Genomic DNA, 62,284 nt, shown 5'->3' on the forward strand with positions numbered 1-62,284 from the left:
AAATCGTGAAATCAAAGAAGAAATCACGAAATCTTTAGAGAAATCGTGAAATCAAAGAAGAAATCACGAAATCTTTGGAGAAATCGTGAAATCAAAGAAGAAATCATGAAATCTTTGGCGAAATCACGAAATCCCGTAAGCTTTTTTGGGAATGTCGGACCCCTAGCTGGCTTATCTCGTGTTGCTGGGAACACAGACCCTGTTTGTGCTCTTATGGTGTGTTCGGTGCTAATTATTTTCTAATAAGAGATAATTTATTTATTGTTAATATTTTTCCTTTTATATTTAGAAAAAGGCTGTTCTTTTAAGGTATAATCAGTTATGTTACACGACCTTTACCTTTCAATAAAAACCACCACTTTCCATAGTAATTAAAGATTTGAAATTACGATTCAAATTATAAATTATTGGTGAAAATATGTCCCAATTTTGCTTTTCGTTAGCTCAATGAAGTCAAATTATAATACAGGGTTGTGCTCCATATATGAGAGTAGAAAGCCGTGGCACGATTATTTTATCCATAACAACAACACACTAAAACGATAATATGTGGAACGCAATTAATTTGAAAATATAGCCTCATTTCGAGGAAACGTACCTTGGATTATAATTTGCGATAATCTACTAATGGAGAGGAATTTAATGAAACTTGCCAACCATATTTTCCCAGCACATTATAGGTGCAAATAAAAAGGTAAATTGAACTGCTGCTCCCCTGCATAGGTTCTCCATGGGCTGGTTTACTTTTCGAGAACCTTGTTAGAGGGATATAAATATGGACCATTGCGTGAGCTCTAGCTATTTTTCATAGCTCAGTTTTTTTGTACTTCAATGAGTATAAAAGCGCCCTTAAGCCTAACAAATATCACTTTAAACCGAGTGCCAACTAACGAACTTCACTCTATCCTTTTAAAACGGGGTATTTTATAGATAGTATAGTCGATTAGAAATAGAAGTTATTTCCAAGATGTATTCCAACAAGATGTTTCTCCTCTTTGCCGTATTCACTATTGTCATTCTCATGATATCGCAGTTGGCGTATTCACTTCCTGTGGGTAAGAAAGCCGTGAAATAACCCTAGTTTAAAAATGCTGTACGGTCAATTTACGAGTGAAAGAGAGAAGAAAGCAGGGTTCGAATTTAAAATAACCCGCCCAAAAACATCTACGGGTTTTATCCACCAAAACAAAATCCTACTTAAAACCCATCACTGAGATATTCATTTTGGATGAATTTGAATGCTAGAATGTTTTCATTTTAAAGATAGTTTAACATATTTGTTGTTGCAACTTCAAAAATATTATTTAACAATATTTCCTATTTTTAATGAAATATTTTAAGACTTTTTTATTAAGCGGTTACTTTTGAATGATAATTTATACAGTGCACGCAACTGCTAAAAATAAAAACCCAATAAATTACGGTGGGCTGGGCTTCTTTTAATAAAATCAGGTTTTTTTGACCCTGGCAGAAAGAGATGGAAACCTTTGCTTGAAAAATAGAAACAACTTCAAACAAGGTTTATAAAATGGCCTGACAGTTTTGATTTCACAAATAATTCATACTATACAATGAGAAAATAAACTAAGTTATATTAACGAATAAATATAAGCGGTATTAATTATAATTTTAAAGAATATCTGTTGAAAACATTATTTTTAATTATCTTTCGCATGCACCTTTTAATTCATAATGATAAGCTGATCGTAAGTAAAATTCATCTTTATCATGAAATGCATAAAGATGGAGAGAAAACTTTAAATTATCTTTTACACGCACCTTTAAATTCATAATGATAAGGTGGATGTAAGTGAAATTCATCTTTTTCATCAAGTGCCTAAAAGCGCGGAGTAAACTTTTATTTTAATTATATTTTACACGAACCTTTTTATTCACAAAATGTTAAGTTTCGTGTAAGTCAAATTCATCTTTCTCATTAAGTGCATAAAACACGGAGAAAACTTTAATTTTAATTATCTTTTAAACGCACCTTTTAATTCATAAGTCGGGGGTAAGTGAAATTCATCTTTTTCACTAAGTGTAAGCGCGTGGAAATCTTTAATTTTAATTCGCATTTTCACGCGCCTTTAAATTCACAATGATAAGCCAAGGGTAAGTGAAATTCATCTTTTTCATTAAGTGCATAAAAACGCGGGGAAAAGTTTAATTTTAATTATCTTTTCACGCACCTATAAATTCACAATGATAAGTTAATGGTAAGAGAAATTCATCTTTTTCATTAAGTGCATAAAGAAGCAGAGATAACTTTAATTTTAACCATCTTTTTCACGCACCTTTTAATTCACAATGATAAGCGCCTAGTAAGTGATATTCTTCTTTTAGATGAAGTGCATAAAGAAGCAGAGACAATTTTAATTTTAATTATCTTTTACACGAACCCTTTAATTCATAATGATAAGGTGGACGTAAGTAAAACTCATCTTTTTCATTAAGTGCATAAAGATGGAGGGAAAACTTTAATTTTAATTATCTTTTTCACGCAATTTTTAATTCACAATGATAAGCCGGGGGTAAGTGAAATCAGAAGAAAATGCTCATTTTCTTCTGGTGAAATTCATATTTTTCATGAAGTGCATAAAGAAGCAGGGATAACTTTAATTTTAACTATCTTTTTCACGCACCTTTAAATTCACAATGATTAGCCCTGAGTAAGTTAAATTCATCTTTTTCATGAAGAGCATAAAGAAGCAGAGATAACTTTAATTTTAACTATCTTTTTCACGCACCTTTTAATTCACAATGATAAGCCGGGGGTAAGAGAAAATCATCTTTTTCATGAAGTGCATAAAGAAGCAGAGATAACTTTAATTTTAATTATCTTTTTCACGCACCTTTAAATTCACAATGATAAGTCGGGAGTAAGTGAAATTCATCATTTTCATGAAGTGCATAAAAACGCGGGAAAAACTTTAATTTTAATTATCTTTTACACGAACCTTTTTATTCACAATAATAAGATGGATGTAAGTAAAATTCATCTTTTTCATTAAGTGCGTAAAACGCGGGGAAAACTTTAATTTTAATTATCTTTTACACACGCACCTTTTAATTCACAATAATAAGTTGGATGTAAGTAAAATTCATCTTTTTCATGAAATGCATAAAGACGCAGAGATAACTTTAATTTTAATTATCTTTTTCACGCACCTATAAATTCACAATGATAAGTCGGGCGTAAGTGTGTTTCATCTTTTTCATGAAGTGCATGAAGATGCGGAGAAAACTTAAACTTTAATTTTTTTGGTACACACCTTTTTACCTCTCCGTAAATACAATATTAATTTAATTACAGGTCGATAAACTGATGAATTGCGCTAATTGGAAACTGGAATCTTCAAAGGCACTAAGGCAATGGGATCAATATTCAAGGGAACATGCTGCACATTTTTAACATTATGAAGATTCCATTTATAAAATTATAATTATACAGTTGGAAAATAAAAAATATATTCAGCATTATACCCAACTTTGTCAATCATTATGTCATCAATTCCAGTACATTAATTAAAAGTATTGCCAATTATGAACTTTTCCTAAAACATTTCAAGGGAAAATCATAAATTTGAACTTCGAAAATGTTTCAAGGGAAACATTGCACAAAACGAAAAAGAGCGTTGCCCCGGTAGGACGCCTTGACCCAGAAAGGACATGCTCAGAGGGTGAAACATTTCTACAAGAAATGAATACTAAATACAGCTATTTTGTGCAGTGTTACCTCTTGAACATTAATAAACAAACACCCTTGTGTTCCACATAAATAATTAAAGTAATTTTAAAAGGAGAATAAAGTAGTTTCCTACGATTATACCCTCGTACACATTCTGTTTTTAAAGCGAAACACAATCCTCGAATGAAAATTGGTTTAATCAAAACTGTGACGTTAAAAAAAACTTGGCTGAAGAAGGACCGTGGTCCGAAAGGTCCCAAAATTATTTTGAATTTGTAAATAAACATAAAATTTTAACGATTTCCAAGAAGTAGCAGTTTCTTATTTAAAATAACAAAGATAGTATTATAGATTTCATTGTTTTATGGTTTCACTTATTGATATTCAAATAAATTACACCATAAATTCATAAGATATGTTCCATACGTTTGTCACTGGTTACTGAGCTCTTGTCTTGAAGTGAGGGAGGTAGGTCAGAGATTCAGGGTAAAGCGAGGCCTGGTGAGGCGCTGTCAAAGGCTTAGTATTGCAGACTCGAGTGCAGACTAAATAGAAAGATGAACTGCAGAATTAACCACCGAGTGTAGTTCATTCTCGCTTGTCGTTCTCGAACTATCTCTCAGTAACTCTCAAGCATTATGAAGTATGGGTATTGTCATACTTATGGAACATATCTTTTGATATTACTAATTCATACAAGACCTAAATTTTTGTCAATACAACTCTTAATAATGCTTGCATAATTCATTATTTAAAATTTAAACGCCTGTAGTTGCTTATCAATAAATAGCGATAATTGCATATTCAGAAAATTCAAGAGGGTAAACAGCCCTCGTCTCGACGCAGAGAGGTTTATTTTGCTTTCCCAACTTGTTGAATTATACTATAGGCTTCTATAGTAGCGGGCTTCTAAATAATCCAGAGCGTTAGAGATTTGAGAAGTAGTGAAAATGCTAGAATAGAAACATGATTCAAACCAAAATGTCTTTGTAATAATTTTGAATTAATTATTGCAAATTCCTAGGATAGTTAATTAACAAAATAAAACTGTGATGAAGTTTCTAATCAAGCAGTTAAGACCGTGAAATCACAGAAAAAAATCACGAAATCTTTGGAGAAATCGTGAAATCAAAGAAGAAATCATGAAATCTTTCGTGAAATAACGATATCCAGTAAGCTTTTTTGGGAATGTCGGACCCTCGCTAGCTTATCTCGTGTTGCTGGGGACGCAGACCCTGTTTGTGCTTTTATGTAGTGACCGGCGCTAATTATTTTCTAATAAGAGATAATTTATTTATTGTTAATATTTTTCCTTTAATATTTAGAAAAAGGCCGTTCTTTTAAGGCATAATCAGTTTTGTTACCTGAACTTTACCTTTCAATAAAAACCACCGTTTTCCATTGTAATTAAAGAATTGAAATTACGATTCAAATTATAAATTATAGGTGAAAATATGTCCCAATTTTGCTTTTCGTTAGCTCAATGAACTCAAATTATAATACAGGGTTGTGCTCCATATATGAGAGCATAAGTTTATCATGCCTCTAAGTAGAGAAATGGCTGCTCCTCCTATGGCAATATAGTGTTTTTGTCTGGCTCCCTTTAATGAAACCCTATACTCTCTCCGTATCATTTATCACCTCAACTTCAATAAAAAAAATTGTACTGATTAGCCTAGCGTTTCTTTTATCCCTTTTAGAATGTTTCAGGACTGAAACCGCCTCTATCTCACGAGAGAGAGAGAGGGATTTGGGGTTGCTTTAGTAAAATTCGTTCCCCCCAATGCCTGCCTATACGAAACGTAAAAATCTCCTTTATTCCATTGGATGATTTTTTTTTCATGTGACCCATTTAGTAATCGCCTCGACCGCTAGGTGGCTGCACCACGACGGAAATTTCAAAATTTTCTCTCTTCGGATCTTAGCACTATACGAGTTCTGACGTCACAGTAGCCTGCGTAAGATGCCCGGTTGTAGCCCATATTTGTGTACTTAGAGGCATGATAAACTTATGATGAGAGTAGAGAGCCGTGGCACGATTATTTTATCCATAACAACAACAACACTCTAAAATCAAAATATGTGGAACGCAATTTATTTGAAAATATAGCCCCATTTCAATGAAACGTGCCTTGGAATATAATTTACGATAATCTACTAATGGAGAGGAATTTTATGAAACTTGCCAACTATATTTTCCCAGCGAACTATAGGCGCAAATAAAGAGTTAAATTGAACTGCTGCTCTCCTGTATAGGTTCTCCTTGGGGTGGTTTACTTTCCGAGAACCTTGTTAGAGGGATATGAAAATAGGCCATTACAGAAGTTCTAGCTATTTTGCATAGCTGAGTTTTGAAGTTTAAAGTGTATAAAAGCGCCCTTAAGCCTAACAAATATCATTTTAAACCAAGTGCTGACTAACGAACGTCACTCTTTCCTTTTAATACGGGGAATTATATAGTTAATATAGTTAATTAGAAATAGAAATTATTTTCAAGATGCATTCCAACAAGATGTTACTCCTCTTTGCTGTGTTCTCTATTGCCATTCTCATGGTAGCCCAGATGTCGTATTCGCTTCTTGTTGGTAAGAAAGCTCTTAAATGACCTTAGTTTGAAAATCTTTAAGTCTGTACGGTGCATTTACAAGTAAAAGAGAATAGAAACTAGAAAGAGAAGGAAACCTTGTTTGAAAAATGGAAACAACTTCAAACTAGGTTAAGAAAATGGCCACAATTCGACTTACAAAATTTGTTTGCACAAATAATAGGTACTAGGCCTATACAATATGAAACGAAATCTAGTTACATATATTACAGAATTAGTATAAGTGGTATTAATGTTTAAAACGTTTATTTTAATTATCTTTCACATGCACATTTTAATTCACAATGAAAAGGCCCGAGTAAGTGAATTTTATCTTTTTCAGTGCATAAAACGAGTAGAAAACTTTAATTTTAATTATCTTTCACATGCGCCTTTTAATTCACAATGATAAGTTACGAGTAAGTGAATTTTTTCTTTTCAATTGAATGCATTAAACGTCTAGAAAACTATAATTTTGATTTTATTTTATTTTACACACACTTTTTAATTCACAAAAAGTTCCGAGTGAGTGGAATTCATTTTTGCCATTAAGTGCATAAAACGCGGAGAAAACTTATTATTAATTATCTTTTTCACGCACCTTTTAATCCACAATGATAAGTTAAAGGTAAGTGATATTAATCTTTTTAATTAAATGCATAAATCGCAGAGATAATTTTAATTTTTATTATCTTTTACACGCTCCTTTTAATTCACAATGATAAGTTTCGGGTAAGTGAAATTCATTAAGTGCATAAAAAAGCGCAGAAAACTTTACCTTTAAATACAATTACACGCACCTTTTAATTCACAATGATAAGATAGTAAGTGAAATTCATCTTCTTCATTAAGTGCATAAAAACGTAGAGATTACTTAAATTTTAATTATTTTTCACATGCGCCTTTTAATTCACAATGATAAGTTAATGGTAAGTGAAATTCATCTTTTTCATTTCGTGCATAAAAACGCTGAGAAAACTTTAAATTTAATTAAATTTTACACGCACCTTTAAATTCATAATGATAAGTTGATGGTAGGTGAATTTCATCTTTTTCATTAAGTGAATAAAACGCGAAGAAAACTTCAATTTCAATTATCTTTTACACGCTCTTTTAATTCACAATGATAAGCTAGGGGTAAGTGAAATTCATTAAGTGCATAAAAAAGTGCAGAAAAATTATATTTTAAATACATTTACACGCACCTTTTAATTCACAAATTTGATTAGATGGTTAGTGAAATTAATCTTTTTCATTCAGTGCATAAAACCCGGAGAAAACTTTAATTTTAATTATATATTACACGCACTTTTAATTCACAATGATAAGCTGGCGGTAAGTGAAATTCATTAAGTGCATAAAAAAGCGCAGAAAACTTTAATTTTAAATACATTTACACGCACCTTTTAATTCACAATGATAAGCACGGGGTGAGTGAATTTTATCTTTTTCATTAAGCACGTAAAACGCGGAGAAAACTTTAATTATGATTATCTTTTACACGCACTATTTAATTCACAATGATAAGCACGGGGTAAGAAAATATTATCTTTTTCATTAAATGCACAAAACGCGGAGAAAACTATAATTTTAATTATCTTTTACATGCACTTTTTAATTCACAATTATAAGCTGCGAGTAAGTGAATTCATCTTTTTCTTGAAGTGCATAAAACCTTGGAGAAAACTCTTAATTTTAATTATTTTTACACGCACCTTTTAATTCACAATGATAAGGTCCAGGTGAGTGAAATTCATTTATTAATTTATTTTATTTATAATTCATTATAATCTTAGATACGTACTAAACGTAGACTCCAGAATAAGACGTGGCATGTTTCGTTAATATTTATGCAATATTAATTTAATTACAGGTGATCAAAGTGGCCGTAGATAAACTGATGAATTGCACAAATTGGAAACTGGAATCTTCAAAGACACCAAGGCCATTGGATCAATATTCAAAGGGAAACACTGCACATTTTTAACATTATGAAGATTCCATTTATAAAATAATAATTATACAGTTGGAAATAAAAAATATATTTAGCATTATACGCAACTTTGTCAATCATTATGTCATCGATTCCAGTGCATTAATTAAAAGTATTGCCAATTATGAACATTTCCTAAAACATTTCAAGGGAAAATCATAAATTTGGACTTTAAAATGTTTGAAGGGAAATATTGCACTAAACGAAAAAGCGTGTTGCCCCAGTAGAACGCCTTGACCTAGAAAGGACGGACATGCTCAGAGGGTGAAACATTTCTACAAGAAATGAATACTAAATACAGCTTCTTTACGCAGTGTTCCCTCTTGAACATTAATAAACAAACACCCTTGTGTTCCACATAAATAATTAAAGTAATTTTAAAAGGAGAATAAAGTAGTTTCCTACGATAATACCCTCGTACACAATCATTAAGTAAAAATTATAGGTGAAAATAGGTCTCAATTTTCCTTTTCGTTAGCTCAATAAACTTAAATAAATTATATATTAGAGTAGAGAGCCGTGGCACATTTATTTTAACCTTATCACATCAACACAGAAAAAAATATAGCCCCATTTCGCTGAAACGTGCCTTGGAATATACGTTATGATAACCTATTAATGGAGAGGAATTTTATGAAAGTTGCTTACTATATTTTACCAGCGCATTATAGGTGCAAATTGAATTCCGCCTCTCCTGCGTGGGTTCTCCATGGAATGGTTTACTTTTCGAGAACCTTGTTAGAGAGATATGAAAATATGCCACTACGCGAGCTCTAGCTATTTTCCGTGGCTGACTAGAAAAGCGCCCATAAGCCTAACAAATATCACTTTAATCCAAGTGCTAACTAACGAACGTCACTCTATCCTTTTAATACGGGGTATTTTATAGTTGGTATAGTCGATTAGAAATAGAAATTATTTCCAAGATGTATTCCAACAAGATGTTTCTCCTCTTTGCTGTGTTCTCTATTGCCATTCTCATGATACCGCAGATGTCGTATTCGCTTCTTGTTGGTAAGAAAACTCTTAAATAACCTTAGTTTGAAAATAATAATTTACGTCTGTACGGTCAATTTACAAGTGAATGAGATTAGAAACTAGAAAGAGAAGGAAACCTTATTTGGAAAATGGCCACAATTCGACTTACAAAATTTGTTTGCACAAATAATTGGTACTAGGCCTATGCAATATGAAAAGAAATCTAGTCACATATATTACAGAATTAGTATAAGCGGTATTAATGTTGAAAACGTTTATTTTAAATATCTTTCACATGCACATTTTAATTCACAATGAAAAGGTCCGAGTAAGTGAATTTTATCTTTTTCATTAAGTGCATAAATCGAGTAGAAAACTGTAAGTTTAATTATCTTTCACATGCACTTCTTAATTCACAATGATAAGTTGGTAAGTGAAATTCATTGTTTCAATTAAGTGCATTAAAATGTGCCAGAAACTTTAATTTTAATTATCTTTCACATGCACATTTTAATTCACAATGAAAAGGTCCGCGTAAGTGAATTTTATCTTTTTCATTAAGTACATAAAACGAATAGAAAACTGTAATTTTAATTATCTTTCACGTGCACTTTTTAATTCACAATGATAAGTTGGTAAGTGAAATTCATTTTTTCAATTAAGTGCATTAAAATGTGCCAGAAACTTTAATTTTAATTATCTTTCACATGCGCCTTTTAATTCACAATGATAAGTTACGGGTAAGTGAAATTAATCTTTTTAATTAAATGCATAAAACGCAGAGAATACTTCAAGCTTTAATGATATTTTACACGCACTTTTTAATTCACAATGATTAGTTGAGGGTAAGTGAAATTCATGAAGTGCATAAAAAAGCGCAGAAAACTATAACTTTAAATACATTTACACGCACCTTTTAATTCACTATGATAAGAAAGTAAGTGAAATTTATCTTCTTCATTAAGTGCATTAAAACTTGGAGATAACTTGAATTCTAATATCTTTTACATGCGCCTTTTAATTCACAATGATTAGTTAATGGTAAGTGAAATTCATCTTTTTCATTTAGTGCATACAAATGCTGGGAAAACTTTAAATTTAATGGTATTTTTCATGCACCTTCAAATTCAAAATGATAAGTTGATGGTAAGTGAATTTCATCTTTTTCATTAAGTGAATAAAACGCGAAGAAAACTTTAAATTTAATTATCTTTCACACGCACTTTTCAATTCACAATGACAAGCTAGGAGTAAGTGAAATTCATTAAGTGCATAAAAAAATCTCAGAAAAATTTAATTTTAAATACATTTACACGCACCTTTTAATTCACAAATTTGATAAGATGGTAAGTGAAAATCATCTTTTGCATTAAGTGCATAAAACGTGGAGAAAACTTTAACTTAAATTATATTTTACACGCACTTTTAATTCCCAATGATAAGCTGGGGGTAAGTGAAATTCATTAAGAGCATAAAAAAGCGCAGAAAACTTTAATTTTAAATACATTTACACGCACCTTTTAATTCACAATGATAAGCACGGGGTGAGTGAATTTCATCTTTCTCATTAAGTGCGTAAAACGCGGAGAGAAATTTAATTTTAATTATCTTTTACACGCACTATTTAATTCACAATGATAAGCACGGGGTAAGAGAATATTATCTTTCTCATTAAGTGCAGAAAACGCGGAGAAAACTATAATTTTAATTATCTTTTACACGCACTTTTTAATTCACAATTAAAAGCTGGGAGTAAGTGAAATTCATCTTTTTCATGAAATGCATTAGAACCGTGGAGAAAACTTTAATTTTCATTATTTTTACAAACGCACCTTTTAATTCACAATGATTAGGTCCAGGTGAGTTAAATTAATTTTAGTCATTAGTGCGCGAAAAGGGGATAAACTATATAATATAGCTTTGCTGCGTTTAGACTCTAGAATAAGACGTGGCATGATTTGCTAATATTTACACAACATTAATTTAATTACAGGTAATCAAAGTGGCCGTAGATAAACTGATGAATTGCGCAAATTGGAAACTGGAATCTTCAAAGACACAAAGGCGATGGGATCAATATTCAAAGGGAAACACTGCACATTTTTAACATTATGGAGATTTCATTAATAAAATTGTAATTATACAGTTAGAAATAAAAACATATTCAGCATTATATGCAAACTATTTATATGCTTATTAATTTGGTCGAATTAAATGCTTTTAACTCAAAATATTGTGAGCCAGTGCAAACTTTGTCTTACCAACACCACTGCTTAGTTTTAATATTTGCTAGGCGTTGTTTAAATACTAACCTAACTTTCTAAATTTCAAGTAGTATAACTATTAAATCCCGTTACAGTGCGTGCACTATCAAATACTAGAGCTCTTGAGCTTTTGTTTATTATTATATATCTAGGCCATAAATCTATGACCTGCCATTAAGTTTCCATGTCTGAATGGTATCCATAGAGGAATTATCTGTTACTTCGCTGCCTAATCAGTCTTACCCACTTCCCCAAACCCGGTATTAAATTATATTAGACCCTACCACCGTGAAAGCCTTTCTTTTAGTGTACTCCTTGTATGACACGCGAGAGGTGATAAAATGAACCTTTCCTCGGTTTCCGCCGAGGTTTTTTTTCCCTAATTTTCTCCCCCTCTAAATCTTTACAAGAGCATTTTCGCTTGAAAGAAAAACCATAAAAACTTGTTCGTATTTTGCCCTGTTTTTCTTTCGAAACGTAAAAACATCAGATGCGTAAAGATTGAAAAGTACCACGTGATCCGTGTAAAAACACAGGTCGAAGGTAGCGAGAGGAAACTCCCTCGATAAAAAGAGAGACTCAGGCCAACCCCACTAATGGCGCTATCAGGGAAATGTAAAAACATCAGTATCATAAAGATGGAAAAGTACCACGTGATCGGTTTCAAAAACACAGGTCGAAGGTAGCGAGAGGTGAATCCCACGATAAAAAGAGAGACTCAGGCCACCCCCTCAAATGGCGCTACCAGAGAAAGAAAAATATAACGTGGATTTTTGGCGCCCAACCTCTTCCAAGCGTTGGCGTGATGGTAAGGGATAGAAGACATTCCACCAAAGACCAAGAGATGGATACTTAAAGAGGATGATTTGTTTATGACTAGACCTATAACCAAAGCTATTTTAAACAAAGCGGAGTCACGAGAAATATAAATTGACTATTAAACTTAAAATAGGCGTAACCAAAACTTGGGTACCTTTCTAAGCAAACCTTCCAGCGAGAGACTAATGTGTTCATTTCAATCGTTATCCTGATATAGAATTCGACGAGGGTAATTTAGTTCTGGATAATAGTCAGAAGGAAAACTTTCCTTAAGTACACGGAAATAGAGCCTCGCAATTAACTATTATTATAGACCGTATTAAGAAAGCTCGCAAATGGTCAACTTAGCCTTTAAGACATGACGAGTTGAGTGTTTTGGACTGTTGAAAGATTTTATTGTTTATGACGCGTCTTTGCCAATAATAACCTGGAAGTAATGGAATGGACTACCTTAAAAACCGGCATACTTAAGGTAAATTAACATTTTTTTCTTTTAATAGATAATTTTCAATAGTGGGAGGGGGGAGTAAAATAAACCTTGGTTTCTTAAGTGGACTACAAAGACGTTAGATATGGCTTCAAACAACAGAACTTTTCTGGACTGGTAACTTTGAAGCCCTTATTTAACGTCTTTGGATCCACATACCGGATGTTATGTCATAACCTTATGTCGAGGAGAGGATACTCTATATTGAAGAGGGTTACTGTCAACATTCCTAAATCTATTTCATGAAATCCAACTTGACCATCGAAGGTCGCAAGAAGACCATTTCAATGTAACTAAGAGAGAAAGAAACGGGGGTAGAACTATGCCTTCCATATTGCTTTTTGGCGCCTGCGCTGTAGACTTTTTGTATCATGATAGTGCGCAGAGACGGATGGCAATGTATCAATCCCCTAAGTATGTCCCTATACTGTGGGTTGTCTACCCCTTTTTTATATCAAAAAGGTCTATTGGAGGCTGAGAGCCTAAACTATTTCCAAAGCATGACTTCACTAGAAACGATAAACCAATTTTTCAATCATCAGCTTCGCGCTGTAGTTCAGTTATCTGTACTGAGTCACTTGTTAAAAATCCATTAAAGGTGGCCCCATTTGTCACGGAAATATCGAACAATTCCTTTAAGGGCGTGACCGCTTTCTTGATTGGTTATATTTCAAAATCCATGAATATCACGTAGGTTTAAATTTTGGGTGTTTATGTACTACCACTAATCACATATTAATGTTCCTGCATAGTTTCCAATTGGTAAAAAAAGAAAAATTTATAGGTCCCGGTATACTGGTCAATGGTTCATGGACACTCACAAGAGGACTTATACAGAAAAAGGTATTTAGGAAGATATTGTTATCTTTCTGATCGAGGTTAGACAATTTAAGTAATAAACTCATTGTACTCTGTGAATGCGAAACAACAATTATTCTTTTCAGGAAATAGATCTGAGCATCATGCCTGTTGGTGTTTTCCCGGACACAGATTTCTGTGGAAGTACATTTCCATATTGGTTCACTGATTTGGCTATTTTTTCTGGAAAATCGGTACCACTACAACCTATCGTTCACTCAATTTTTACTGTTTTCGATCCCAGTGTAAGTTAGTTGAAAAGTATCAGTTGCTGTAAAACCGTACAACAATAAGTCATTGTCATCTTTAGGTTCTTATTCTGTGGTATTTTTCTGGAATTGTAATAGCTTGGATATCATTTCTCTTGGAACGTTCAGCCTCGAGAAATATAAGCCATTATGGTCAAGTAAAAGTGACTATTCGACGCCATCTTGATGCTTACATATATCCCGCGTTTTTCGAAGGTTATCTTTCATGTGAACCGTGCTCGCGATAGACACTTAAACTCACTTGCTAGCGTAGAAGTGTCCTGGATAGCATAAGACCCAGAGAACAGCGCAAACCATCTCTGTTAGCCAGGTTGTTTAACAATGGATATGAATAAATACTGACATATTATGGATTCTCAACTAGTCCAAAAAACCGGCCACCAGCGGATGTGAGACGGCTGTAAATCGAGGCGGAGATAATGCCTTTATCTCTCTGGAGAATCCTGAGTGGTGGGTTTGAAATTTCACCCATGCGCAGAAAGGAAAAAATACGAATTTCTCTCTCACGCGCAAGGTTTAGGGGGGGGGGGTTCTCTGCTGAACGGGCACCTAAACGAAATGCTTCGAGGATGGCAAGAGATGGGAATCATAATTGGCTAGTATTTACACATATCCATGGTTTAACGAAAGAGAAACGAACTAAAAACTGCTGTTTCAGTACAACGTCCTACATATTCTGATATAGCTAGAGTATATCCAGCTCAAAGGGGCGGTGCTGAACGCTTAGTCCGTCTTGACTAACAAGGATAGTTACTATCATAACTCTCACTTGTCTTATTCTCCCCAGTATAAGGGTCTAAACCGAAAATGAGATTTTCGATTTAGGGCTAATTTTAAACCAAATTCGATTTTGAAGCTGTTGATGCTAAACTTATACCGATATCAAATGCATCGAGGATATGCTTCTTCTTTTGGTGGGTTTTTATCTCCCTCATGTGGACCTTATTCGGCTGTCTGTATAAGTGTAGCGCCACCTCCATCGGACCAGCCATCGAGTTTGATACCCTGGATGAAATACTTCAATTTCCCAACAAAAAAATACTAACTCTAAATGCACCATACATTTCTGGAGCATTTGCTGTAAGTTATACGCTATTTGTAATGAAACTCATAACATAAGATGTGTTTAATAAATGTAATTAAAATAACTCTTATAATTTGAAACCAAACATCTAATCTAAAAGCGGTCTAACAATAACAATGACAAAATAATATACGAGCGACTTGTGAAAGACAATGGCATCATGGACACATTTCAAGACATATTTACTGAACCAAATATCATGGAAGTTCATCATGGAAAATCCTTGGTTATTCATACACACATTCAATTAGCCTCAAGGGCAAGTACTCTTTGTCGAAAAAATCAGCTTTTTCATGTCAGCGATGGATTGCATAAACCAATAGCCTTGGGATTTATGTTAACGAAATCTTTGGGATTCAGGTTTAGGGATCAATTCAACATACGGTACGTTTGTTTTGCAAAAAACGTTAAAAAATTGATCCCATTGTTGTAGAATGAAAAAAAAAAATTAATGGGTTCAAACACGGTAACTAATATATTAGTTAGGTCAAATAATCCGATATGAATTCGACCGTCTTTAGTCTGTATTTTTCGAATAGTTGTGTTAAAAATTATTGGTGTTTTCATTGCCCAGACCTTCAGCCAATCAAAGAATTTAAGGCGAAAAGCGTAATCACGAGGTCCTTTTGCCAAGGCACAAGCGAAATCGTGTATCTCTTTCCACGATATTAGCGTTCCCTTCAATGATTGGTTGAATCTTAGGCTAATAAGGGCGAAGGTCAATTTTTGAGCATAAATACAGAGTATCAAAGGTCAATTTCAATAGAATCTTTATAGCCCATGAACGGCAACTTAGAAAATCAAATATAAACAACGATTTCGAGGATTTCAGTAACGTTTCAGAACCTATTTTATAGTTCTTTAGCAAAAACATCAAGTTGTCTGAACCCTTTGAAGAAGTATTACACTCTGTATCCTCTTAATACTTTAGTTATGTAACATGATTCTTCCCGAGCTCATGGCACCATTTTTGTTTGCTCTCCTACTCACCTAACTTCAGATGGGTAACTATCGCACCGTGCTGGGGGTGAATTCTACAACTGTTTGTCGGTACTAAATCCCCAGCAATCAATCCACAAACCTTGATTGTCTTGACGTGGGACAAAAACACACAAGAGCATGCATGCGCCTTGGCAAACAGTTAAGCAATGCTAATCGAGTAATGATGAGGGGGAACTATTTAGATCGAGTATGTGATTCGGTTTAGTAACCTTGCTTCAAATGTTGGGAAGAATCATGTTTCAAGTACCTCGCTTTGCGCAGTACACTTCTCTCGAAGAGAGGTATTTTATACTTCTTATAAAACTAAATATATTTCAGCATAATACGATATTTGCAATGCGGACATATGGACTATCACTTGAAAGAATTTTTTCATTTTGCTGACCTTTGTGACAAAATGAAGCTCCGTCCAGCGAGAGAGGGTGTCGTCAAAATGAGAGACTTCGGAGCGGCTTTCCGGTTCTTGTACCTAGGTCTAATCATTTCTACAATTTCGATTATTTTTGAGCTTGTTTCGAAGTATTACTGTCAAGAGAAACCGCTGAAACATCGACGTACACGACGAACAAGTTCTACACCACTTGCGTGGTCACAATGAGACGAGCGCAAAAAAACCAACGTAATTGGCGTCTGCTTTGCCCGTGCGCAGAAAAACAACCAAGCGATCATTCTTCGAGTGTTGGCCAAAATATGTTTTACTAATCAATTTTAAAAAACTTACCTTTGATTTTTATCTAAGTTACGTAAATAAAATACATTTACTGAATTATTTTTAAGTTTGAATTAGGCTTAACACTTCAACCTTTGATAGTTTGATTTTTTAGATAAAAATCATGGAAAGATTTTGCCTAGTTTCGATTAAAATATTAGTGATGTTAACTAAAACAATTAAAAAACTATCGTCTCTCCATTATATACTCAATTTCAAACAAAACTTCCATGCTAAATCGAGATGTGGAAAATTGAACTACTTTTTTAACTTTCAGTAATTGTAGAAGTAAAATAAAATGGGTTACGTCAGGAATACACAGATTTCTACTTGGAATCTTTGAGAGGCCATAGGCCCCCTAGTATTATCTGATTGAAGGTAAGGGGAAGGGCATAAAACATTGTTAAACTTCCGCTCCTCCTTCCTCGAATTTCATTGGACAACCGTCGACCCTAGATTTACTCGTTCAAAACACGCAAAGAGAATCTATTTTACCTTCGGGTTCGACGCTCAGAGGTCGCGAATCTCGGGACATCTACGTCAATATCACGTGGTTTCTACGTTCAAATACATTATGCGTGACGTCAGGGGTGAGGATTTTCTACACCTCCCCGTAAATTCAAGCAGAAAGGCAAAGAAAATGATCTATGTATTCCTGTATAGTTTTAATGAGTTTCCCAGTTTATTTTAAATTATAATTAGAGTTTCCTAAAATACATTCTAAAATAAAATACGCTGAGCCGCGTAAGACCCCGGTGATTTTCGACCATAATTGTTTAAAGGGAGAGAGACACATTTTACATGTGCATTAAAATAAATATTTAAACTATGTAAAGTTTCATTACAGTAGAAACAACAGTAATAACATAAAGTTAAATTAAAATGTCATGCAAACAATTTTTATCCTTCAATGCCTAATAACATAAGTTCATAAGTTTGTCATTGGTTACTGAGAGCTTTACAAGAAGTGACGTAGGTCAAAGATTCTCGTAAAGCAACCCCTGGTGAGGTGCCGTCAAAGGCTTTGTAAGTTAAGATTAAATAGTAAGATGGACTGCAAAATTAACCACCGAGTGTAGGACTTCAATTCTCGCTTCCGTCGTTCTCGAACTAGCTCGAGCTGTAAATCTCTAGCATTACGAAGTATAGGCATAGGTAGTGTGATACTTATGGTACATATCTTATGAACCATATTACTTCAAATATTCTGATTTTGTAGTATGCCCTCCCTTTAAGGTGTGGCTTCCGCTAATAAAGCCTTAGACATCGTACGAGCCGATTAGCTCCTGGAGTTTAAAATTGCATTACACACTGCAACCCTAATTAAAAAGATCAATTAACTTCAAACCTCGCGTGTTCAAAGGGCTAGATTGGCTCTAAAACTTTATGTTTTTAAGGGTGACAATTCCATTTATTCCAAAAGTGAAGTGGGTACCGTCTTCTATCGCTATACCAAGAAGTGATATCTAGTTTATTAGGGAGAAGGTATAAGATGCCTAAGTAATCGCGCCATATCCCAGTCCCCCTTTCAAAATACAAGGGGAGGGATGTAAAAGGAGGGCCCGGGCTATTTTGCCTCTCCTCAGTCGGAAAATATGACTGTAATTTTCGTCATTCGCGTCGCGCTGACGTGAGTTTTCAAGAACCAATGAGATGCTGGTTGTAATTTAGAGGCGGGGATTAACTCCGGACCAACTATACGTTTGGACTGGAGATAAAGGCTGGAAATGTGGGGCGAATTTATACCTTCTACCTAATAAACTAGATATCACTTCTTGGCCATACCTACAATGTTGGAGTCCGTACCCACATGTAAGGCAACGAAGCTCACCCAGCATGCTCAGCGTTTCGGTAGGGTCGTACGGTACGGAAATGTAGAGGTCCCCTTGTGCCTTAAAAGAGAAGCTACCTAGTTCTCATAGAAATACTGGCGGTACATGGCAGCACTATCGAAGGAAAGGGGCGTACGCAAGGTACATTGGGATACTTTCATAGCAAAAGATCGCCCTTCAACATTTCCACCACGTGTTACGTGTTTTCTCCCTGATTTCTCTGCGAGTACTTAATGGAATGTTCTATTATATAAATACTATGAGGTAATTTTTAAAATTTAGCGGTGGACTATGCAAGTCGGGAGTATATCAAAAACGTATTTATGTACTAAGAAGTAAGAACGTCGGATCTTTAGCCTCTAGCACCATCCTCGCATACTTCACTGAGAAACTTCGTCTGCTTATATTTTGACTCCACCCACAACTTTTGAATATAGCGACTTCTAGTGGTCAAAAATGTCATTCATTCTTATTTCAATTTTCCTGGTTAAAAATTGCGCCAGTAGTAAAAAAGCAAAGTGGACAACAATGCGATATGAGATATAACTCCCGATTTAATGGAATTAGGTTTCAAAGTTTAGAATATATTTAATTGATGTTTCTTTAAATAGTAATTTCTTTAAGTATCTGCTTTTTCTTTCTTTGTACTTAAATTATTATTTTAGTACAATTATGACTTATTATTATTATTCACTTGCCTTATGCAGTATCTATATTTAAAGCCCAAAATATAAGAGAATAAGGCCGATAGATGGCGAGCGCCACTTTTGAAATTATAAGCCACTCCCATCAAAACGTACAAAGTAGTCGAATTTGCTAGGTTCAATGTTCTTCTTACATTAATCCGTTTTTGAGTATATAAATTTAATTTTTTCCCCCTCGTGCACCTACTTTCAAATAAAGCTTTGAAATTATGATTGCGTGACTCTGTTCCGCAACTAGTATGCCCTCGTATGTTTCAGAGCTTAAAAGACGTGGAAAAATAATACTATTGATTAGGCCTACCACAGTATTAACGCAACAAAGCAAAGCCACTACTGGCAAAGGGTGTGATTGAACAGAACGTTTTCATACGCGGCAATTTTCTATGAAGCAATTTTGCCGCCGCGAGTCTGTTAGAGTCTCAAGGAATCAAGTGTGCAAACTGTTTTAATCAGGAAGTTCCTGAAATGAAGGAAATCTTAAGTAAAAAATTGCATATTTGTTTGAAATACTTCAATAATTTGTCAAAGACAAGCATTTTTATCTGGATTGAACTAGTTTGATGGTAAAGTCATTAACAGATCAGTAATGAACCAAACTTTTGTAAAAACATGTCTTCTAAAAGTAAACTTAATCATTTAACGCGATGTTTTAGTAACGTGTTTTCATACAAAATGAATTTTCAGCTAGCGCCATGGATCACGGATATTTCGAATGACTCGTTTGAGGGTGTGACGTCCTTCTTTATTGGCTACATTTCAGAATCCATGAACATCACGTAAGAAAGTAACCAAATGATTAAAGGAGTATTGCTAACAGACAAATAAATCAAAGACTCTCTTAATTACAGTTTTCAATTAATACCTAAGAAAAAGTTTTTGGGTCCTGGTTCATTGGTTAATGGTTCATGGACACTCACAAGAGGACTTATACAAAGAAAAGTAATTGGAAAAAGTTTCTGCATTAGTTGACAACTAGTCCGGAAATCGGGGATAGATTTAATTTTAGAAGTAGGAATGGAGAACGGTAAGTATTTACTTCAGTCCGACTCATAGACACCCAGTATAGAGCCCCTCCCTCCAACACGTAAAGAAATGTTTAAACTATCTTATTGGCTTACTTAAACTTCGTTTTGATGACGTTGCTGATGGGGATGCCGAAAAATACGTAATTCATTTTTACCTCTGTCGCTATGACCCTCCCGCCTCTTCTTTCATACCCCCCTTCCGTCCCGTGAAAGGGGGTCCGGGACTTTGACGCGCGCCCACCACCCACATTACTCTGTTCTCCATTCCTACTTCTAAAATTAAATCTGTCCCTGCGGAAATCCTAAACAGAGCGTGTATATTTTGATTTTCTTTTTCTTCTTTTTAAATTATATCAAGGAAATTGACTTAAGTATCATACCAGGAGGAATATTTCCAGACACTGATTTTTCCGCCCCTACATTTCCGTATTCTTACACCGACTTATGCATATTTTCCGGAAAATCAATACCACTACCGACAATTGTCTACTCAATCTTCAATGTTTTCGATCAAAGTGTAAGTTAAGTTACAAGTTAAAAATGAAAAAAAAAATAATTGGAAAACTCTTTCACAATCCCAGTAAAGCTGCATAATTACATTTTATCGCCATGCCATAAATTTATATTATACCATTAAGTTGATATGTCTAAAGGGGATCTATATAGCAATTGTCTGTCTCCCTGCTGCCCATATCCGTCTCACCCCAACCATATATTAAATTATATGAGACACTACCGCTGTGAAAGCCTTGCCTTTAGTGTACTCTTAGTATGTCACGCGAGAGGTGATACAAATAAAACGTCTCCGGGATTGCTGGGGAGGTTTCATTCCTTAATTTTTTGACACAAAATGGCTATACAAGAGCATTGTCGCTTAAAACACCATGGTTAAAAAACTACTTCGTCTTTTGCCCCTAAAATAAAAATTGAACCCAAGAGAGTCAGGCCACCCAAATATACTTCTCTTGGCGGCGCTACTAAGGAGAGAAAAAACTCTCTTGTATTTTAGGCTATGACGTAAAAGAAGGGGGCAGGAAATTTTCCACCAAAGAACAATTGATGGACACTTAAAAAGCGTTATTCGTTTATGGTCATACTGGATTAATTAAACTTGAATTTAATTATTAAATAGGTTATCTTCATATGGTATTCATCTGGCCTGATAATCGCCTTGGTTTCGTTTCTTTTGGAATGTTGCGCCTCGAGAAATATAAGACATTATTGTTTAATGAAAGTGAATATGCGACGTCATTTTGATAGTTATATAATACCTGCATTTTTCCAAGGTGAATAGCCTATTTTAGTTTAAAATCAGCTCTCATTACTTCTGTTATCTCTTTCTGCCTTCGTTATGGAGCACTTTATTGAGAGACTTGAGCTGATTCTTTTAGGTGTTGATGGGAACAATATACCGAAATCGAATGCATCTAGGATATGCTTTTTCTTCTGGTGGGTTTTTGTCGCCATCATGTGGAACTTATTCGTCGGTCTCTACAAGTGCAGTGTTACATCTATCGGACCTGCCATCGAGTTTGATACTTTGGAGGAAGTACTGAAGTTTCCGAACAAAAAACTTCTAACTGTAAAAGCTCCTTATATTTCAGACGCATTTGCTGTAAGCATCCCAATTATTTCATACAGCATGATAACTGTTTGTGCAACCTCTAAAATATATTAGACTTAGTGAGGTTTTTAGCCCCATGACACAACTACTTGCTTTGTATTAGAAACAAGGATTATGTTTTTGTTCAAAGTAGGATTAATAATTTATGAATCTTTACAGTATGTCGAGAGAAAATTTATGAGTGTTCTTCAATTTTCATTTTCAAATTAGGCTTAGCTAAAATTTGAATTTAAAAGTCTTTTCTTGCACCTTTTTTATGTGAATTTCTTAAACATACTACTGTGGAATCTGCATGTAACCATGGTTGATGTTGTTTTCTTCACTTTTATAAAATTTTGCAAGCTCTCCAAAAGGAACATTGACCAAAAAATATACAAACGAATACTTGAAAATGATGGCGTTATGAATACCTTCCAAGAAATATACACTAAAGAAAACGTTCTGGATGTCAATCTTGGAGAAACCTTGTTTATTCTTCCACGTACTAATACGATGTTTAAATCAATTACATTTTGCCGGAAAAATATGTTTTTTCATGTCAGTGATGGTTTATCCAAGTCCGTTCCCTTGGGGTTCATAATTTCCAAGTCTTTGGGAAAAAACTTCAGAGATCAGTTCAACATACGGTAAGTTTACTCATATCACAAGATAAAAATACAACTCAGAGGGACTAGTTCCTGGTTTTGGCCAGGGTTTCTTGATCATAACGTTGTGGGAGTAGAGTTTGCATAGATCCCCAGGAATCCAGGAATACATAGATTTCTTATTCTTGGAATCTATGAGAAGCCATATTAATATCTGATTTCTCCTTCTTCGCTTTTCATTTGCTATTGAAATTTATAGGACAACCGTACGTTGATCAGAACACGCAATGAGAAGATTTTTTACTTTCGGGTTCGACGCTCATAGGTCGCGCAAATCTTGGCACAGGTCACTAGCTACGTCATTATCACGTGGTTTCCTAATTCAAATACATTATGCACAACGTCAGCTGTGACTATTTTTTCACGTCCTTCTCTGTTAAAGATTCCAAGACTAGATCTAGGTATTCCTGTACTATTTGTAAAAACACCCGAAAAGAGATCTATGACTGAGAGAATCTAACACCCAATACGCTCAGTCGTAACAACGGAATGTAGTTCCTTGGAGTTGTACTATTATTGAAAGTTTCCCTCAATCTTTATAAATAAACTATGTATTTTAAAATTTTCAGCACGATAAGATTTTTACAATTCGGACACATGGATTATCGTTTGAAAAACTTTTTCCATTCTGCTGACCTTTGTGACAAAATGAAACACCGTCCAACAAGAGACAGTGTCGTCAAATTGAGAGATTTCGGACAGGCTTTCATTATCTGGTGGATCGGTTTATCTATTTCTTTATTAGCGCTCATTCTAGAGTGTTACTTCAATTCAAATAAATCGAAACACCGACGACAAGGTGCTCCTAAAAATAATTCGTTTATTGCGTGGCGATAATGAAGTGAAGTTTGCTTTTCGTAGACACTTAGAAACCAGCTAGCCAACTTTCGCTTACAGTGATCTTAACCCGTGCTTTTAAAATGTGTTATACTGCAAATCTTAGTACGCTGTTCGCACAAGTCTCCAAGTTGGGCCGGGGCCATCTTGTTTTTGTTTAATTCATAGAGATTTAGATTTACAAAAACATTTAGGGTATTATACGATATCAAACGATTTAAAGTATTCAAGATAAAATTTAAAATACGTTGATAAAAACAATGACTTTCTCTATGTTAATAAATGATACGCTGCAATATATCAAGCTTTATTGCGTGAAGTGCACTTTCTTTCTCCCATTTTCCTCATTCGAGCCGACGATTACCGTCTCGGCTCCTAAATTCATGTTAGCTTGTTTAATTTTGTTCAAAAATCGTCTCTTCGCCAAGATTTTTCTCGTGAAATATAATACTAATGTAGCCGATACGATAAAGAAGAGTGAAGCACCAATCGCCAACAGAACGTTTTTATAAGAATTTTCATCTTTTGCTGTATATGAAAAGAAAATTAAAAACTTCAATCTGAATTATATTTAAACAAATGTACTGAACATACCTCTGATGCATTTTCGTTTGGCTACTGAGTATGGAAAACCGTCCATACATTGGCACGTTTCCCTACGATCTAATGTACAATACGTGTGTTCATCCATAACCTTACATTGATGATTGTGTTCGCATTTTCCTTTGAATGCAACGGCTATTGGAATATGTTTTTCGTTGAGAAATCAACTTAAATATTGAACGTCAACAGACACATATGGCACAGAAGAAACTTGCTAAATTTATATTGCAACCTTACATTCTACGCGGATCTAATTTCCATATACAATATTCTTAATGACCCTTGTTTTATAATTAATCACCATTTCAACTCCATCCCTAATACTACTAAAACTTACATTTCCCCCCGCACATTTAACAATCTATTCTTTTCTTAACTCTATGCTTTTCTTTTTTAACTAACAGTTCAAATCGCTGCTAACAGAGAGACAGAAATATTTTTGTGTTATACTGATTTCATGTTATACTGACTATCAGCTACTTCTATAATATTTTGAACAATTGACAAATAAAAGAATTAGTTACGTGTAAGACAAGCTTGTCGTGATTTGACGAGAATTGAAAATTCCTCAGGACACGCGCAAATTCCACCGATGCAATCGGCATTTCTTATAGATGAGCTGCATTCCAAATCATGCTTACAAGGTTCACCAATTTTCAAATCCACTAAAAAAGAACAGCCACTATGTATTCGTACAACTGTTGCGTTTGGGGTGTTGTGTAAAATTACACAACACGATATGTCTGCCATAAATGAAAGGGAGTGTTCTTTCGGTCAGACTGAGTGAAAAGTGCCAAAGAACATGGGGTCTAAAATAGTTAGTTACGGAGGTACGGGTCCCCAAACATTGGCCCCTGCAACAAGGAAATTGGCACACATGGGGAGTAAGACATCAGTTAAGACCATTTCAATACCCTCCAATCTAAGAATGTTAATGTGCCTTTATCTAGCAGAAGTGTGCGTTAAAAGGTAGAAAGACGTGTGCCTAAGATGCTAATGTAAAGTAGTTCAAAGCGTAATTTTGACATTTTGAACCACACATTTAAATAACAATGTTAACTAGGTACGAAGAAAAGAAACATAAAATTCAAACGCATATGTGATCATAGACATTTTGTCGGCTCATAAAATCAAGAGTGAATCTAAACCTTACCCGTTTTAACTTGTAATTTTTTGGTTGCTCTGCCAAACGCGTCTTCAACGCGACAAGTGTAATTCGCGTCTGTAAGAACCGGCAAAAAGTAGAGAACGGAGACAAATTTTTTCCCCTTTTCATCAAATTCCGTGTATTGTTGAATGTCGAAAGAATCTTCTAAATCTTCATCCAAAATTTCAAGACCTTCATTGCGGTGATTTCTGGCATCAAAGTCATCGACGTAGAACCACTGCATGACTAATTTTCCATTGGATCTCGCTTCACACGTAGCTGTTATGTTCCTTCCTTTAGGTTGAGGTGTCGATGGTTTAACAGTTAACGATGTGATAGTTGGTTTCTTCGCTGCAGTGATACGGTGTTCAATTAATAATAATGTTAAAAATCTTCGAGAAAAGAGAAACGCCAAGGCCTAGCATAGGTGAGGTAAAAGAAACGCCAAGGCCTAGCATAGGTGAGGCAAAAGAAACACCAAGGCCTAGCAAAGGTGAGGCAAAAGAAACACCAAGGCCTAGCATAGGTGAGGCAAAAGAGACGCCAAGGCCTAGCATAGGTGAGGCAAAAGAAACGCCAAGGCCTAGCATAGGTGAGGTTGAGGTAAAATAAATCCCAGGGCCTAGCATAGGTGAGGTAAAAGAAACGCCAAGGCCTACCATAGGTGAGGTAAAAGAAACGCCAAGGCCTACCATAGGTGAGGTAAAAGAAACGCCAAGGCCTACCATAGGCGAGGCAACAGCAACACGCCTATAGAATATTCCTACTTTGACTCTATCGCAATCTACCAGCAGGACGCATTGCATGTTATTAGAAACACGACGAGGATGATATGATATACCAGAGGCTAATGATCTTATTAGCTCAAATCCGTGGTTTACTATCTAATAGTTCTACCTTATCAGGGATCGCTTCTACAATAGGTTTGATAGGCAAATAAGTAGGCCTAATTGTTCAGCGGAAATCATGTTCTTAACGTATTTCCTCTATGCCTAGTGTAATGCTTATTGTTGCTACGTTACTTATGGCATCGTTAAACATTTTTACCAACAACGATATTTATTTGAGATCTGCTTTCACTGATATCGGTTCGAAATAAGCAGGCATAAATGTAATTTCCCTCGGTTTCTGGAATATCTTTGAGTACGCTTGTGTAAGCTGGAGACTCCGGATCTTCATCGTCTGGGATTTTTTTAAGATGATTGACGCGTCCATTAGGAAACGATTCAGTGGTAAACTGTTCCCCATTTCTGAACCATTCGACTGTGGGTTCCAAGTTACTTTTCATTCGACATGTCACTATTACTTCCGATCCAGGTGTCAGGAAGGATTTATTTGGAACGAGGCTTAGTGAATGACCTTCAGCTTCTAGAAAAAGATTATTTCGCTGGTTAGGCCTAAATATTTTTTCTTCTAAGTTGAAAATCGTATTCAAAAGTATTATATAGTAATATTTACAACTTTTTTATGAAACATTTTAAGGTTTTTATTTACTAAGCAGCGACTTTTAAATGACAATTAGTAAAAAAATAAACAAGTTGGGAAACCAAAATAAACCTCTCCGAGTCGAGACGCAATGAAGAGGTTTAAATCGTCATTAATTTATCTTAATTCTAGTTAAATCATTTCAAACATAGCTATCATTGACGTTTAAATTCTATAGCTTATGTCTCTTTAACAATTTTTGGAAATTAAGGGTATATAAGGCAAGTGATTCACAATAAATGATAAGAAAATCCGCAATTGCGTGAACCAGGAATAGAGCTATTTCAGTGGGGGAAAAATTTCGTCTGCTACGAAAATTGGGCCTGCCTTTGAGTGTAGGGTGGCCATTTTATGAGGGTTTTCTCTATGGGCAAATAGCATTGGTGACGTAGCCATTACCCCCCTCTGAAATAGCTCTATACATAGATTTAGTACTTGGAATCTTTAAGAGGCCGTAGACCCCACACAAATATCTGATTGACTGTGAGGGGAAGCGCCAAAACCACCTGCTCCTCCTTCCTCGCGTCTCATTGGTTATGACACACACTCATACACAGACACGTCCAGTGTAATACCTGTCCGAGACGTCATCGTTACTCGGAGAGGTAAACAGGTGGGCTGGGTTTTTTCGAACCCTGGATTTCCAACACGTTTATCGATCAATTTATTAATTTCTGAATTTTAAACTTACCATGGCGTGTTGCTATCCCAGATGCACACCCAATAATAACAGTGAATACGAATAAAAACAGTGAGATTTCGGTAATCACTTTGAGAAACATTTCTCAAAACGTTACATTAAAACAACTATCACAACAATAAATTACTCGAAGCACTTGATTAGTTTGTTCAAAGCAAAATCTGCTGATATTGTAAACTATGTTATAACCTATTGTTAAATATCCTTATCTAAAATTATCGGCTTGGGAAAATTTTATCAAGCCCGTACTGAATCAATTCAAACGTTAAACCCTGCAGATTATGTATTTATCAAGGGCAGAGAATTCTAGCCGTAAATGTATAATAACAGCTTTGGAGAACTTTCAAGCGACTACAGGTACTCATAACACTTCAATTGCAACGTAACTGAAGTTTAATAAAACTGTGGCTTTTGAATCAGAACTCCATAAGCTAAAAGAAGTTACATGGGGGTTTTGTGGGCGGGTCTTGTAGCTCTATGACGTCTTTCTACCGGCTTCGTTATTTGTCTAAGTGGTGAAATGGAACATACATCTTTGCGCCCAAACAACACCAATAATTGCACTATGAAATTCGTCACACACCAATATGGTGACAAACAATTTGTATTTTCGAAATATTTTTTCACAGGGCATTGGAAGCACAATTTTACATAATTCGATCATCACGAGTGACATTTTATTTTTGATTTTCAACACTGGGTCCGCGGTCCTTAACTAATTTCAGCTTCAATTGCAGCTTGATCACAATACATGGACTCACCTCGCGCTCTACGTTTTCTTTGCAAATGCATACGTTTGCTGCAGTTATAAATCTAAAAATCCTAGTGTATCAACTCAATCGCATTGATAACTATCAAAATAGTTTTGCAAATCGTCAACGGCGAAAGATTCATTTCCCGCATCAGCATGACACTTTCCTTTCAAAAACCTTGCTTTCTTGAACTCATCTGATAAGTTGGCTTCTACGGCAATGATCCATTTAAAAGCGCAGTCACAAATAAGATTGTTATCTTACGTAACAATTTAAATTGGTTTAAGTAAATTATAATGCTCCATTATTTTAAAATTTTGGAGGTAAAATATAGGCCTACCTTCTAAATACAAATCAAGAAGTGAGGACCAAGTAGGTGACCACACGTCTGGTGGTAAGGTACTCATCAGATTTTCCGATAAGTCAATGTAACGCAATACAGGCATTTCATGGAAGAAGTCACGTGGTAAAGTTTGTATTTTGTTACTCCTGGAAATATTTTTGGTAAATGCTCAATTATAAAGGGTGTTTCGAAAAGGGTGGTAGGACTAAAGAACAGTGGGTTCTATGGGGAATTTTGAGTCGAAAATGTTCTATTACATTTTTCCCTTAGGACCACTATAATCAAGTTATGATGACCCCTCAATTAAATTAGATATCATTGTCTTTCAGTTTCTTACATAAAGATAAGGGGTCAATCGTAAACACACCAATCTAACTTGAAAACTTTGAAATCTAAACCAAAAGAAAACTTTGGCCACGACCACTCTAGATACTTCAAGGCGGTTAGATAAAATGTCTAATTTGGTCGTAGGGGGTAGGTTCAAACCTTTATTTGCAGAAAACGTGTATACGTGTGCTGGGTTTATACCTTAAATGAATTTCTTCGAGTTTATTTGCAGGCGATGGAAAGAATAATCGACTGACGATAAAAATTTGATTGTGGTTCAACATGACTATTTTAATATTAGTGGCACGACTTAAACCGCCATCAGGCAGTTCTTGGAACTTGTTACCATTTAAGTAAACCTAGAAATAAATTGAGTTTAATATAATAATTTTTTCCAATTGGTGCAACTGGAACTTACTTGTTGCATACTAAGATAGGAACAGCAAAAGAATTCCTTCGGTATGTTAGCAACATCGGAATTCGTTAATGAAAATCGCCTTAACTTGGACAAGGATCCCATGAAGCAATTAATTTTTTCAACACCCGGGACCACAGAATTTCTAAAGGCAGCTTCTTCTAGGGATTCTTCCAAACCTCCCAGCAAAGGACGGAACTCGTCCGGAGAACGAGAGTCATCGCTTGAGAAGGACAACTTCACTTCCGTTTCAATGACGCGAAGTGTACGGAATGGAAGGTTCAGGAACAAATCGGCTCGTGGCAGTTCGACCTAAAGAGAGTGCGCATTGCGTATTAACGAACTAGGGTCAGTAGCCCTAACTTGGACAAGTTCAATTTGTAAGAATTTTCTTAAAATAATCATAACGCAAGTTTGGGTGCTTCAAATCAATCCTTAAAAGGACTCCAAAGTAGGTAACATTTTGATTAATATCTTCAAATTGGTACGAATAAAAGAAACATTAATTTCAGACTCTTGTGCTGTTACACTTTGAACTACTTGACATTACCACCTTAGGCACGCTTCTACCTTCTAATTACACTTCTGCTAAATAAGGCTCATTAACGTTCTTAGATTGAAGGCTATTGAAATTGTCTAAACAAGATGGGCAGTCTGATATGTCTTACTCCCCCATGTGTGTCAATTTCTTTGTTTAAGGGGACAATTAATGTTTGGGGGCCCGTACATAGGAAACTAAAGGTTTTAGACAACATGTTCTTTGACACTTTTCACTTATTCTGACCCAAATAACACACTCCCTTTAATTTAAGTCAGACTTATCAGAAATACATCGTATAATTGTTTAACACTACAAACCTTGGATCTGTATATGAACAAAGTATACAAATACGATTGTACATTCGCAGTACGAAGTTTGTTCATCATTTCAGGAAATATATCTGTCGTTTCCATGTCACTGCAAACAACTGAAAATCTTTCAATGACATCATCCTTTTCGGTAGTAATGGAACATTCGCAATTGTCCTCTATCGCGAATGGGCATTTACGGTAAACCGAAGGGTATTCCGATAGTACGGCGACTTCGGCAATAGTTTCATTATCAAGTTTCTCATCGTAAAAATGGTCGGTGTCGTTGTAGTTTTCGACTATGTCCAGGTCTATCTCAGAGTACACTATACACACTATTGAAGCTAAAAACAACGCAACCCGGTGGTGCACTTGGTAAAGCATTCTTTTTTGGTTGTGTTTGTGTTCATTATCATTAGCAGCTACCGGATGATGTCTTCTGGTTAAGAATTCAGAAAAACGAAGCATTGAAAATACACAATAACATAGGAAAATAACAAACATACAAGCTCACAAACTTTCACATAAGTTCATAAGATATGTTCCATAAGTTGTTCAGTGGTTACTGAGAGCTTGTCATGAAGTGACGTTGGTGAAACGTCATAGATTCTCGTAGAGCGACGCCTGGTAAGGCGTTGTCAAAGGCTTAGTACAGACTAAATAAAAAGATGGACTGCCAAACCGCGTGTAGCTAATTCTCGCGTCGTTTTGGAAGTAGCTCTAAGTAAATCTCTTGCATTTCGAAGCGTAGCGTCATACTTAAGGAACATATCTTATAAACTGATGGTAATATTAGTAGGATACGATTTTATAGGTTTAGGTTTAAGTTAATTTTAAATTATCGCAATTAAATCACTTCATTTCTAAACATACAGAATCATTCACTATCATGTACTAACTTATGGAAGAATACAGAATAAATAAACCTTACCATTCTGAATAAAAACGTCTTCTATCGTATTTCTTCGTAAATTGTAAACATGTATTACAATAACGAAGCTAACGCTACGATCGAGGCACAGGTGGTATTTTGCTTCCACTACATAAAACGTTCATCGCGCTTTTGACGCGAGGCGCCGCAATAAGTTATTCCCGAGTAGACAATGTAGAGGAAATTCATACTGAATAAAAACGCTCTAATTTTTAATAAAAACCTCCAAGTCATCGCGTCCTAGCTTAAAAACACGACTGCGTTTCCCTTTCCGACAATTGCAAAGCGAAAAATTCCATAAATATTCGTTAAAACAAAAAAAATCATATATATCTAGCGAATACCAATAACTTTAACCTTAACGAGCTGTCAAAACGGTCAATATTAATAGAGAGTTTCGAATTTCCCAACGTTTTTCAGATTTGAGTTGACAGCATTAAGGTTGCTTTTTGGGGTTTTTTTTGGAGTGAAAAATCGTATAATGAAAAGTTTATAAAGAACTGTATGCCTTTGGTGTTATCATAATTAACATAATAACCATAAGTATGACTCTTTCTTCGAAATGGTTGTATTTAATTATTGTTTAACCCCCTTGTTGCCAGCGCACTAAGTAGAAATTTTAACCCTCACTTCAACGCCATCTTTTGGTAGTTAGACCTTATTTATTTATTTTTGAATTTATGATGTAGTTTCAAAATTAAGTTTCACAAACGTACGTCTGTGAACAAAGGTATATGTTAAGTCACACATGATACTTGACATTTGGGAAAAAACGATACCAAACATGGCATCCCATACCTCTTTCATGCGACTAACAAAGGTAGGCCTGTGACGTTCCTAAAAGGTGTGACATCACAAAGGTCCCCTTCTCTAAGGTCGTTTTTCCGTTGCCAAACACTGTATACCAACTTGAGAGGTTCACGCCCTCTTTTCGGAGTTGTTCTATGAAGGCTACGGAGCTCTACCACCAACAGGGAATATCAGCCACTAACAAAAGGCACAAGCCACTTACCTTCAGGTTATGGTAGTGCCCAAATAAACACCTCTCGTAAATCTATATCTATATAAATCAAAGTCCTGACTGACTGACTGATAATCAACGCCCAGCCCAAACCGCTTGCCCTAGAAGGCTGAAACTTTGCAGGAACGTTACTCATAAGTAGTAGGCGCGTACTGTGAAAGATTTTTCCAATCCGCCGCCATCTTAAAAAATGGCGCCCAGAAATGTAAAAACTCTTCTCTATGCAACAAAGTCCGCGCGTTTCAACCGATTTCTCAAATATTTAGTACACTGGTTTCCTTTAACCTTTAGACGGACTGAATGGTCTTTTGGGTTCGATTTGTTGCCATCTTTTTAAATGGCGGCCAAAAACTAAAAAACCCTTCTTTATGGAATAATGTCCGCGTGAAAAGTAATAAAAAGTGTCCCGACGGGCTGACGGGCAACGCCGAGTGCCTTCGCTCCTAGGTTGCTACAAAAATATTAGTCATCAGTAAAATCTACACATTCTTTGTATCATTTTGATGGAAGTTCTTATTACACGCGAGCGACGCCGCGGGTAACAGCTAGTCCCGTATAATTGACTCAAAATATTCATAGTCGCATATTCCTAGTAACATAAATTAATTCTTGGTGGCATAACCAATTTAAAATTCAAAGCCACCCACATCGATTTCAAATCAAATCAAATCAAATTTTCTAGTCTAGATTGAAAATATACAAACACTTTATTAAAATTCGAAAAACAGTTATAACACTTGACGAGTTTACAAGTTGCTATATAAAATATATATATATATATTATAAATTTCATATTGACCAACCAAATAGATGGCAATTATTAAAAATTAAGTTTAAATAGTTACATCATCATTATAATAGAGTAACAACAAAAAAAAAACAAATCAAATTATGAAAGGCGCTTTAACCGGTACAATATTGTATATTTCGGGGGCCAAGTTAGTAACATCATGTGTACGTGAGTGACGTCACGTTTTGTGCATGTTCATTTATTTATTTATACACTTTTTCCTTCGTCTTTCAGGTAAAGCCCGGTCCAACCCATCTGAAAAAGTGACTCAATATAACAAGATATTTTGTCAAAAATGTACATTTCATCGTTAAGTCAAACCAAGTCCGTCCCAAAGCGCGGGTCACGTGGTTCCCCTACAAGTTGACTTTCTTTACGAACTCCAGTTATGGCTTGATGAAGGCAGGAGGCATTTGTGGGCGGGATTTAAAATTGCACTTATAAATCCCGCCCACTAGCCTTCGCCAAGCTAAACCCGAACCCGGAGTTCAAGAGGAAAGTAAACCATGAATCTATATAACTATGAATATACAGCTGCGTTACGCTGTCTAACCTCTCGATAAGGTTTGGGCGGGGCTTAGCGAAAGGAGACATTAGTCACGTGTCTGCTAGTGTTAGGAGCGGGAGAAGGGAGGGGGAGTCCGGGGGTGTATAAATTCGAAACGTCACTTCCTCTTGTCTCGTGATTGGCTATTAGAGCTACGCGTCAAAGCTAGGAGGGTAACACCCAAACCAAATCGACATGATAGAAGGGGCATATGATAGAGCTGTATATTCATAGTTATATAGATTCATGGTAAACTTGTAGGGGAACCACGTGACCCGCGCTTTGCTTTAAAGGGACTGCAAAGAAGGCATCGGCGGATGGGTAAAAATTATTTGAAATACGTCACAGACATCACGTGATGCCAAGATACAAAGGCTCCTCGTGGAGTGGAACTAGTTAACATCTAGTCCTTGTTTTTCGCGACATTGCAGCGCCAATTCCAATCATGAAGTGGTAGTTTTCGAAATAAAACGAACTAAGCTTATTTGAACCACGCCTCTCCTTGGTCACGTGCCTCTGACGTATATCAAATAATTTTTACCCACCCACCCATGCCTTCTTTACGTCCCTTTAATGGGAAAATGGCCGACAAAAAATTACGGGAAACCAGTTGATAAATACCTTGATTGAGCATTTTCTCTTAAGAAATCTAGCTCTCGCTCCGGAACTATTAACATATTTCAACATGTTATTTTAATGTAATGTAGTTCTTGTCAGGCACATTCATGCCGTAATTATTACCTGAATACTATATGCATATAACTGGCGTAACCAGCTAAAACATGCCACCAAGCGTGAAACTGAGTTAAAGGGTGAAATATTCGCCCCCGATTTAACCTTATATTCCTTTAAACAATATATGGTACATGAACAATTAAGACCAGAGTCACGTGGTACAAATTAACGTTAAATTAACTCACGCTAATTCAGAGCAATAAATATTGTCTATGTTCCATAATACGAATGCGGTTATAAACATAAGAGTACCAGCGCAGAACATTTTCATTGGCGCATCTTTAGTTCTAAATAAGTCGAAGAATTTTGTGAAATTTATTTATGTAGGTAGGGTTGGTACTGGTAATTGGGAACACTTTTTACAAATCTTTGAATAACTTCCGTGGCGCTAACGTTAGACACCTGAAACTTTCAGGACATGAAATATGATTCTTTAGACACAATTCGCTATGATTTCAGCTTTTTAACTCTTTTAAATTTTGCACAATATCCTATTTCCAAAACCCCTTAGAGGAACCCAAATGTGAACAGTCGCTGGTAAATGTAAACACCCTGACCCTAAATAGTGAACGCGGGACCCAAATGTGAACACCAATGCTAATCAAATGGGAGCGATAAAAAAGGCCCTTGGAAAAAAAGCTACCAATACGTAAGGCCTAAATTCATGCACCTAGATTAAAGTTTACGCAGATTTCATAAGTGATAATAGGATAATATAGTTAAAAACAATACCTGAGTCAAAATGCTCAATAATTTGTTGAGAAGTCACATTTTATTCAGTCCCTAGCATAACAGCTGACTCGGTTTGCCGGTTTCCCGCCCAATAAGTAGTGGTAGCTACGGCCCTCCTACGGCTAAATTGAAAACTTTACTAAAGGCGCGAAATTTGAGTCTTTTTTTGGGTAAATGATGTATTTTAAAGTTAATATTATCAGAAAGTAGCTTGTTTACACCACTGTTACGTTTTATATTTAAGTAAAATAGCTTAAAAAGGATTCGAATTAACTTTGAAACGTCGTGTTCCCATTTGCAATTTTTACTTGGTTTTTTCCAACTCTATTTTTGAATCGAATTCCGAACCGAAACCAGAGATTTTAATATCAAATTTATAGCAAAAAACGTGATCTATCCAATGGTTAAAGGTTTGTTATCGTGGGATTATTGTAACTCTTGCTAAAGCTTATTCCCCGATGGTATTGTATTAAGAAACACCTAAAATTGGCATCAACTTAAGTTGATTAGTCCGAGTTGGTGCGTATATTGGTCCGTATCTTTCATCCACGTATTCCTACAATGTTCGGACCATTTTTATCGTAATCCTCGATATTCAATCTACAAATTGAGCCCTTTTAAAAGGAATTTGAGCCGCCCAAAAATTTGTTACAAAATTTTAAAGAAAAAGTGTTCACATTTAGAATCGTTCCCAATTACCGGTACCAACCCTAGATATTATATTTTTAATAGAAATAATTACTGTAAATCCAAAATTGTAGTGTATAAAACAACTGAGCCATAAAATACCTAAAATAATTCATTATTTTCAATTTGGCAATTCCAAAATTCTAATGAGAGATTTGTCTAAGGTCTTACTTGGTGAATAAGTGGCTCTCGGAACAATATATAAAACTGCAAAGAACAATGCAATGATTACTTAAATAAAAGTAGTATAAGTGGTAGTGGTTTGTTCAGACATGGATTAACTAACGCTAGGGATTGTTCACTAACCGTGTTACCCATGTATTGCTATCGCCAACTACATGTTCCGAATTATTCCTTGATTCCCCTCTTCATTCCCCCAATTTATTGGACCAAAACGGATGTAGATATAGCGCCATCTCTCGGCAAAATAAATCGTTTTTGCCCAAATCCCAATTTAGGCAGTATTTCAATTTTGACGTCATAGACCACGTGATATTTGGTCCAATTTTCTTATAACTTCCTGTTAGGGATAGTAGCTGCTGCTAGGGGGCGCTTGGAACATGCATGCGTTATCTTTTTGGGGGAACGAACTATCCCTAGCGTTAGTTAATCCATGGTTCAGAGAAGTAAATAGGGAGCTAACAGTTCTGACCCTGAAACGTCACACCCTGTTCTATCTCTTACTGGAGTTTCATCCCCCCTAACGGTTGGAAACAGTATTCTACGCGCAAAAATGCCAACCAGGGGGGGGGGCTGCGTGACGTCAGACTATTTCTTCCCCTAGCCAGTTGTTAGCTCCCTTTTGAGTTTAAAGGGACTATAAAGAAGGCATCAGCGGATGGGTAAATGTTATTTGAAATACAGGGCTACCTTAAAAGTTTGTGAAGTACTTCTCTCAAAACGTACACCGCCATTTAATAAAACTTCTCTTTACTTACGAAACAAACAAGTACGCATGCTATGGAGAGCTTTATAACTAAACTTTTGTTCAATGGTTTCACAGAGTTGACTTCAAGACTGCCAATTTAATTTAAAGATACGTGGTAAATTGAGTACTCGCGTTTATCCACCTTATTCCCGATGCGTGTGCCAAGGCTTAGCTCGCGATTTATAACTGACAAACATATCTAACGATGCGTCGTCTGCTTCAGAGTCGAAATGTTTCAATATTTAGGACTCTGAAGCAGATAACGCATTTTGACTTAGATTTGTCCCTTATAAATCCCGAGTTAAGCCTCACGTTTATCCACGTTATTCCCGATGCCTGTGCCGAGGCTTAGAACGCGATTTTTAACTGAGAAAGGGTCAAAACGATGCGTCGTCTGCTTCAGAGTTGAAATGTTTCAATATTTAATTAAGACTCTGAAGCAAATAACGCATTTTGACTTAGATTTTTCAGTTATAAATCGCGAGTTAAGCCTCGGCACACGCATAGGGAATAAGGTTTGCTGCAAATTGATGTAATATACACTTACGCTGTATAAAGACCAACTAAACTAGCCCATATCATGGGTAATTCATCACTTAACTGAAAAAGACAATTTACACCAACAAATTGGGGTATTAATTGCCTGTAAGTTTAAAATATGTTAATCCCATCCCATAGACACTAAAGCTCCCAATGATAATTTTTCTCTGTACAATAGCAACTTAGATAGACAGCGCCATCTAGTTTTACGCAATTTAAAAGTTCGCAATTAAATTAAAAAGTTATAAAACACTCTTACAAAAAATAATTGAAACACATTTCAAAACACTCTTACAAGAAAAATAAAATAATAATATAGTTAGGTTGTAGGCGCCGACTAGTTTTTGAAATTATAAACTTTAAATTAAAACTTACTTGAAATTATTAAAAGCTTATGTAAAAAAATTAAAAGCTTACATAAAATAATTAAAAAACACACTGAGATTATTTTCAAACACAATATAAGAAAAATGATTCAAATTAAATTAAGACTTGAACCATACAATCCAATCATATATCCCACTGTAGTGTATGCTTTCAGTAAGCCTCTAGAATTACGAAGTAAAGGAAGTGTCATACTAATGGAACATATAAACTTTTGATTGTAGCTAGTGTCCATGGGTGCAATTGTACATTATTGACCGGTCAACTTGGGTTAATTTTTTAAAAAAAAAAACATTAAAGAAATTCCTGACCTGTGTTGTGTATAATAGGGTGCAGTGAAACATGAATGACCCCACACCAACAACTGAAAGAGAAACCACTTTTGAGTTAATAGACTTCTTAAGTCAAAAAGGAAATGTTGGGAATTATTTTTTTTTAATGAAAACATTGAGTGGTCGGTCAATGGACAGGTCGCATTAAAGGCCACCCCTATGATATTTTCATTTTTTTTTGGTTTTAGAGTTGCACTCTTTAGAGCTGCAAAACAATTGCCCTGTCCCCTTGCGGCTGGGCATCCTCTCCCCCCCCCCCTTTCTTCCCCAATTTTTGGTGTGACCCATTTGACCACGGAAAAGTGCAATATGGCCGGGGCCATCTTGTTTTATATATAATTTTTTAAAGCACTGTTAGAATTATGTAGGTCAATTCTTTAACTATGACAGTGTAACCAAAGGTGGCCATTTTTCAGGAAACTGGCAAACTATACAACATTTTCACCCCCAAAATTACAATTTTCTATTATTGATTCATCATCCTTAAATAACTTACCAGCCATGAGAATATAACACAAAATATATCGTTGCTCTAGTTTTGATTTATAACTGTGATAAAGTCCAATGAAACCAGCTGATATGATAGACAAATTTGACACTGTGTTCCCTATAACAAAACAATAAACGGTCCCAACTTGCCATGAGAACAATTTCTTTGGTTAGTAACGACTACCGTCAACTCATTCCACTCACAAAATTCAGCAATATAATACGAAATTTCATAGTTTTCTTCGCACCAGTCTAGAGTACTCGTTGGCTCTCCCCAAAAACCTTGAATGGGAGGCATCTTATCACTATTTGTGTCTTCGGGGTCAATTTATTCGCATAACGGTGTTTGATTTCTTGAATGTACTGTTTTTGTCATTCACTGAAAAACCTGATTTCAATAAAGACAAAACAATATATGAATTATATTTATAAATGAAACTGATAACCTCTTTAAAGTTAAAATAAACTAGAACTTCAACTTGGCTTCACAAAGATCGGACTTTGAAGTAAGACAAGTCTAAAATTCAAACTCCGAGCCTCAAAGGTCCCAAGGACTACTATAATAATTTCAACTTAAAAATATATTTTAAGGGTCACTGGTCCTTGGGACGGACGGACTACTTTAATTATTCAAGCCACCAGGGGTCCTTACACTTAGTCTAGAGGACCAGTTTAGAAAAACTCCTTGCTTGTTCACAACTTCACAGACTGCCCAATCACATATCTAACTAATCCCAGAATGCCATGCGCCCTAGACAATGTATGAATAGCGTACACGCACAACACCTCTACTTTATAGATTATTTTAGAATTATCAAATTCAATTTCCTTCTTAGATAAGAAAAAAAAGGCTTTAAATTAAATTATACCTCCCTCTTCTAAAAATAATACAATATCTAAGCTTTATTCCTACATCTATTTCCGCCAAAAATGCAAAATGCATTATACATATTATTTAATGAAAAAAGTAAACTATTAAATTGTCATATAATTACCAAGAAATACATGAATTTACAATACCAAAACTTATTGTGACATTCGGCCTTCGAATTAATGACGATAATCAATCTTTGACAGACGACATTAATTTCCCGTCTGCTTTTGGTAAAAATAAGAGCTAGTCATAAGTATAATATTCACACTAACCACCTGCACCCTGGGCCGAGCCGTAACTTATTTCTACACCAATTTCCAAGAAAAGAGAATTTTGTCCGAGCAGCGTTGCCAGACGTACGATAATTATAGTATAATACGATAATTTAAAGAATTTTTTTTCGAATCGTACGATAATTTTGACGCTGTACTATATAGTACGCTAAATCAGTCTGGGAATTTGGGAAATAAATATATTTTTTAAACTAGTCCTTGGGACCAGTGACGCCCCCCCTAGTGTCCTAAATAATAAACTGGTCTACGGAGATGTCCCAGCCTTTGTTCTCCTATAGATTTGCAATTAATAAACTGGTCCTGAGGACCAGTAACCCCCACTTTTTGAATTAAAAAACTAGTCCAAGCAATTAATAAACTGGCTTTGGACCAGAGGAAGTGTGCTATTTCCCAGACTGCGCTAAATTCGAAAATTCGGCTTAGGCGTACGATAATTTCGAATTTAGCGGGAAATTGAACAAATCTAGGCACAAAAGTCCCGCTAGGTGTAGAAAAGGGCAAAATAGGAGGCAGTGAATCATGTTCATCCCATAGTAATAATACACTTAAGGCTGAAGCCAGTACTTGAGAAACGCTTGGAGACGTTATTTACCTATCTCATTGAGGACCCTTGTACTGATTTTAGTGTAAATACCAGGTGAATCAGAACAGCCGCATAGGTTTTACCGCTCTTTTGGAGGCGCTCAGAGCGTACGACAATTTTGGATGGTAATCGATAATTTTTTGGCTTTGGTACGATAATTTTGGTTCATAATCGATAATTATTTGGTTTTGGTACGATAATTTGGAAATTTTTTCTGGCAACGCTTTTGTCGTCTGCTAGACAACAAATTCAGTAATTTTCAACTTGTTTAGCAAAAGCAACGTGTGATACTTATTAGTATAAAACATTTTAATTAAATCTCGTTCTGAAAATTGATCAATTATATTAAAGTATTCTCTTAAAGTTTATAGCCATGGCTAAACATCATCCTGATTTGATTTTTTGTCGGAAACAAGCTGGAGTTGGTAAGTTACGCTTAATTACGGCAAAGGCTTAGCACGAAAGTCGGGAGGTTTCTTCACAGTCATCATCTTTTGTTCAAAAATCATGTTAAATTAAATTGTTTTTCGTCTTGTTCTTTGCAGCTATCGGACGTTTATGTGAAAAATGTAAGGAGTAATTACATTTGTGATAATGTTATGTCATTACAAAAGCTGTATTGCTGTTTGAAGCATTTAAAATTAAAATTAAGAAAACACATTGATGTTGAATTTCAGGTGACGGAAAATGTGTTATATGCGATTCCTATGTTCGACCTAGTACCTTGGTTCGAATTTGCGATGAATGCAATTATGGATCCTATCAGGGACGTTGCGTAATTTGTGGAGGACCAGGGGTATCTGATGCTTATTATTGCAAAGAATGCACAATTCAAGAAAAAGATGTAAGTTACGTTATTAATATCTTAAAATTGGGATTTCATTTAACTTTTTAATTTTTTTTTTTTTCATTTAACTTTTCAATGTTTTTTTTTTTTTTTTTTTTTCATTTAACTTTTCATTTTATTTTTTTTTTAACAGAGAGATGGTTGTCCTAAAATTGTCAACTTGGGAAGCTCTAAAACAGATCTCTTCTATGAAAGAAAGAAATATGGTTTTAAGAAAAGGTGACATGGCACACTTTAAAAAAACGAAAATACATTCAATCTAATCATTACTATACCATTTGTATTGTGTAATTCATAACCATTTTTTAATAAAATATGTGCACTAAACTTCAAACTGTCATTGGTTTATTTGCTTGTGTATTTTGAACAACTAACAGGGGCTTATATATGTCATAATTCACCATAAGAAGGCCAATATGTTAGCAATGACAGTGGTGTGTTGAATATAATTTACCAATCACAAGTAGGGGGATATTATGGTCTTAAACCCTTTGGACCCTCCTGTAAGTCATGCTTCTGGGCGACAAAGTTTGAGGGATGTTCGCAATCCTACCCTATAGAGCTATATCAGTTGAAGGGGGGAAACGTCACAGTTGAGCCTGCCAATAAACGGAGCCGGTTTTCACCCTCCCTCCGTGCGGGCCGCTGAAGAACTCTATGCTAAATTTCCCGCACAATATGGCGCCTAGGCGGGGACTAGCGAAACCCCGCCTCAAAATCTCTCCTTTCCCCCGAATTGAAATAGCTCTATAGGTGCCCGTGTGATCCACAACCCCTTTCATCACCCCCCAATGGGAGGACACCTCAAATTATCTCTGATACCTCGCCTAACTTCTATGTAATTCTATAACCAACAATAAAACGCACAGCATAGCTAAGGCAAGCCCACAGAATCCTTTCCAACTTGGCTTAGACACAGTTTAGTAAAAAAAATCACTATCACCCTATCACTTTCTATGAATAAAGAGATAACCTTATCAGTTTATTACTATATTTTAAATAAGTCCTTGGATAATTTTCTTATGTATCGTCTGCCTCTAGCAAAACTTGCTGAAAGCGTGATTGTTTTCTTTATTTGCATTTGAAGGATTTATTAAAATTGTAGTTTTCAAAATTTATTTTGAAAAATTATAAAACCTCTATAGCTATGGCCAAACATCACCCTGATTTGATTTTTTGTCGTAAACCACCTGGAGTTGGTAAGTTAGCGTAATTATTTTGATCGAGACGCGATTAGTTAGTTTTGAGTCTATAAGTTAACAAGGGAAACGATCATTTTTGAGTCTCGGATTGACACCACGGATGCAGTTATATATAAATACCCCGTAGTATTTATACATATCCAGGTTGACGCACCGTCGCACACTGAAAGTTAATTTTGGGTTTCTGATTGACATTAGCTAAGTTAATTTTACTCCAAATGGAACGAGCGAATTAATTTCGGGCCTCGTTTCTAAAAGCCCTTTGTCACATTCCAGAAAAAGCATAGCGCGGGTCCAGTTGATCCCCTACAAGGTGACTTTCCTCCTGAACTCCAGTTTTGGCTTGGCGAAACTAAACCCGGGGTTCGGGAGGGAAGTCGCATTGTAGGGGATCCAATGGACCAGCGCTATATGCTTTAAGAAATCGATACTTACGAAAATTTGCCACAGTATCATAGCCCAAATGAGGGTTAGTGGCTTAAGTTCAATATTCTCTATTTATTTACCTATATATTTCTTTTTTGCAGCTATTGGGCGGTTATGTGAAAAATGTAATACCTTATATTGGTGATTCAGTTGCATTCAGGCTATTTACATTCATAATTAAACCCATAAGCTTATCTTAATTTTAGGTGATGGAAAGTGCGTTATCTGCGATTCCCTTACACGACCCGCTACCCTGGTACGAATTTGCGATGAATGCAATTTCGGATCTTATCAAGGACGTTGCGTAACTTGCGGAGGACCTGGCGTGTCCGACGCCTATTATTGCAGAGAATGTACAATTCAAGAAAAAGATGCAAGTTCCTAATTTCCTATATTAATTAATAATCATAAGAAACTAGCGGGTCCAAAAGTATATAGCAGGTTTCTCTATAAACTTCTTTACAATTAAAGTTAAAAAATTATCTTTGGCAGAGGGATGGTTGCCCGAAAATGGTTAATTTAGGAAGCTCAAAAACGGATCTTTTCTACGAAAGAAAAAAATATGGTTTCAAGAAACAGTGACATAGCGCGCGCATTAAAGTACAAATTTCCTAGCTGTTGGACCATGTCCGTTCTGTACCTCAATATTTAATATATTTTAATAAAATGCTTTTTTATACTTAAGAGGTTCACTGACGGAACGATGTTGTACAGCGTCTTACCTTTTTACTTTTGCGCGTTCATAGGGTGAAAAAATATTGTACTGACCTCAAATCCGGCTGGGCGCCTTTTGTATGACATGTAGTTGTATTACGCCAAATTATTATATTTCATCAACTTCTCTCACTACTTGACACTACCAAGCTATGGTTTACATCAAATGGTATGCAATAACCCCTTTAATACCCCCAAAAACTAGTTCAATTAACCACGAGACCGAAACTAAGAGGCAATGTTTAGTGATACTGACATGTATCAGCATGACCTCAAGTGTGTTCTTAAAAAAGACGTTTTAAAACTCAAGACAAGTTTATTTAAAATATAAAATATAAAAGCAATGACAAAAAAATTCTACATCTTCACACCTCTTCATCTCAACCAACATGTCGAATCACCTCCTGTAAATTGTGTGACGTAGTTAATCAATGTTTCACCTTTCTCTTACAGAAGGCTGTAACCCTATAGAATTGCAATACTTGATTTTTTCACTGTTCTGATTTGAATTTACTGCGTATATAAACTTGTTGTGAACACAATATCTCTCTTAACCGCTTCTATGGCATCTTCCATTTTGGCTTTTAAGGTATCGTTTCCAAATGTGTGAGCCGCGTTGCGAATATCTTTCATTATCTCCGTTAATCGTTGTATTGTTCTTACTATTATTCCTTCATCTACGTCAGTCATAAGGGCAATTTCAGCAAATGCCTAAAAGTATTTTTTAACATTTAAATAACCTTGGACAGGGCTAAAAGACGGCAACCTGACCCAAACTGAAGCCAAGACTAACTCTAATTCTGAAGCTAACCCAAGACGAACTCTAATTCTGAAGCTAACCCAAGACGAACTCTAATTCTGAAGCTAACCCAAGACGAACTCTAATTCTGAAGCTAACCCAAGACGAACTCTAATTCTGAAGCTAACCCAAGACGAACTCTAATTCTGAAGCTAACCCAAGACGAACTCTAATTCTGAAGCTAACCCAAGACAAACTCTAATTCTGAAGCTAACCCAAGACGAACTCTAATTCTGAAGCTAACCCAAGACGAACTCTAATTCTGAAGCTAACCCAAGACGAACTCTAATTCTGAAGCTAACCCAAGACGAACTCTAATTCTGAAGCTAACCCAAGACGAACTCTAATTCTGAAGCTAACCCAAGACGAACTCTAATTCTGAAGCTAACCCAAGACGAACTCTAATTCTGAAGCTAACCCAAGACGAACTCTAATTCTGAAGCTAACCCAAGACGAACTCTAATTCTGAAGCTAACCCAAGACGAACTCTAATTCTGAAGCTAACCCAAGACGAACTCTAATTCTGAAGCTAACCCAAGACGAACTCCAATTCTGAAGCTAACCCAAGACGAACTCTAATTCTGAAGCTAACCCAAGACGAACTCTAATTCTGAAGCTAACCCAAGACGAACTCTAATTCTGAAGCTAACCCAAGACGAACTCTAATTCTGAAGCTAACCCAAGACGAACTCTAATTCTGAAGCTAACCCAAGACGAACTCTAATTCTGAAGCTAACCCAAGACGAACTCTAATTCTGAAGCTAACCCAAGACGAACTCTAATTCTGAAGCTAACCCAAGACGAACTCTAATTCTGAAGCTAACCCAAGACGAACTCTAATTCTGAAGCTAACCCAAGACGAACTCTAATTCTGAAGCTAACCCAAGACGAACTCTAATTCTGAAGCTAACCCAAGACGAACTCTAATTCTGAAGCTAACCCAAGACGAACTCTAATTCTGAAGCTAACCCAAGACGAACTCTAATTCTGAAGCTAACCCAAGACGAACTCTAATTCTGAAGCTAACCCAAGACGAACTCTAATTCTGAAGCTAACCCAAGACGAACTCTAATTCTGAAGCTAACCCAAGACGAACTCTAATTCTGAAGCTAACCCAAGACGAACTCTAATTCTGAAGCTAACCCAAGACGAACTCTAATTCTGAAGCTAACCCAAGACGAACTCTAATTCTGAAGCTAACCCAAGACGAACTCTAATTCTGAAGCTAACCCAAGACGAACTCTAATTCTGAAGCTAACCCAAGACGAACTCTAATTCTGAAGCTAACCCAAGACGAACTCTAATTCTGAAGCTAACCCAAGACGAACTCTAATTCTGAAGCTAACCCAAGACGAACTCTAATTCTGAAGCTAACCCAAGACAAACTCTAATTCTGAAGCTAACCCAAGACAAACTCTAATTCTGAAGCTAACCCAAGACAAACTCTAATTCTGAAGCTAACCCAAGACAAACTCTAATTCCGAACCTAACCCAAGACTAACTCTAATTCCGAACCTAACCCAAGACTAACTCTAATTCCGAACCTAACCCAAGACGAACTCCAATTCCGAGCCTAACCCAAGACTAACTCTAATTCCGAACCTAACCCAAGACTAACTCCAATTCCGAACCTAACCCAAGACGAACTCTAATTCTGAACCTAACCTAAGACGAACTCTAATTCTGAACCTAACCCAAGGCTAACTCTACTCTGAATCTAACCTAAGCCCCAGAAGGGTTACTTATGCATGATAGATTGACTTACGACTCCTTTAGCCCATTCATGAACGACCATTGTAAGCCCAAACTTTAGTTCCTCGACTAGTTTGTAGTCGGGTTCGTTTTGCAATCCATTTCTATTTTGAATAGCTTCGATCGATTTAGCTGTATCTAGAATGACTTTACAGCCTTGTTTTAATTGTTTCGTCATATCGGGTTCCACCGATGTCTTCATTTGAAATACGAAACACGTCAGAAGTCCAGCAATTTCCGCGGTACTTTTATCGGCAAAATAATTTGAACTAAGCAACTCCGTAAGGAGAATTTCGTAGTTGCTAATCTCGCAAGCAACCAATCCCTTCATGTGCAACATTCGCTGTTCACTAATGTAACCCAATTCAGTGAGAACTTCCACGCAACTTTTATAGTTTGGTAGAAGTTGAAGGTTCTCATCTGAGAGAAGCCTCTTGGTTTGGTTCAATTTGTCTTTTATTATCAGGTTTTGCAAAGAGAGTTTATACTGCCGATAGAAAAATGGGTGCCATTCCACATATTATTGACGTTAGAGGAGCATGGAGTCATGGATTAACTAACGCTAGGGATAGTTCGTTCCCCCAAAAAGATAACGCATGCATGTTCCAAACGCCGCCTAGCAGCAGCTACTATCCCTAACAGGAAGTTATAAGAAATTTGGACCAAATATCATGTGGTCTATGACGTCAAAATTGAAATACTGCCTAAATTGGGCAAAACGATTTATTTTGCCGAGAGATGGCGCTATATCTACATCCGTTTTGGTCCAATAAATTGGGGGAATGAAGAGGGGAATCAAGGAATAATTCGGAACATGTAGTTGGCGATAGAATTACATGGGAAACCAAGTTAGTGAACAATCCCTAGCGTTAGTTAATCCATGATGGAGTGTTCAAAATAGGCGATTTTATTACCATGTATAGGTAAAATAGGCCTAAAACTCGCCGAAACATTAAAAACTGATATTCAAGATTGCCGATATTTGGTCTAAAAAATCTCAAATGAAATGTAGCATTCTAACTTTGTTTCGGAATCGAAACACTAAACTGAAGATTTGAAGAATGTACTGGAAAAATCGGGATAAGGGTTAGATGCACGATTTAGCTTAAGCCTTTGCGAAAGTACCATGAGATTAAACTTTTCGCGTTCTTCTCTTTGTGCATGGATTAACTAACGCTAGGGATAGTTCGTTCCCCCAAAAAGATAACGCATGCATGTTCCAAACGCCGCCTAGCAGCAGCTACTATCCCTAACAGGAAGTTATAAGAAATTTGGACCAAATATCATGTGGTCTATGACGTCAAAATTGAAATACTGCCTAAATTGGGCAAAACGATTTATTTTGCCGAGAGATGGCGCTATATCTACATCCGTTTTGGTCCAATAAATTGGGGGAATGAAGAGGGGAATCAAGGAATAATTCGGAACATGTAGTTGGCGATAGAATTACATGGGAAACCAAGTTAGTGAACAATCCCTAGCGTTAGTTAATCCATGATGGAGTGTTCAAAATAGGCGATTTTATTACCATGTATAGGTAAAATAGGCCTAAAACTCGCCGAAACATTAAAAACTGATATTCAAGATTGCCGATATTTGGTCTAAAAAATCTCAAATGAAATGTAGCATTCTAACTTTGTTTCGGAATCGAAACACTAAACTGAAGATTTGAAGAATGTACTGGAAAAATCGGGATAAGGGTTAGATGCACGATTTAGCTTAAGCCTTTGCGAAAGTACCATGAGATTAAACTTTTCGCGTTCTTCTCTTTGTGCATGGATTAACTAACGCTAGGGATAGTTCGTTCCCCCAAAAAGATAACGCATGCATGTTCCAAACGCCGCCTAGCAGCAGCTACTATCCCTAACAGGAAGTTATAAGAAATTTGGACCAAATATCATGTGGTCTATGACGTCAAAATTGAAATACTGCCTAAATTGGGCAAAACGATTTATTTTGCCGAGAGATGGCGCTATATCTACATCCGTTTTGGTCCAATAAATTGGGGGAATGAAGAGGGGAATCAAGGAATAATTCGGAACATGTAGTTGGCGATAGAATTACATGGGAAACCAAGTTAGTGAACAATCCCTAGCGTTAGTTAATCCATGCTTTGTGAGAGCGACGGTTGGAAAAATTTCGAAAATGGTCTAATTTAGGCCTAACATATGCAAACTTTCAAAATCGGCAAAAATACACACTTATGGTTCGGTTCGGCAATTATGATTAACGATTATAAGCCTATGATTTTCCATTGTAAAGCAATTAAGAAAAATTAAAAATGAAATTTTGAAACTTACATGTTCGGTAAACTGAGGGCATCTAATGCATGAAAAACTCTCCAAAACAACTTCATTCGAGGAAAGTTCTTTCCTCATTTCTACCAACTCCAAGTCCAGCTCTGATACCGAGCACCATGGCAATACCTTTAAGTCGTCCGCAATCGCTTGCAAATCGGGCTGCATGGCCAAACCAAGATCTTCTACAGCTTCATTTCTACGAAAAATTCCATAGTAAATTTATAGCCCTACCCACCAAGCTTTCAATAAAGGAAGTGGCGCTCCTAACATTCTGGCTAAAGGCAGGAACCCATCAGAACTCGTTAATGTTGAGGGCGGAGCTAAACCTAGCCTTTGCTAAGCTTAGAGGGCCTTTCAACTCCACCCCTCGACTATGGACCCATCAGAACTCGTTAATGTCGAGGGCGGAGCTAAAACTAGCCTTTGCTAAGCTTAGAGGGCCTTTCAACTCCACCCCTCGACTATGGACCCATCAGAACTCGTTAATGTCGAGGGCGGAGCTAAAACTAGCCTTTGCTAAGCTTAGAGGGCCTTTCAACTCCACCCCTCGACTATGGACCCATCAGAACTCGTTAATGTCGAGGGCGGAGCTAAAACTAGCCTTTGCTAAGCTTAGAGGGCCTTTCAACTCCACCCCTCGACTATGGACCCATCAGAACTCGTTAATGTCGAGGGCGGAGCTAAAACTAGCCTTTGCTAAGCTTAGAGGGCCTTTCAACTCCACCCCTCGACTATGGACCCATCAGAACTCGTTAATGTCGAGGGCGGAGCTAAAACTAGCCTTTGCTAAGCTTAGAGGGCCTTTCAACTCCACCCCTCGACTATGGACCCATCAGAACTCGTTAATGTCGAGGGCGGAGCTAAAACTAGCCTTTGCTAAGCTTAGAGGGCCTTTCAACTCCACCCCTCGACTATGGACCCATCAGAACTCGTTAATGTCGAGGGCGGAGCTAAAACTAGCCTTTGCTAAGCTTAGAGGGCCTTTCAACTCCACCCCTCGACTATGGACCCATCAGAACTCGTTAATGTCGAGGGCGGAGCTAAAACTAGCCTTTGCTAAGCTTAGAGGGCCTTTCAACTCCACCCCTCGACTATGGACCCATCAGAACTCGTTAATGTCGAGGGCGGAGCTAAAACTAGCCTTTGCTAAGCTTAGAGGGCCTTTCAACTCCACCCCTCGACTATGGACCCATCAGAACTCGTTAATGTCGAGGGCGGAGCTAAAACTAGCCTTTGCTAAGCTTAGAGGGCCTTTCAACTCCACCCCTCGACTATGGACCCATCAGAACTCGTTAATGTCGAGGGCGGAGCTAAAACTAGCCTTTGCTAAGCTTAGAGGGCCTTTCAACTCCACCCCTCGACTATGGACCCATCAGAACTCGTTAATGTCGAGGGCGGAGCTAAAACTAGCCTTTGCTAAGCTTAGAGGGCCTTTCAACTCCACCCCTCGACTATGGACCCATCAGAACTCGTTAATGTCGAGGGCGGAGCTAAAACTAGCCTTTGCTAAGCTTAGAGGGCCTTTCAACTCCACCCCTCGACTATGGACCCATCAGAACTCGTCAATGTCGAGGGCGGAGCTAAAACTAGCCTTTGCTAAGCTTAGAGGGCCTTTCAACTCCACCCCTCGACTATGGACCCATCAGAACTCGTTAATGTCGAGGGCGGAGCTAAAACTAGCCTTTGCTAAGCTTAGAGGGCCTTTCAACTCCACCCCTCGACTATGGACCCATCAGAACTCGTTAATGTCGAGGGCGGAGCTAAAACTAGCCTTTGCTAAGCTTAGAGGGCCTTTCAACTCCACCCCTCGACTATGGACCCATCAGAACTCGTTAATGTCGAGGGCGGAGCTAAAACTAGCCTTTGCTAAGCTTAGAGGGCCTTTCAACTCCACCCCTCGACTATGGACCCATCAGAACTCGTTAATGTCGAGGGCGGAGCTAAAACTAGCCTTTGCTAAGCTTAGAGGGCCTTTCAACTCCACCCCTCGACTATGGACCCATCAGAACTCGTTAATGTCGAGGGCGGAGCTAAAACTAGCCTTTGCTAAGCTTAGAGGGCCTTTCAACTCCACCCCTCGACTATGGACCCATCAGAACTCGTTAATGTCGAGGGCGGAGCTAAAACTAGCCTTTGCTAAGCTTAGAGGGCCTTTCAACTCCACCCCTCGACTATGGACCCATCAGAACTCGTTAATGTCGAGGGCGGAGCTAAAACTAGCCTTTGCTAAGCTTAGAGGGCCTTTCAACTCCACCCCTCGACTATGGACCCATCAGAACTCGTTAATGTCGAGGGCGGAGCTAAAACTAGCCTTTGCTAAGCTTAGAGGGCCTTTCAACTCCACCCCTCGACTATGGACCCATCAGAACTCGTTAATGTCGAGGGCGGAGCTAAAACTAGCCTTTGCTAAGCTTAGAGGGCCTTTCAACTCCACCCCTCGACTATGGACCCATCAGAACTCGTTAATGTCGAGGGCGGAGCTAAAACTAGCCTTTGCTAAGCTTAGAGGGCCTTTCAACTCCACCCCTCGACTATGGACCCATCAGAACTCGTTAATGTCGAGGGCGGAGCTAAAACTAGCCTTTGCTAAGCTTAGAGGGCCTTTCAACTCCACCCCTCGACTATGGACCCATCAGAACTCGTTAATGTCGAGGGCGGAGCTAAAACTAGCCTTTGCTAAGCTTAGAGGGCCTTTCAACTCCACCCCTCGACTATGGACCCATCAGAACTCGTTAATGTCGAGGGCGGAGCTAAAACTAGCCTTTGCTAAGCTTAGAGGGCCTTTCAACTCCACCCCTCGACTATGGACCCATCAGAACTCGTTAATGTCGAGGGCGGAGCTAAAACTAGCCTTTGCTAAGCTAAATGGGTCAGTCAACTCCACCCCTCGACTATGGGAGAGCCATCTAGTGGCATTTTTCGCAACTAAACCACACCCGTCCCGAGATTTGCTTTACATAGTGAACATACCTTAACTTCTGCGACTTTTTCTTGCTTAGTGTTATGACAGTCGGCGATATTTTGGTAATACACTGAATATCCATGTTCAGTAGAACATCATAGCCACCCTTCTTGTCATGGTAAATTTTATTTGTGAATGGTTGTGAGGAAATGGCTTTCTTAGCATCCACCGCTTTATCTTTTCTTGTCAAACAAAATACACCGACAGTTCTCTTCTGATAATTACAATTTAGAATAGTGGCTAAAACATTCGGGTGTTGCCCGGTTGATATGGTAATGACGCGTCCAGTGTAGAACAATTTCCCATTGTCAGTAGCTAAAAGGTGATTCTATGGAAAAAGTAATTGGTAATCTATAAAGTTCTAACTCTAATCGTGAGTTCACAAGATATGTTCCATAAGCTTGTCACTGGTAACTTAGAAACTGGAGCTTGTCATGAAGTGACGTAGGTCATAGATTCTCGTAAAGCGACGCCTGGTGAGGCGGCTGTCAAAGGCTTAGTAAGTTCAGACTAAATATGAAGATGGACTGTAAAACCGAGTGTAGTCAATTCTCGCTTGTCGTTCTCGGACTAGTTCAAGTTACGAGTCATAGGAAGTGTCATACTTTTGGAACATATCTTATAAACTAAATGACATCTAAGACTTCTGGCTTGTTCACATTAACCCTTTACAACAACTTCACTTCAGATAGCTCGCTAAACTATTTAACACTACTCCCTAAGTCACTAAATGGATCGAGAGTTGAATACTCTACATCAATAACTAGAAAATGCTATAGAGTGCTGTCAGTTGTGACGTCAGATCCAAGGTTAAACGTCACGAGTCTGCCTTTAGCAATGGGCGGCTATGACAGTTACCGCTTTTTTCTTTATGGGAAAACAGCATGGGTGACGTCACACCGGCGCTTCTGACAGCACTCTATTGGAAATACATATTGGATTTAAAAATGTCTCACGATAAATTGAGTCCTGAGGTCTGCGTAGGATTGTAAGGCAGTATAGTACGAATCAATATCTTCACAATAAGCGCATTCAAGGGGAATGATACTGGCAAGTTCATTAGTCAACAACTTGAGCTGTAGCTCCGTTTCACCTTTGGCCCTTTGCATACCGGCTTCTCGAAACGATCTCTTAAGAACCTCTTCGACTTTTAACTGTCGAGCTCTAAGTAGATTCAAAACCATGCTGTACGTAATCCTGAATTTCGATTCCATAATGGGAGGTTTGCCCTGTGACGTAAGGGAAACGTATTTGAAAATAAATGAAACTAGGGCTGGACCAAGTACTAAGCCGAGCAATAATTTCGAGAGAATTACTCAATGGCCCTATCCGAAATGTTTCTAGGCTCGAGAGACATGTTTTAAAGTAAATGTCTGTTCCTGTGGCTCCCCTAACATGCTGAGTAATCTTCTACACACCAATTTTACTCAACCAAAGGCAGGAACCAATCAGAACTCGTTAAAGTCGAGGGCGTAGCTAAAGCTAGCCTTTGCTAAGCTTAGAGGGCCTTTCAACTCCACCCCTCGATTATGGGAGCATCTAGTGGCATTTTTTTAAACTAAACCACCTTCTACCCACCAATTTTACTCCGCCAAAGGCAGGAACCAATCAGAACTCGTTAAAGTCGAGGGCGTAGCTAAAACTAGCCTATGCTAAGCTTAGAGGGCCTTTCAACTCCATCCCTCGATTATGGGAGCATCTAGTGGCATTTTTTTTAAACTAAACCACAGCCGAAACTTAATTGAATTACTTTAAATCACGAACACGCCAAGGCTTAATAAACAGCACGAAATTTCTTACCAGCATCATGACTTTCAAGGTAGCAATTGGTGGCATTTCTCCTTTTATAAGGATAATAACAGTTCCAGTGGTATCTAGACCCCTTCTTCCGGCTCTTCCTGCCATTTGAATATACTCGGATGAAATAAGAGGACGAAACTCTTTACCATCGTGCTTCCGGATGCTATCAAAGACAACCGATCTCGCAGGCATGTTAACTCCCATTGAAAATGTTTCCGTCGCGAATAAAACCTTTGTATATTAAAAAGTAGCTGTGTTTATTCCCCAAACTGTCAAATAATCCACGAAGATAAAGCTGGAACAAGCAGCTAGAATTGTAGGTTCTGTTCTTTACAATCATAGGTAACAAGTGCTATGGCGCTTTCTCTAAACGCATCTAAGCTTTATTTATATTACACGACCTCTGAACTATTTAGACACTTTTTCTAGGCTGTATTACATTATTGGCCTTAAGGCTCTTTCAGACGATCCAACTTTTTGACTCAGCTCGATGGGTCAAAAAGTTGTATCAACTTGCCCAACTTTTGAAGGGAAAAGTGAAATAAATCCTTCCTATTCACACGACTAAACTTTTACCGCCAAATGGAACTTTTTAAGCGCCACCTACCTTGGCACTTACGAAATAACCCGCGAAAAAGGCTTTTTTTCTAATTCATTTTGATTGGCTGGAGAAATGAACTTAAAAAGTTGAGTCAGAAAAAATTGGGTCACTGATCCAATTTTTCCTATCCAACTTTTTTGGTGACTCAACTCATCCAGCGTCTATTCACACGATCCAACTAGTTGATTCAACTCGAGTTGACCCATCAAGCTGAGTCAAAAAGTTGGATCGTCTGAAAGAGCCTTTAGGTTAAATTGAAGCTGGTTAGAACCTTACTTTAATTAGACCCTCCTGAAAAAGCATTTCGACAATTTCCTTCAGTACAGGAAGAATTCCACTATGGTGAATACCAAATCCTTGTTTCAGGTAATTTTCCATGCAAAGTATCTATTTAACGATAATCATAGACTGTGAGATTACTTAACTAGATGTGGTTGCTTGGATACAGCGAAAAAAATGTGCTTTAAATTCATAATTTAGATTGCTCATGTTAAATACTGTAGCTGACTGAGATCTCTAAAGCAAGTAGTCCACTAAGCCTTGCGAAACCGTATCGTTAACGTGACGTCACGTATCCGAATACGAACAGAACGCCATCTGATAACGTTTCTTAAACAATGCTTTCGGACTTAGGTAATGGGCGCCCTCTTTCGGATGATTTACGAACTTAAAACGGTAACGATACGGTTTCGCAAGGCTAAGTGGACCAGGGTGGGAAATAAGGATTTTTTTAAAACTGGACATTGGGCCAGCGACCCCCCTGGCCTGGAATAAATAAACTGGTCCATGACCATTGACCAGGGCGCGTCGTCTGCTAAACTAAAGAAGTGGGTAGTTAAAATAGTTGAGATAATGTCTGAACTCTGGTTACCCTTGAATTTTCTTAGTGGTCCCGTGGACCACTGACCCCCCTCCGATTTAATTTTTAAACTGGTCCAGGCATTTTTTAAACTGGTCATTTGCCCTGTGCCACCGCCTTATTTCCCACGCTGAAGTGGACTACTTGCTTAAATCAAAAAAATTAACAAACTAAACAACGCCATCTAGGCTTGAAATCGGCCTAAGTTGGAGATATAGCAGTTAAAGCATCCTTTAGTTTTTTAATAATGCTTTATAGAGAAAATCAATGCTTAAAGGCTTAATGACGATGACGTAATTATTGATAACACGTCATAGGGTTACTATTTAGGTAAAGAAGTGTGCATTTAGTCAAGAAACCTTAGGTTTTTACCTTATCTACGTATTTTATTAATTACCTGTGGAAGCTTCTGATCAGGTGGTTTAAGATTCGATATACTTTTTCTGAAAAACTTGTGAATTGCCGATTTTTCAGTGGCTGTTGTCAAATCTAAACCACTCAATAGCTCGGCGCTCAAATTGCACCGTTTTCGGGAGAGTGTGAAACAAATAACTGGCAATTTATCATTCTTTTGTAAATGCGCGATTAGTCCCCGATAAATATTCTTGTCTTGGTTTAACGAAACGTGATATTTTGTTCCTTTACTACCATAGTTTTGGGAACTTTTGCTCACTCGCTCTTCTTTCACATCTTTCGCTTGATTAAATCTAATACGTAGTTTAAAACGGATATTCAGAAATTTGGGGCAATATTTAATAGTCCTTGTAACTACACTTTGAATATATTGTTAAAGGAACTAGCAAAAGTGGCAAATACTAAACAAGATGGCCCCGAGGTGTTAGAACTTTTGCACCCTTTGAAATACTAAACAAGACGGTTTCGAAGAAACAGAACTTTAGCACCCTTCGGAATACTAAACAAGATGGTCCCGAGGAATTAGAACTTTTGCACCCTTCGAAATACTAAACAAGATGTCCCCGAAGAAATAGAACTTTAGCACCCTTCGGAATACTAAACAAGATGGTCCCGAGGAATTAGAACTTTTGCACCCTTTGAAATACTAAACAAGATGTCCCCGAGGAATTAGAACTTTTCCTACAAATCAAGCTAGTAAACAAAAATGAGACGCTTCAACTTAATACTTTATAATATTGATTGTCTACAGTAAAGTCCTAAAGGAAACTCGGGTAATGCAACAAGTCCGTATTTAACTCATTTGCTAGTCCCTTTTAGCCTCAGACTTGTAAAAAAATCATATTCTTTTTGCAAACAATCTTACTTGTGATCTAAAAACTGATTATTGGAGTCGACTATTAAGAACTTTTCATTTTGTGTTTTTCCTATACTTCCAGTATATAGATAGTGTTCTAAAGGAACTGGTCTCTTTAAAGTGCTTATCACATAAATTTTCTTATTTTTGGTCCTCCTGTATGGAAAAGTTCGTACCAAAAATAAGTTCCGGAGATTATTTTCGTTATTAGAGAGTTTATGAAATATTTTTCTGACATATTACAAAAAACCCCTATCTCCCAGTCATAGTAAAATATATCAAGAATAGTTTATACAAACTTACCCAACCCAATCTGCTAATTCCATTGTATTCGACACGGTTGCGCTAAGCATAACTAATTTGACTTGTTCAGGAAGCATAATAAGGACTTCTTCCCAAACAACTCCACGCTATGCAAATATATAGTAAAGTAAATCCTTTCTTACAAATATCAATGATGTCAAGCAATCACTAAGAGCTTCTTAGAGATCAAATAAGTATGTTTTCTCACCTCTGGATCATTTATGTAATGGACTTCATCAAATATCACCCATTCTAAGTCTCGAATTGTTTCGGCACTTCTATACAGCATCGATCTGTAGTTTGAGCATAAGTTTTCTACATTAATTTAATTCAATATGTTTTGACTCTATGGGTGCACAAGCAGAGTTCAACTAAAGCCCAAAAAGGTCTAATTTTTTTCATTTTCAGTGAAACTAGCGCCCATAAATATAGTTAAAGCTTACAACTATGGCTTTGTGAGTGGCATATAATTTCCACTATAACCAACAGATTGAGCTTACGCGAAGTAGGACACAAAGGGACAGTGTTTGGGTATATTTTCTAAACAGTTTAGCATTATTCAAAACCATAAAAGCAAAGCGAATGTCCAGTGAATCCCCTACAAGGTGACGTTTTTCCTGAACTCCGGGTTAAGCTTGGCGAAAGATAGTGGGCGGGATTTATAAGTGCACTTATAAATACGCCCACAAATGCCTCCTGCTTTTGCCAAGCTAAAACTGGAGTTCGTAAGGAAAGTCACCTTGCAGTGGATCCACTGAACCCGCGATTTTCCTTAACAAACAGTTCATATTTCTACCAATAGAGGGCACCACCCACTCTCGTTTGGTGGTGCCATCAAGGAAGATCTTTTAACCCTTTCCCCCTTAATTACTTGGATATATAAATTTATTATTTATTTGAATCTAACCATGACTCTTCACTACAAGTTGAGAATGTAATACCATTTATAATAATTTGCAATGCTAAGAAAACTGATGAAAAATGCTTAAAAAGGTTCAAACCTGAGAATTTCTGTCGTCATGATAATACACGAAGCTTTTTCATTAATTTGAATATCACCAGTCAAGAGTCCAACATCGGAGAAAGTCATTTTAAAATCTCTGAATTTCTGATTTGACAATGCCTTAACAGGAGATGTATAAATCACCCTGTACAACCAAAAGTTTTTAATTCCAACCTCTCCTACTCAAACTTCAACGACTATCTAACCTAGTTCCGTGTTTTAGAGCAAGCGCAATTGCATATTCTGCAACAACAGTTTTTCCTGCTGAAGTGTGAGCAGCTACAAAAACACTGTCGTGCGACTCTAGTTTTAATATGGCTTGTTTTTGAAATGTGTCAAGTTCAAAAGGCCACTAAACATTAACGCACGCAACACATGAATAAAATTGTTTCAAGTCGCATTACAGTAATGTGTTTATACCAACCTCTCGTGCCATTTTAGGCAAAAGTGTATGGAAATTGTCAACCGGTTGTATGACATTTACATACACGGCCCACTTATACAATTTAGAGAAACTAGTTTCAGTCGATGTTCTGGTGTCACTAATGGCCAGGACTGGGATCTCTGGTTTCTTTCATGCATAAAAAATTATTAAATTTTATGTTTTGATCTTTTATAGAATATCAGTTCACAAAATATGTTAACATGATGTATGTTGGCTTCAATGTGAAACACTAATGGGATAATTTGCACCACTCAACTCCACCACTCGATTATGGGAGCATCTAATGGCATTTGTTTAAACCAAACGACAGCCGAGACTTGCTTTAATGTTTTGGTAATTTTAAATACTTTGTATTTTATAAAAAACACTTCGAAAAGGGAAGACGTCATAACTGTGCCGCCATCTGGTGAAAAATATCTATTGCTCGCGACTGGCCTATTGTAAATACTCCAAACCAAACGACTAACAATACCTAGCTCAGTATACAGTTTCCTTAACAGAACATAATAATTTCTAAATTAAATACTTACATTTTTCATAATTTCATTAATGTCCAAGCTTGAATTTTCCATTTCCAATGTTTCCTTTAAAAGTACGCCATAATTCAGTATTATAATAACTTACCTTAATCTAGAAAGTAGTGAACCTGAGCATGTTGCTTCTTGGAATTTGATGATTGACTATTTGCTTTTTTGCTGTGATCCACTCGATCATCTTCTAACGAAATACCATGTTCAGTTAAAACTTCGGAGATATCAAATGTAGCATCGAGGAGTCCGTTGTCGCTCGAAGCATTTATGGTACCCAATGGTGAAATCAAAAACTCTGTTGCAAATAAAAAATGGTAAGTTTAAGGGCGCCCAGCCAGCAGGAGTCACACTAATACTTTTGCAGCTCTAAATCGCGCAAAAGTAAAAATTAAGGTACCTTCAAATAAACTATTTGACAATAAGCTACTTTGGTTTTCTTCGTGTTCTGTTGACGTCTTGGTGACATTATCTGGTTTGACAACTTCAACAAAGTCTACAATCAAGCCCGTAGAGGAATCCCTTTCAACCTGAAGGGTCGTTGGTGGAGGTAAGATGTCAAAGTGGTACAGAGACTTTGGATTGGGAGATCGAGGTAGAGTTCTAGAAAAATATTTTACAAATGCAAAGAGTTTTATAACTCCTTTCAATTGGAATTTTAGAAAATGTTTCTGAGCTTAGGGTGGAAAGATGTGGAATGGAATGCTTTTGGAAGGCGTTTTTGAAGACAACTGTAATATATCACAAGTCACAAAGCTTAATTACTTTTGTACAAAATCCAAGCTGTGAATTGAAAGTTTTTCAGGAAAATCCAATAGATTATTAAGCTGATCAGTTAAATCTTCTTGAATAGGAGGAAAACCAAATGGCAGCTGTCAAAATAAAATTCCATTACGTTAATTAACGAGGTTTTTTTTTGGTACTTTGAGGTTTCTAACTTTTAAGATCCCTCTATTAAATTTAAAATTATTAACATTTAAATATTTTAATACTGCAAGCAATCAATGTCAAACTTACAGAGCAACTTGGTACCGCTCTTTCTTCCAACCGTAGCCTTACATCATGAGTAGCCGGACTTATGCCATGATGTAAATCGAGAATACCTTTTACAAACTCCATTTTCCGATTTTATGGCGCTTTGCAACATACACTTACGCCTAATTTTATTGGCAAAAAATGTACACAATTTGAACTTTAAATATTTGTACGGAGTCTAACAATTTAAACCCGACACATGTTAAAATTCAACTTGAAAACATTAGGTTCGATGTGCAGACATTAGAGCAGACAAGTAGTTTATGATCATCCAGGAGGCTAAGGCACCATAAATAGCGGGAAATTTGAATACATCGTTTTTCAGTCAGGGAAATAAGGATATTTTTTAAACTAGTCCTTGGGACCAGTGACCCCCCCTAGTGCCCGAAATAATTTACTGGTCTCCTGACTGGTCCCAGCCTTTGTTCTCCTATAGATTTACAATTAATAAACTGGTCCCGAGGACCAATAACCCCCACTTCTTGAATTAAAAAACTAGTCCAAGCAATTAATAAACTAGTTTTGGACCAGAGGAAGTGTGCTATTTCCCAGACTGTTTGAACCGTGACGCCTAAATGTAGATTAAACCGTTGGGGCAAAAAATTCATTATAAAAATCATGTAGCAAAATAGAAAACACACTAGAAATATTTACGACACATAGATTAATAGTTAAACAACCATAAAATTGTGCTGTTGACTGTCGAATATAGTAGCTAGCGTTCGTAAGCGCGTGATTAAGTTGGCTGTGGTTGAACTTAATTATTACGACTTACGAGCACGTATTTGAAAATTTCAGAATTAAATTCATTATTTAGAACAAGCCCAACGGAAAACTTCGCATATAAATATACTTTAACACTTATTTATAAATTAAATACGTAACACTTTTAAGCGGTTTTGAAGAGTCAATAAAATTAATAATAAAATAATTTATTAAAACTTATTTTTTCTTTTGTTATGATATACTGTATAATTTTTAAAATGTCATCTATGCGTGTATATATGGATTATTTTACATATTGTATATTATAACGTAAATGAAACTTTCTATTTGTTGTTTTCCTTAACTTATTAGAAACCGTGCAAGTTTAATAATGAGAAATGTAATCATTACTTCTAGGCAAGGTCGTTAACATTGGGATTTTTTTATTGCTTTTTAAATAAGTGTTTTTACAATGTTTGCTCTCGATTCATTTTAGAGATAAGAAATCGATAAATGTAACTAATTGGAAATATGATTTTGAAGCCTTGTATTATTATTTCAATAACTGATAATAATCCCATTAGCAGAAGTAAATAGGGGGAAGTACGTATCTCCAGCTTTAGCTATTGTAAGGCGTCCCTTTCCAACAAAAAACACGGTTTGCGGATCCAATCAGAGAGGGGCAATTTATCGAGAGACAATTTCTTACACGCGCCACCACACGGTCCTATATTCATCAGCGACTTCCCTAAGTTCCCTTTTCCTTCAAAGAAAAGATTACGTTCAACATCGATTAAATCTGAAATGCTGTAATACCATTGAGCATATCGACAAATGCTGATAAAAACAAATACAGATTTGCAAGAAAAAGTAAACTTCAATTCTCCCACGGATTGAATTGGCCACAGAAAACACAGTCGATTGAATTTCTGATACCCTACATACGCGTTTCTCGTTTATTGCAAAAATACTTTGAAAACAAGATGGCCACCACCAGATTAACTCTCCATCGTTCTTGTGGCTCCAACTACTGAATTCATTTAATTAGCAAAGCGTTCTTTTATTTAAGCCATTTTAAATTACTATAAATTTGGTTCAAACAATCCAATGGCCAAAAGTGCGAGAATTTTAAAAGGTGTATGAAATATCCCATATAAATTAATTCTATATGATAGAGCTCATCTTATTAGTATTCATAATTTTAATGATAAACAAAGGTACTGGTATAGATAGTTATCAAAATCTAATTCACACAACTCGCAATGCTTAACTTAAGTACTATAATCCTCTCTCTTAAAAATGAACCTTAACAGCACCATGCAAATATATGATTATCACAATCCTCTCCCTTCAGACGAACGACGAAAGAAACGAGGTTATTACTAATACTACTACTACTACAGACCAGATCAAACTAATAGCGCATCGCGTACGACACAATTTTGTTGAAAAATACTTGTACACGATAGTACGGGTGCTTATCCACAGCTTTTGATTACAACTCTCGTACTTATAAAAATGTAAACACGAATAGGACTTTTGTTTTCATTATTGCTGAACGAAACCGGTGTGAAATATTTTGTCTCCAGAATACGAAATTTCCATGGACTTCTGCCAATCACCATTTTGGGTATCGTGTATTTTTGCAAAATATTTAATAAACTGCGAGGATTCTATTTATAAATTGTATCTCAAAATATCACGTATGAATTTTTTTAAGTAAAAACAACAAACTCTACCTGGAACATTAATTTACCTGTCAGATAATGTATATATATATATTTTTTTGAAAACATTTTATTAAAATAACCAAACCTAGCCTATATTATCTAATCCCCCAGTAAATGCTCCTGTTAATTTTAAGTAAATTTATTTTGAAATAAACTAAAATAAACTTGAATCTAAGTTCAGGTTGATTAAAAAATATCAAAAGTTCATAAGATGTGTTCCATAAGTTTGTCACTGGTTACTGAGAGCTTGTCATGAAGTGACGTCGGGATACGTCATAAGTTCTCGTAAAGCGACGCCTGGTAAGGCGCAGTCAAAGGGTTAGTACAGCCTAAATAGAAAGATGGACTGCAAAATTAACCGAGTGTAGACCATTTTCGCATGTCGTTCCCGAACTAGCTCTTAGCAAGTCTCTAGCATTAAGAAGTATAGGTAGTGTCATACTTATGAAACACATCTTATAAACTTATGGAAATATTTATAGTAATTTTAATGATGTTGTTGATATCGTTTAATAAATTGTCTGCCCATTTCATTCTCTTTGATGATTTCTAATAGTAAAATTTCCTCTCTTTTGTTTTAATTTAGGACTGGAACGTAACTTGGTATACAGATAATCCCGATTTTACACCATGTTTTCAAAATACGGCCTTGGTTTGGATTCCCTGTTCCATTTTATGGATTAATCTCGCCCTTGAAATGAAACATATCATTCGTTCCAAACATAAAACGATATTATTATGGTCAAATCTCACCATAACCAAAATTGTAATTATCTAATATTCAACACACTATATTTATCACCTTGAAGTATCAATGACAGACAATAAAATTATACATTGAGCAGAATTTTACCACCTACGTAGCTTTTAGAAATTAGAATAATTTAAATGCACGCACGCAAGAATAGCGCGGAGTAGGGCATGGTATTGGTAAAGCTACGTGACATCTGTTTCTCGAAAAAAATAGAATTGAAGGACAAAATTGAATAACATGCTATGAAAAACGTATAAAGTTCAAGCAGGGAAAAATGAGTTAAGGTGGAGTGGAAATGATGATGGGCGACATATGGCACTGAAACTCTCCCAGCGTACCTTGCGCACGCCCCTACCCTTCGG

At 36.5% G+C, this 62,284-nt stretch overlaps 7 protein-coding genes and 1 long non-coding RNA gene across 11 annotated transcripts; 4 read left to right on the plus strand and 4 right to left on the minus strand.

The window, feature by feature from the left end:
* Nucleotides 1-839: 839 nt before the first annotated feature.
* Nucleotides 840-3,998, plus strand: LOC149678411 (uncharacterized). Its single transcript, XR_016366076.1, has 2 exons — nt 840-1,055; nt 3,314-3,998. It is a non-coding gene; the product is annotated as an uncharacterized LOC149678411 (long non-coding RNA).
* Nucleotides 3,999-19,880: 15,882 nt separating this feature from the next.
* On the plus strand, nt 19,881-21,260 carry LOC149678412 (uncharacterized). The gene is made up of 3 exons (XM_089837140.1): nt 19,881-20,047; nt 20,120-20,210; nt 20,655-21,260. The coding sequence occupies exons 1-3, from the start codon at nt 19,881-19,883 to the stop codon at nt 20,820-20,822; spliced, it is 426 nt and encodes a 141-aa protein (XP_089693266.1). The 3' UTR covers nt 20,823-21,260.
* A 2,248-nt stretch (nt 21,261-23,508) lies between these two features.
* On the minus strand, nt 23,509-26,513 carry LOC149678413 (uncharacterized). The gene is made up of 5 exons (XM_089837141.1): nt 26,199-26,513; nt 25,158-25,502; nt 24,529-24,669; nt 23,996-24,139; nt 23,509-23,929 (listed from the first exon to the last, which is right to left on the minus strand). Exons 1-5 carry the CDS (start codon nt 26,437-26,439, stop codon nt 23,709-23,711), a joined length of 1,092 nt encoding a protein of 363 aa, XP_089693267.1. The 5' UTR covers nt 26,440-26,513; the 3' UTR covers nt 23,509-23,708.
* Nucleotides 26,514-27,959: 1,446 nt separating this feature from the next.
* LOC149678414 (uncharacterized) lies at nt 27,960-30,490 on the minus strand. Its single transcript, XM_089835860.1, has 5 exons — nt 30,032-30,490; nt 29,177-29,485; nt 28,960-29,117; nt 28,429-28,577; nt 27,960-28,347 (listed from the first exon to the last, which is right to left on the minus strand). Exons 1-5 carry the CDS (start codon nt 30,488-30,490, stop codon nt 28,172-28,174), a joined length of 1,251 nt encoding a protein of 416 aa, XP_089691986.1. The 3' UTR covers nt 27,960-28,171.
* Nucleotides 30,491-32,658: 2,168 nt separating this feature from the next.
* On the minus strand, nt 32,659-39,249 carry bwa (alkaline ceramidase). 2 transcript variants are annotated; one of them, XM_089836388.1, is made up of 12 exons: nt 39,134-39,249; nt 38,343-38,526; nt 38,146-38,256; nt 37,629-37,681; nt 36,941-36,993; nt 36,404-36,482; nt 35,637-35,672; nt 35,521-35,567; nt 34,232-34,333; nt 34,053-34,157; nt 33,933-33,978; nt 32,659-33,019 (listed from the first exon to the last, which is right to left on the minus strand). In XM_089836388.1, the coding sequence occupies exons 2-12, from the start codon at nt 38,434-38,436 to the stop codon at nt 32,972-32,974; spliced, it is 774 nt and encodes a 257-aa protein (XP_089692514.1). In that variant the 5' UTR covers nt 38,437-38,526; nt 39,134-39,249; the 3' UTR covers nt 32,659-32,971. The 2 variants fall into 2 exon arrangements, with proteins under 2 accessions (XP_089692514.1, XP_089692515.1); XM_089836389.1 differs by lacking the exon at nt 39,134-39,249 and adding an exon at nt 38,791-38,915.
* An 889-nt stretch (nt 39,250-40,138) lies between these two features.
* Nucleotides 40,139-41,069, plus strand: LOC149678416 (PHD finger-like domain-containing protein 5A). The gene is made up of 4 exons (XM_089837142.1): nt 40,139-40,313; nt 40,434-40,457; nt 40,566-40,732; nt 40,869-41,069. Exons 1-4 carry the CDS (start codon nt 40,262-40,264, stop codon nt 40,956-40,958), a joined length of 333 nt encoding a protein of 110 aa, XP_089693268.1. The 5' UTR covers nt 40,139-40,261; the 3' UTR covers nt 40,959-41,069.
* A 755-nt stretch (nt 41,070-41,824) lies between these two features.
* LOC149678417 (PHD finger-like domain-containing protein 5A) lies at nt 41,825-42,835 on the plus strand. 2 transcript variants are annotated; one of them, XM_089836378.1, is made up of 3 exons: nt 41,825-41,934; nt 42,465-42,488; nt 42,570-42,835. In XM_089836378.1, exons 1-3 carry the CDS (start codon nt 41,883-41,885, stop codon nt 42,746-42,748), a joined length of 255 nt encoding a protein of 84 aa, XP_089692504.1. In that variant the 5' UTR covers nt 41,825-41,882; the 3' UTR covers nt 42,749-42,835. The 2 variants fall into 2 exon arrangements, with proteins under 2 accessions (XP_089692504.1, XP_089692503.1); XM_089836377.1 differs by lacking the exon at nt 41,825-41,934 and having other exon boundaries at nt 42,269-42,488.
* A 538-nt stretch (nt 42,836-43,373) lies between these two features.
* On the minus strand, nt 43,374-58,956 carry tst (superkiller complex helicase subunit twister). Of its 2 annotated transcripts, XM_089836376.1 has the most exons (20): nt 58,716-58,956; nt 58,464-58,570; nt 58,099-58,301; nt 57,818-57,996; nt 57,702-57,755; nt 57,151-57,297; nt 56,933-57,078; nt 56,725-56,871; nt 55,932-56,016; nt 55,724-55,830; nt 55,430-55,576; nt 54,548-54,857; nt 53,568-53,678; nt 52,691-52,921; nt 51,847-52,119; nt 50,899-51,218; nt 47,929-48,124; nt 45,642-46,115; nt 43,560-43,788; nt 43,374-43,481 (listed from the first exon to the last, which is right to left on the minus strand). In XM_089836376.1, exons 1-19 carry the CDS (start codon nt 58,815-58,817, stop codon nt 43,588-43,590), a joined length of 3,540 nt encoding a protein of 1,179 aa, XP_089692502.1. In that variant the 5' UTR covers nt 58,818-58,956; the 3' UTR covers nt 43,374-43,481; nt 43,560-43,587. The 2 variants fall into 2 exon arrangements, with proteins under 2 accessions (XP_089692502.1, XP_089692501.1); XM_089836375.1 differs by having other exon boundaries at nt 43,374-43,788.
* Nucleotides 58,957-62,284: the final 3,328 nt, after the last annotated feature.

The sequence above is a fragment of the Phalangium opilio genome, unplaced genomic scaffold (assembly GCF_054372755.1).
Source record: "Phalangium opilio isolate 3A_F unplaced genomic scaffold, DU_Popi_V2 ptg000042l_1, whole genome shotgun sequence".
NCBI lineage: Eukaryota > Metazoa > Arthropoda > Arachnida > Opiliones > Phalangiidae > Phalangium > Phalangium opilio.

Coding starts and splice junctions, on each gene's coding strand:
- LOC149678412 (XM_089837140.1), top strand. CDS start 19,881: ATGTCTTCTAAAAGTAAACTTAATCATTTAACGCGATGTTTTAGTAAC. Junction 20,048..20,119: donor TCAGAATCCATGAACATCAC/GTAAGAAAGTAA, acceptor TCTTAATTACAG/TTTTCAATTAATACCTAAGA. Junction 20,211..20,654: donor GAGGACTTATACAAAGAAAA/GTAATTGGAAAA, acceptor AATTATATCAAG/GAAATTGACTTAAGTATCAT.
- LOC149678413 (XM_089837141.1), bottom strand. CDS start 26,439: ATGAAAAGTAACTTGGAACCCACAGTCGAATGGTTCAGAAATGGGGAA. Junction 24,140..24,528: donor ACGACAAGCTTGTCTTACAC/GTAACTAATTCT, acceptor ATATTCCAATAG/CCGTTGCATTCAAAGGAAAA. Junction 23,930..23,995: donor CAAACGAAAATGCATCAGAG/GTATGTTCAGTA, acceptor TTTCATATACAG/CAAAAGATGAAAATTCTTAT.
- LOC149678414 (XM_089835860.1), bottom strand. CDS start 30,490: ATGCTTCGTTTTTCTGAATTCTTAACCAGAAGACATCATCCGGTAGCT. Junction 29,486..30,031: donor TGTTCATATACAGATCCAAG/GTTTGTAGTGTT, acceptor CACTCTCTTTAG/GTCGAACTGCCACGAGCCGA. Junction 29,118..29,176: donor CCTATCTTAGTATGCAACAA/GTAAGTTCCAGT, acceptor ATTTATTTCTAG/GTTTACTTAAATGGTAACAA.
- bwa (XM_089836388.1), bottom strand. CDS start 38,436: ATGCCTCCCATTCAAGGTTTTTGGGGAGAGCCAACGAGTACTCTAGAC. Junction 38,257..38,342: donor GTATTATATTGCTGAATTTT/GTGAGTGGAATG, acceptor GTTTTGTTATAG/GGAACACAGTGTCAAATTTG. Junction 35,673..36,403: donor CATGCGTACTTGTTTGTTTC/GTAAGTAAAGAG, acceptor TGTTCTTTGCAG/TTTTATATATTGTTCCGAGA.
- LOC149678416 (XM_089837142.1), top strand. CDS start 40,262: ATGGCTAAACATCATCCTGATTTGATTTTTTGTCGGAAACAAGCTGGA. Junction 40,314..40,433: donor TCGGAAACAAGCTGGAGTTG/GTAAGTTACGCT, acceptor TGTTCTTTGCAG/CTATCGGACGTTTATGTGAA. Junction 40,458..40,565: donor CGGACGTTTATGTGAAAAAT/GTAAGGAGTAAT, acceptor GTTGAATTTCAG/GTGACGGAAAATGTGTTATA.
- LOC149678417 (XM_089836377.1), top strand. CDS start 42,401: ATGAGGGTTAGTGGCTTAAGTTCAATATTCTCTATTTATTTACCTATA. Junction 42,489..42,569: donor TGGGCGGTTATGTGAAAAAT/GTAATACCTTAT, acceptor TCTTAATTTTAG/GTGATGGAAAGTGCGTTATC.
- tst (XM_089836376.1), bottom strand. CDS start 58,817: ATGGAGTTTGTAAAAGGTATTCTCGATTTACATCATGGCATAAGTCCG. Junction 55,577..55,723: donor GAATTAGCAGATTGGGTTGG/GTAAGTTTGTAT, acceptor TTTTCCATACAG/GAGGACCAAAAATAAGAAAA. Junction 54,858..55,429: donor AATCAGTTTTTAGATCACAA/GTAAGATTGTTT, acceptor ACTACGTATTAG/ATTTAATCAAGCGAAAGATG.